This window comes from Buteo buteo, chromosome 10 (genome assembly GCF_964188355.1).
Source record: "Buteo buteo chromosome 10, bButBut1.hap1.1, whole genome shotgun sequence".
Taxonomy (NCBI): domain Eukaryota; kingdom Metazoa; phylum Chordata; class Aves; order Accipitriformes; family Accipitridae; genus Buteo; species Buteo buteo.
Window position 1 is genome coordinate 8,248,873 of NC_134180.1, and position 56,855 is coordinate 8,305,727.

General features: G+C 43.0%; 1 protein-coding gene and 1 long non-coding RNA gene across 2 annotated transcripts; both read right to left on the minus strand.

The window, feature by feature from the left end:
- Nucleotides 1–14,923: 14,923 nt before the first annotated feature.
- On the minus strand, nucleotides 14,924–18,236 carry LOC142035865 (uncharacterized). The gene is made up of 3 exons (XR_012651974.1): nucleotides 18,108–18,236; nucleotides 17,176–17,306; nucleotides 14,924–15,030 (listed from the first exon to the last, which is right to left on the minus strand). It is a non-coding gene; the product is annotated as an uncharacterized LOC142035865 (long non-coding RNA).
- A 4,789-nt stretch (nucleotides 18,237–23,025) lies between these two features.
- On the minus strand, nucleotides 23,026–41,922 carry NTMT2 (N-terminal Xaa-Pro-Lys N-methyltransferase 2). Its single transcript, XM_075038468.1, has 4 exons — nucleotides 41,703–41,922; nucleotides 34,187–34,362; nucleotides 28,384–28,633; nucleotides 23,026–25,741 (listed from the first exon to the last, which is right to left on the minus strand). The coding sequence occupies exons 1-4, from the start codon at nucleotides 41,854–41,856 to the stop codon at nucleotides 25,467–25,469; spliced, it is 855 nt and encodes a 284-aa protein (XP_074894569.1). The 5' UTR covers nucleotides 41,857–41,922; the 3' UTR covers nucleotides 23,026–25,466.
- Nucleotides 41,923–56,855: the final 14,933 nt, after the last annotated feature.

Genomic DNA, 56,855 nt, shown 5'->3' on the forward strand with positions numbered 1-56,855 from the left:
TCCTCTTTCACTGACCTGAGTCAATCACAGACTCTGGGGTTACTTTGTGCGTACCAGCTCCATATCCTTGAACTGCCCTTCAACTTTGTGCCTGTGGAGGCCATGAGGATGAGGAGGCGTGATTGACTTGTAATGCTTTCTCCTAGCTTAAAGAGGTCAAAGCAATCTCTTCTGCGCCTAACCCACAATGCGAACATGCTCTCAGAGTTCACTTTTAATCAACCTCACTGATTTACTTGAAATATTGATCAAATCATAACTGCTTCCTTTCCAACCATCTGATGGACAGTCCAGCCAGCCCATGAGTTTGGGGAGGATTCCAGCTTTCAAACCAAGGAGCAATCACAGATTTGCAGTGATTATCGGAGCTCGAGGCTTTCGTTTTATGTGTCATTCCCAGATGTTTCCAGCCCCTCACACCGCTGTAGAACAAGTCAATGGTGTGGATTCAACGCTGATAATGGAAACAAGGTCGCAGGATGTGAAAAGACATCTACCTGCTTTAATTCAACAGTCTTTAGAAGTTCTCCACATGTTCCAAACCAGAACAGCCTGCAAGGTTTGTGAAATCAGGGTGCACCCACAGTACAGAAATAATTTAAACGTAATAAAATGTAAACCTTTGATTGAGGAATGAGCCTGAGCACATATTTAACTGTCATCACAAAGAAGATGGCTTTCCTCATTAGGGGCCCAGATGAACTGTTACAGTAAGTCCAAGACCTGTTAGAGGAGAAGGGCTGGAATCTGCTCTTCCCTCCTAAGCCTCCAGGAACAACCCTGAACTTTTGGTGAGGGAGGTTTGTTTCAGAATACAAACCTGAACCTGACTCTGAAGTTGGCCACTCGACCCCTCTTCCACGCAGCAGACCTAGCCCAGCTGAAGGCCTCCACAGCCTTTTGCTACACAGGAGGTTCAAAACCCAGATCTGAAGTTTGCAGCCTGGGATCATCTCTGACTTTCCTAACTTCAGAACCGCAATTCCATTTGCTTTACGTCACTTGCCTGTTTGCTTTGGGGGAAGAAAAAAATATGAAAAAACTCCCCAACCAGTAACAATCCAAAAGACAGCAACGCTGTCCCAGCAACATTCCTCCTCGCAGAGCAAGGAAGAAGACAATTAAGCCCAGCAGTACCCACATCCTAAGCCCTTTGGGCCTCACAGCATTTTCTCCCTCTTTCCTCTGTCTTTGTTTTGGGGGTTTTATTTCCAATTTTATCACTTTGGCTCGTGCTGCCTGAGAGGCAGGGGACCTCGGTGGTGTCCTTCAAGTGTTTACTCAAGATTGGAGCACACCCAAGAGGTGGTTTTCAAGGCCCCTGCAAGCCTCTGAAACCCCACACTGTGTGCGTGTTTTGCAGAGGGGGATGGCTGCAGCTGGCTCTGCAGAATTTGCCCTTGGGGACAGGTTTGCCTGCCAGTGACGGAGAGGTGCTGGGAGTAAAGCACGTCATCTTCATCCTCCTCCTTTGTCGGTCCCACTCTGGTATTTGGCTGTGGAGAAGTCGTCGTGTTGCAAGCTAGGCTCTGCCCCTATTCTGGATGATCTCCAGGCTCCCAGCAGCGCACAGGAACAGTGCTCCTTAGGTTTCCGGAGCTTACAGCACTGTCTCCTTTGGGAGCCCTCCCGGCACATCCTGAACCCAGGAGCTCTGATACCACCCCATGGAAACCAGACCTCCAGGCCTCTGTGTCTTGCTCACACTACTAATCAAAGCACACATATCCCCACCCCTGCAGCCTTGTAGAAACTCTAAGTTAGGGATCATCTCTACAGTGACACGTGACAGTCAAAGCCCATGACATGGAGGCTTTGCAAAATTTTTTTGCACTGTTACTTTTTATGGTAGGTTGCATAAAACTTAAATTATAGGTAGATCCAAACAAAGAAATACAGCGTTCACCGCATCCCCATCCTCCTTGCCATCAACATTCTTGCACAACCTTTTGAACTTGGGTCAAGGCCTGTGGACTATCCAGAGTCATCCTCCTGTGCAGCACTTCTCCACACCAGGGAATCTATCCTGCAAGCAGCTTCATCCTGCTTTGCTCCATTTTTAACTTTGGTGGTTCTTCACTCAATGCCTTCTTGTTTCCTTCCTAAAGACTTCTCCTCTGTTTCTCTTCATTGCCGCCTGCCTTCCTCTTCTTTCTGGTCCTCCATCTCATGAGATTTTTCCATGATTTTGAATTCCTTTGCTCTTCCAGAGTGGGTAAAAACATTCTGTATTGGTGATGAGGTAATATTTTGAAAATAAACTTCTCATAGTCAAACTATATTGATAGATATATGAGCACACATGTTCCACTTTTGACACTGATTTTCTGAAACATTCAAAAACTATAACCAAATACACTTCATTTTGGAAAATACGGAATTTCAGAACACTCAAAAACTATGGAAACAGAACTTTCTCACATTATAAGAACGTTTCATTTTGGGAAAGACTGGGTTTTCTTTGCTTTTCTCCAGAAAAAATACTCAAAACAGGTACTTTTTAATATTTGCACAAAAAATAACATGTCTTGTTTAAAAATCTTCTAATGAAAAATGTCCAGTAGGTCCCCAAACTGGGTTCATTCCATGGTCACAATCCCTATTGATGGTGGTGAGGTTAGTTACGCTTGGTAAGAGATACAATGAAGAACTAACAAACATCCTTGCTGTTCTGCGCTTGTCCCAGCTTTCCTCTGCTGCAGGCACCCCCCTGTGCTCTGATCTCTTGGTAGGAGGGAACGCGGTATTTGTTATTGGTTTCGCACCGACCATGGAGCCTCATTTGTTACGCAGCCTCCCAGGACAATCCCGGGTTCTTATGTGCAAATGAAATATGGCTCCGTTGGTGCACGCTGACGGGCCCTCTCCATGGGCAGCTTTCAAGGAAACACACCCGTGGCATTCTGGCACCATTCTGAGCCCATTACCTCTGCTCCTGCTGCTTCTGCTTCCTCTGGCATTTTCAATGTTACTGTGGAATGAGGAGCAAGCCCCAGAAGAGGCACATACCTAGAAACACGGCACTTGTCCCACTGCTGCTAATAAATACTGACACTTGGTTTTCCACACCTCCACATAGGTGAATTAAGCTTTCTTTGTTGTGCAGAAGAGCTCAAGCCCAACCATCAGAGTGAACAGAAACTGAATTCTGGTGATGTTTGGGTCTGAGGCTGGAACTGCACCTTTGATACCGCAGCTTAAACCCGTCTGCACAAACTTCTTGGCTCTCTTCCCACTGCTGTTTTTTATGCTGCCAAACCTCAGTATTGAATCAGGAGGCAGGCACGAAAAGGAAAAGAAGAAAGAAAAAGAGAGAAAAGAACAAGAAATGTGACACGTTTTTACTGGCTTTCTAGGTTTTGTTAGGCTTTCAAGTGCAGTTCTCTCATTGTGCTAGAAATTTTTCTGTAATCAGAAGGGTTAGGAATATAATCTTGAAAAGTAGAAAACCTGAGAGGTTTGAATAATCACACACTACCAATGACTAGTGCCTCATGAATAGCCCCAAACCTGATAATGCACCTCTAGCTAGCAACATCAGGATCTGTAACATTTCCCCATCACATCAGTGAAAAATGTTTCCCATTTGCAGAGCAAACTTGCATCCCTGAGGTAAGAAGCGCATCATAACACAGGGGTTGTGGAACATTTGTCAGCAACCTCTCTTTTAAATAGAAATCAGCATGTTGCAGCAAAGGCCACAACCATCGTGCTGAAAAACACAGTGATTAATGACACTAATATGTAATAATTAAAAAATACTCATTGAAGTGGATTGTAGCTATTCTTGACTTGGGTAAGGTATTGCCCAGTTGGATCGAAATCCCTGGGATGTTCTTTAGGGATGCAGCAAGGTACAGGGGGGTCCTGGCCTTTGAACGAGGCTCTATGGCTCTGTTTTAACAACAAAACATCGCAGAAGTAATCACATCTCAGCAAGAGCTCCAGTCTTCTGGACAGAAATGCTAAAAATCCTGAGCACCGATGGTCAAATTTCCACAGTCACCTTGCATCAGCCTGACTCTGCTCCCACTGCAAAATCAGTGGTGGCAGGAAGAACAGCCTGTGCTCCTGAAAATCCGCTCTCTCAGGTTTATTTCAGACTGCTATAAAATGCTTCTTCAACTTTTACATCAGCCTAAATGTCCATTTGTCAGAAATAGCTTTGTTCTCCATTCAAACTTTGCTTCTCAGCCATCAGAGACACAGAGGCAAAGTGGCCTTTGGTCATCCCAGCCAAGAATTAGGCTCAGAGCAGATCCCTTAGTCCACCACAAGGTCCAAGCAATGTCAGCTAACGCACCATGCTTGAGTTTCTGATCTCACTTGCTGGTGCCAATCATTGGGAATCCACTGGTTTCCTTGGGGCCAGGATTTCACACATTGTATTTAAGCTACCACTGAGTTCAGAGGCCATTCCTCTCAATGTCGGGACTAAGGCCCTCCTAAAGAAGCTATGAATGGCGGCTAAGGAAACTCAGAAATCTCAGCCTTTGCAAAACTAGCAGAGGAATTTTCCCTTAGTAACAAACCCCTTAGCATCTTTTGTTTTGGAAAGTATGAAAATGTTTCCATATAAATTTTTTCCAAAATGCAGCCCTCAGGATTCCCATATTGCCCTGATGCTGAAAAATCCCTCTGCTTGCCCCAGAAAAAAATTTTAAAAAAAGGACGGCCCATGGAGTATCTGAAAGATGGCAGCATCCTCAAGCATCCCTAGCCCTGGGGTAGAAAGCTAAGCCTTGTTATCCCTGTTTTGATCCCAGGTTCCCAGGGCTTCCTGCCAGGTTGTTGGGGATCTGGCATCTCTGGGGGGGGTTGTCTGGATTCTGGGGCAACACTCCAGGTGTCTGTGGGCTTCCCATCCCACAGCAGGACTGAATACAGCACAGGGGCCCCAAACCCTGGAAAACAACACAGCCGGCTGGCAGGAGAGCAGGCTGCGCTCCCGCAGACTCGTGGCTGGGGCTGGGCTCACCAAAACAGAACCACTCTCAAGAAGGATTTCAGCAATGACGAAGGATGATTTCCTGACAACGAGCAAAGCCTTCCATTAGAAATGTCCCAGACAGTCCCAACCTGGAGGCAGCCTGGTGCTCTGGCAAGGTGGAAAAGTCCTTTGTGCAGCCCAGCAGCTACACCATGAAAGCACAAGGCTCAGGAGCCTGCCCCAGGGCTGCCGCTGGGCAGACTGGAACCCTTTCCAACCAGCTTGCTGCCTACCAAAGCCCTGGGGTTAGCTATAGAGTTATTCTGGCTCCCTCCATACCTCTCTGCAGAGATGCTCCCTCCTAGGAAATGAGTCACACCTTACAGAGAGGCTGAGAAACCCTCTGGAGGTGCCTGTCTGAGTGTTGACTCAGAAGGAAGGAGATTGCATGTGTCTGCCAACGCTAAATTATCTTAACCAGGGGCTGTGTCGGGCCAGCGGGCTCACGCTGTGCCGACCTCAGGCGAGCATAGGGTGCCCAGCCCATCCAGCCCACAGTGTAACAGCTTTTTCCCCCCTCCAGCTTTTTCACACCTCCCTGTTTGCCTGCACCTCAGCATGTGCTTGCACGTAAACAGCACGGATGGCGGGTGGGTCCCCTGATTACGAACAGGGCCAGACTCCCAGTTTGAGCTCATCATAGATGGCCTCCACGCTCTCCTAACAACAAGGAGAGCATGTGAGCAGCGGCCACCATATAGGGACGGGAGTTTGTTTCACAAAACCCATAGCTATCCAGTAACAAAAAATGACAAGCCAGGAACGCCTCCAGGCATCTCGGGTGGGTTTTTAATGCAACATTTGGGCAGAATCTTTGTTCCAGGTTTTGCTTTGAGTTGATTTCTTAAGCATATACACATCCAAGCCTGGGCCTCCAGCCCCCCAGCTTGTGCAAGAGCTTTTTTGTATGTGAAGTCCTAATAATGTCCATGTCGCAGAGCTCTTCTGCACCTACGGTGGGCTCTGCACAATGCCTGGCAGAAAGAAATGGTATAAAATCTGTTGATAGATCATCTGTGAAAGGCCTGAACTCCAGCCAAGACAGATAAAAATAAAAGAAATTAAAATAGTTGTGTGTGTGTGTGTGTTTTATGAAGGGAACATTTATATTTTTAAACTAGGAGTAATTGTATTCTGTATCTGAAATGGCATCTGAAAGTGATTTAGTGGAACAATGTGGTTTCTGATTGGTGCTTGAACTAGTTCCAGAACATTTTTTATAATAAGCATCATAAAGATCCCAATTATCTGATCCTTTTTCCTAACATGGTCAGAGAGGATGTTTCCAAAGAAACGGCTTTTGGGTTGGTTTTTTTTTTCCTATGTGGCACTGGTCCTGCAAACATTTACATACACACTTAATCTTGTGAGTAGCCCCAGAGAAGTGAATCAAGGCAACCCTCAGCAGCAAAGCTAATCAGAGAGTAAACTACTGATGTTCAGATTTGCTAATCAGGGCAATCCATAGACTTTCGGGGAAAGGTCTGCTTGTTATTCCGAGAGCTGTTCAGGATGCATTTACGATTCAATAAAGGAGGCCCCAGCATTACCAAAATAATTACTTACTCAAACAAGCCTGTAAAACTCAAGGACTGCCCCAAATAAAAGGAGGCTTCCCCCCCTCCAGTTTAATAACGTAAATCTAGTGAAATGCATCTTGCTGCCATAAAATCAGTTCTACATGCCTTAGAAACCATTGATTTACTAAGTGGGCAGGGAGGTCAGATCCTGCTAGGGACTTGGAGGGCTGAACATATGGAGAGAAGTTTTAAATCTGAAAGTTTTGTCCACTCACAGAAATGCAAAGCAGTTCATATCTTACCCTGTAACTTCACTCTCCAAAATAAGACACAGAAAAGCAACAGGCAATGCTACAGATTAAAATGGAGCCATTTTGATGATCACTCAGTAAAGGGGGATAAGTAATGAACCTAACACCCACTGTCCCAGGGGGGATTGTTCCTGCCTGCAAAACTGGCTTTACATTAGCAGCATCCCCCTTGCGCTGGGACCCTGCAGGAGGGCTGGCTGTCACATCCTGGGCATTGCCTTTCCCAAGCAGCCCTCACCAGGCTGCAGGCGCAACTCCAGCACCGCACAGCACACCAGACCTCCTGCCATGAGCACTGCCAAGGCAAAGCCGGGCATGGATCAGGACGGCAGCAGTTATGTAAGGCAGCAGGCTGGTAGGAACAGCAACGGGCCCTGCTACAGGACAGATGATTTCTTCCTGACAGAGACAAGAGTCTCTGCCTTCTTAGAAACATCTCTTCCACTTTTCACCCCACAAAAAAACCCCTTCTTTCCTGAACTAACTGGCTTTGGCTAGGTGCTTCCTGCCACACACCACAAGAGGGGAGCCACAGGTCACCCTGGACACCAGGTGTCTGTTCTCCTTTCAAGCATCACCTCAATTTCCCTCTGTTTTCAGCAACATGGGGTTTGATGTGCTGCAGAGGGCAGTTGGTTGCCACCCCAATACCCACACATGATAATTAAGAACCTGCAGAAGTTCTTGTGTTAAAAAGGGCTGTGTGTGACATCACCCTCAGGGTCCTCTTCCTTCACCTTGTTCTTGTCTGGAAGAAGGAAACTCTCCTCTATATAGCAAAGAAGAAATATCCAAGAAGAGAGCAAGGGAAACTGCCAGGCAGTTGTCCTCGTTCAGACTAGCTATAGTTATTGGAAGGTGTGAGGGATTAAGCAGCCATGCTTAGCCTCACGCAGCAGGGCAGCCAGAGCTCCAGCAGTGGGTTTGCATTTGTAGTCAAGAGGAATAGGAAAACAGCTTTAAAAAATGCCAGCTGACTGCTTACGGGTATGAGCTGATAGAGACCATAAACCATTCCTCGCAACACAGTTCCACACTCTCTGCAAACTCACACTGAAGCCTAGTATGGTTTTGCAGTGCTTCATCCCTATCCTGCACCCACCTCACCTATAAAGTGTTGTCAGACCAATCCTGGAAGGTGCTCAACCCATGTAGCCCCCAGCACTATGCAAGGGTAATTAGCTTGAGTGTTTGGGTGGACCAGGAAGTGTCACCTAACCGCAGCAGCCACCTCGCTATCAGGCTGCCCCTGGTCGCTTGGATCATGTTCTGATGATGTGTGAACGCAGAGGTGGCCAAAAATAAATAATAGAAGACGCCTTACTCCCCTGAGCACTGAGGCTCTCATGCCAAGAAATATTCTCGCTTCTTGCTGCCTCTTTTTGTGGTGGTTTTTCTGAGACTGAAAACGCTCCTCCACTGCAGAAGATGCAAAAAAATTCCTGCTGACCTCAGCATTGAGTTTCATCTTTTTGAAGCTTTGTTGCGCCTCTAAGATAATTTATGAGGTGTCAGGATTTTCCGACCACAAATGTCTTGGACGAAAACCATTTTTACACTACAGATGCCATGAAAGAGAAGCAATTTCAGTCTGTTTTTGCTACAGCACTGTCTGTGTCCACAATGAAGCACGGGTTCAGAGCTCCTGCAGATTATTTGTGTAAGAGTTGTCCGGGCCAGCGCTCCACTGAGACTCAGGCTGGGTCTGATTCCCCACCTTTGCCTCATTGCCCTGATCTTCTCTGTTGGGAGGGGAACTCCCATTTCCTGGTGCTGTGCCATGAAAACACAAGCTTGCCAAGTTATTCTCTGTATGTGTGTATGTGCGCGTATGTGTCGAACAAGCCAGAAGTACCAGAAGTAAAAAGATCCATTAACAAACCACATTTTGCAACATCCACAAGGATCCCCAGATTTCTTGTCTGTGGATTTCTCTTCCCTGTGCTTTAGATTTTCGAGGGGAAAAAGGAAACCAACAAAAACTCCCAAGAACCCAGCTTAGCCGCCTCTAATCCAGTATGCACCTCAGACTCCATGAAAGTGTTCTTGGGACGACAGCAGTATTTCCCTTGGCTGGGATGCCCAGCCTCCTGGCTCCTCTGGAGCTGCAGAGCTGTAGACATTCCGCTGAGTAGTTTGCAACCCTGCCTGCCAGGAAAACCCAATGTCTCCATGGAGAAATCTCAGCGGAGGAGTTTGATACTCAATCAGGGATGGAAAAGAAGGGAGTTTATGCCTCCCTGAGACCAATCCCTTCCCTAAAAAAAATTTAAAAGCAAGAGGAAAAAAAAGAAAAGGGATCAGATTCTTACAGACATGGGCCCAGGCATGCCAGTAGTATTGGTGTAACACGTATTGCTTTGTGTCAGGATGGGCCCAAGTCACGGAGGCTCAGGCCAAATGTCTGTTTAGGTCAGTGGGAGTCTATCGACTTTGGATCAGGCCTAATGTTTGGATCTGGAGCTGAACTTCCAAAAGTCTAGTCGCGCTTGCATCTTCTGGTGAGAGGGGCTTGGTTTGGCCTGGCTTTGAGATAGGAACCAGCTGCAGATGTAGGCCTCCAAACATGTTGTAGGAAAGAGGTTATAAAAGAGCCTCTTCTTGCTCAACGCATTTATTCCCCATGGGCCAGATTCTGACATCTTCATTAACACTGAGCAGAACCTTGCTCCAAGAGCAGTTACATTGATTTGAATGGGGCTATTCAAGGAGTCAGCAAGTACCTAATGTCAGCAAGGGTAGCACCATCTAAGGGTCACATCTGTTTGCTTCATTGACATAAATGACTTTTTTCTCCTTCCTGCTATTAGCACACACTGCTACAGAAAAGCACATTGGGTTCCCTTCTTCCTGGCACCTCTTCAGCCAAATTCTGGTTGCAGATTCCTTCTTACTGGTAATGTGGTAAGAAGCAAAAAGTGCAGGAGCTCAGCTTCTAGCTCTAACAGTTAGAAAAATCCTCCTGTGATAAAAGGAAGCTGTGATGAGAAGGTCAGAGTTCCTTCCTGAGTATTTCTCCAATCACCTTTTGTCTGCTTTCCTTCCCAGACTTAAAAATAGTGCCTGCATGTGAAGGCAGAAAAAGGATGCTACTGCCTACCTACACGTTTTTGTAGCCATCCTTTCCTAGAGGTCATTCTCCTGAGAGCCACAGTCATACTTAGTCACTTTAAATACTAAGTCTGCTGGTTTGGATCACTTTGACAGAACCAGGTGAGGCACCACTCATGTGATTGCTGATAGAGGCAACTAGCTTTCTAGCATAGTGCCTGTGATGGGCAGGATGTATCAGCCTCATGAATTGCCTGTCTTGCTACCCTGAGTTCTGAGAGATCTCTGAAAACTAGCTTTAAACTGGGCACTTAGACTATTAGACAGCTGAATGAATCCCAGATTTAGACACCTAGGTGTACCTGATTCGCGACATGGAAGTTGTGCTCCTAACTCACATTCACGCTTTTGAAAACTTCACTCACACACCCAACACCTGCACCTTCCAGGACAGTGACCAGCTCTTGGCCCTACCTGTTTCAGAGATGAATAATTGCAGAAGAGCAAAGCAAAGCAAAATCCATCCCCTCTGGATTCTCACGCCATTTTCTCTATAACCACATCAGGTCACCTCCCAGGCATGTAACTAAGGTTTGACACAGGTAGATTTTCTTTTCCTTCTCCTTTCTCCAGGGAGGTAAGGGTATTTGCACTGTGATGTTAATATGAATCATCATAACTATTTGCATTACACTTCCTAAGAAACAAGGCTGCTTAAACAGAGTGGCTGTGTCTGTAAGGACAGGCCAGCCAGTGTTAGAGTCTCTTTCCAGTTATGAAGAATGCTAAATGTGCAGCTCCCACAAGCTAGCATTTGCAAAATAAATGCACGTGATTTTGCTAATGTCAACAGTGATTTGGTACCTGATAATTGTGTGCAGTGCTGCAGCGAGCCCAAGCAATCCATGTTCTCCTTACTGAAAAGGAGGGAAAAAGTCTCCACACTTAAAATAGTTGGCTTTCCTCACCACTTCCAGCAGTTAGCATGATTTTTTAACTTGTTTTGTATAAAACTTCTTTCCTGCCATTTTTTCTTGGACTTATTCTAGACAGGTACCCAAAAGTCTGCTGCTTTCCCAGCAGGCACTTCAGGATTTTATGTGGGCAGCAAATTCCCCATTTCCCTGGACTCCCTCAGAAAACTAACTTGACAGTGTAACAAGAGTAAGTGAAGACTGTTGTTTGTCAAGAAAGACCTTCTGGGAGAGGTTAAGAAGAGGATAACCTCTGCTCTTTTACGTTCTACTCTGAATGGACAGATGAGCAGAAAACAGTTGCCAGTCCATAGAAGTACAAGGTCTGAAAGGGAACAGCTGAGTTCTGGAAAACTGTTGGCAGCAAAACCGGGATTATTAGTCATTTATAGGTTGGGAGGGAACATAGTGGCAGGACGCGGAAGTTGGTGAAATAGTTTGTTTGCATACATTTCACATGCAGGAATGATTTTTATATGAACAGAATATCCTCAGGAGATGGTTCCTGCTTAAGACTTGAGACCTGTCCCCACTTTAGAGGATGTGGAGGAATGGGATTCTGGTGTTAAGTCCTGGCCTGATGCTCCCAGAGTCCAAAGGCTTTGCAAACACAAGTTCCAAGTGAGCTGGAGACTAATATATGTAAACACAGGGAGTACTGAAGCACTTTTTGGAGGCGGAGAGCAGGTTAAGCTATTTTGTAAGATACAGCTAACGAAAGACCATTGTTGCCCTGAGGAGAAAGGAAGGGAATTGTATTATTTAAGTATTACAAATGCAGCCACAAAGGCATAAACAAAGCAACTTGCACAAAACCAGACAAAGGAGGTTGCCGCAAAGTCAGCAGTTTCAACTCAGGTTTCCTGTGTCCCAAACTAGCACTTTAATCATCTTCCTTCTCTGTGAGAGAGAAACGAGTATCAGAGAACGGAGTGAGTCTCCACATTTTTCTAGCCCAAGACCGAACTGTGTCCATTGTTGGGACTAGCCCCCTAGGAGGAATTATTTCTATTCAATTTGTGTGTGTCACAGCCAGATAATGTACTGGGTGGTATTTCCCTCTCTTCCCCCAATCTTTCTCTTTTATGACCACATGACTTCACCCCCTCGTGTGAGTGACAGTACCCATTAGACTAGACTCTGATGCAAAACAGCTGTGTGGAGAGAAGGGGAGGAAGGGAGTGGGGAACAGCAATTTAGAAAACAATTAAGAACATCAATTCCAATTCATTTGCTTGGCCAGGATAAGTAATTTCTAAGAGGTAACTTGATCTGTAGTGGACCGAGATTAAAGGCGAACTCCATTATCTCTAGTTTACAGTCTGGAGGAATTTGTTTTAACTGGTTACCAAGGAGGCTGCATGAAAAAAAAGAAAAAAGAAAAAAAAGAACCTTTGCCTAAAAACATCTAAAAATCCTCATGATTTCTTCTTTTAAAGGGCACGCATAGATTTATTAACTCTCTGAGAGTATGGTTGCATTGCGTTGCAGGAGGAACAGTTCAGCTTTTGAAAACAGAATCCCTGTCTGCAAGAGCTTAGAGATGCATTTTATCAAAACAAATTATGCCAGTTTTAAACTGCTGTTAAGATTTTGGTGTAAAGATAGATTAGAAACATGAGACATGGGTTTCAGAAGCAGATTCAGCATTCCACAGAGGAAACAGCAGGGTCTGGAGGAGAACACAGTCAGCTGAGCACCAGGCAGCCCCAAGTTTTCTCCTTCTGGCTTTGATGCTTTGACACTGCCGCACTCTCTGGCTGTGAAAGGCGATTCCCTGCACTGCTTTACCACTGCTGTGAGCAAAATGGTGGTAAAGTTCTTGGATACCTCTCAGAGGTGCTGTGAGACTCCACGAGTAAATATCCCAATGTCCCTTTGAGTAGCAAGGGGTTGGAACCCAGCAGACACCAAGTTTTCTCCTGTATTCATGCTAGCATGTGGGAAGACACCAAAAAGCGAGTATGTGAGTGGAAGAGCCACTGATTCTGTAGCATGGAAACCCCACATCCTAGGGCTCTCCCCTTCCACCTTTCTCAGCTCTCAGCGCTTTACCACAACGCTGTGTCTCAGTCTTTGCCCCAACTCCTGTGGGCCTTGATCCCTCATCCTTGTTTTGCAAAATACAGTGCTGTCAAGAAGCCAAGATGCCCTGCAACTCCAGATCATCAAATTGCTTCTCAGACCATTGCAGTTATCACTTGGAAAGCCCTGGTACTTGTCCTGGGCATTTCTCCCAGGAACCCAGAAATAGCAGCCATTGTGCTTACAGGAACATAGAGGCCACACGTGTCTCTGGATCTGTGAGGAGCTCAAGGGTGGGGTAAAAGCAGACATGGAAAAAACCATCCGTGAGCTGGCTCGAAGTTCAGAGTTGGCCTTGGATCTGCATTTCCCTGGTTGGACCCAGACTTCTACCTCTCCTGTGCAACTTTGTTTGTCTTAGGGACAAACCGCATCTCTGCCATCATGAAACGGCCAGCCTGTGCTTTATACAGCTGCATCCCTGTTAGCTAGCTAAGACTCTGGGGTGATGTAATCACCTCAGTGGAAACAGGAGCTGAAGAATGTGATGTGATGAATTTTCCCGGACCACCAAATAAATTAAAAAGTAGGCTCCCAGCCCAGAAAAGTTACCCTCCCAAATAAACATGTCCCAGCCTCCATTCCTCACACACACTTACCTTCTTCCACACCAGGAAGCTGAGCTCCTCACAGACTCCATTACAGACCCAGAATGAACAGGTTCTTCCAGCCAGGCGGCATCTCCCATACAGTAATTGCTTTGGTATGGGCATCTGAGAACAAGACAGAACTGTATACACTAGAAATATTCTCTTTGCATAAACTTCTCAGTAGACTTACTTTTGTCTTGTTGCCAGGAAATGTATTTGGGGCCTCTTGCTAACTTCACATTTCTTTGATTAGAGGGACATGGACAGTTTGTTCCGATAGTTAACAGGGAAAACGGTGATGAGAGGAACTGAGAAACTGGGAAGCCCCCTCTAAGCACATCAGCTCTGCAACAGCACATGAGAACACCCTACTCCACCATTCTCCTTGTGACAGCCACACTTCCAAGGGCTGGAAAGGAATGGGTGGGAACCCATCTTGCAAACGTGCTTCTCCAGAACAGGGAATGTCATGGCAGATAACCTTACAACCTGAGATCATTTAAGCAACACAATGCAGTGAACTCCAGGGTGAAAGAGGGGCCATTCCACAACCAACAGCAACAAGTGATTGGGGGAATCAGCAAACAGTCAAAACTGGTTTGTTGGGTGGGGCAGGAATTTAAGTCAGTCAAGCAAGAATATAGTCAGCCAAATTGGAGTGCAGCCAGGAAACGTGAGTTAACACCTTTTCTCTGCCAAAGAACACCACTAAGTCTGTAGTGACAGTGAATGGCCAGGGCCTTGGCCTCACAATCTGCTCAGAAACCTGCAAGGTGGGACATGCCCATTCTGTGCCCAGTTCAGGTCATGATTACTTTGTGGCATGAGACAAAGCTCTTAGCTTCTCTTGGCCCCAACTCGTCTGTGTGCACAGCTCCTTGGGTTAGTACTCGCTTCCCTCCTGAAGCACGGTACTAATTTGTTAAATGCCTGGTTCTCTTAAGAGGCAAGGTGATTCAGATAGTTCAAAGTACTTTATTTTTTGTCCTGGAGAAACCAGCCTCCTTCAGAGTCTCACTCATTAAGACAGCAGCCGTTGTAATCCAAACTCCTTTGATGGAAAGGGTAAGTGGGGAGATTGCCAAAGGGAGGATTAGCTGATGGATGTCTTGAGCTGCAGGGGTGTCTCATATGGATTTGTGCAGGATTTTCACCTCAGCCGTCCTGGCTGGAACTCCCGTCCTACTGTACCAAGACACTCTCCTTGCAGGCCCTGCTCTGCCTCTAGCAGCAGTGAGGCCCTGGCTGAGGGCTGGTTGCTAGCTGTCATTTCATTCTCAGCTCCCTTGTGAAGGAAAGGTATGCAGCATGCCAAAGAAAACCTGGCCCCAGCTTGCGAAAAACTTACCTGTTGTAGTCATAGGGAAGTGGCATCTTTGTCCAGAGACAGGATTGATTCAGGTGGGATTCCCAACGTGGCTACTCAGTGATATGATGCTCCGGGCCATTGTTTTCCCTTCTACAGTAGGGATTACCATATGCTCCTCTCTGCACTGCACCCTTGGAGACCTATGAATGAAAATGCCATAAGCTGCTTTGTGTTTTTAGGCCTAACCTTAAGTAAAGACATTTAGAAGGCACAGTTCCAACACATATTCCTAGACTATGTGATCGGCAGCAAGTTTCTCACTACTCCCCAGTCAAAAGAAGTAACACAGTCCCTGGTTTTCTCCTGTCTATGACTCTGCCTCCTTACTTGTCACCTTGGTCTTGATCTTTGATTTCTGCCACTGTGTTTCTATGGATACATCAAGCTATTTGTGTGCACTCATTGTTATGGGACAGAAAGGAAGGACAATCTGCAAAGGCAGGTTAGACCCACTTCTCCATTCCCTAGTTATGTGAGAGTTTTCATTTGAAAGAACAACTTTCTAATGTTCACAGTGCAGTTAAGCCTTAAAGGGTGTTAACTACAAACAAAGGTTATTATTTCCTAAAATGTCATTAGTGGAAAGCCATTATTGTGGTTTAACCCCAGATAGCAACTAAGCACCACACAGCTGCTCACTCACTTCCCCCCACCACCCAGTGGGATGGGGGAGAAAATCAGGAAAAGAAGTAAAACTCGTGGGTTGAGATAAGAACGGTTTAAGAGAACAGAAAAGAAGAAACTAATAATGATAATGATAACACTAATAAAATGACAACAGTAATAATAAAAGGATCGGAATATACAGATGATGCACAGTGCAATTGCTCACCACCCCGCTGATCAATGCCCAGTTAGTCCCCGAGAGGCGATCCCCCCACTTCCACTCCCCCCAGTTTATATACTAGATATGATGTCACACGGTATGGAATACCCTGTTGGCCACTTTGGGTCAGCTGCCCTGGCTGTGTCCCCTCCCAACTTCTTGTGCCCCTCCAGCCTTCTTGCTGGCTGGGCATCAGAAGCTGAAAAATCCTTGACTTTAGACTAAACATTACTTAGCAACAACTGAAAACATTCTTCTCATACCTAGCTCAAAAACATAGCACTATACCAGCTACTAGGAAGACAATTAACTCTATCCCAGCTGAAACCAGGACAGCCATTCTCACAATGGTTTGAGGATGAAAATACTCCAGCCTGTCAAGTCTCCTGCTTTCTATGTCAAACATCCCTCTCCTTTCCTGCCACCAACTTTGCAACTCACACATGCCCAGCATGAGGCCACAGCTTCTTTCTGGCTCCTGATCCCAGGTGCTAGATGCTGCTCTGTCCACTCCTGTCTGACAAGCAGGGCACAAAGCCAGAGGGGAGCGAGGCACTCTGTGCCGCTCTCTGTGTGCTGCCAGTGCCATAGCACTTCTTTATCACACAGGATTACAAATCCATCCATGGGTGCGTGTCCACTCTTCTGTCACAGGACCCAGTAGAGCAGAGTGTAGGACTACTTGTAATGTTATTGTTAAGAGGTTCCCTTGTGTTTTTAGCAGAAATTTGAGTTGCTTGTTTTCCAGCAGAGTATCAGTTACAAAACCAACACTGAGCAGAAAGGCTTTTTTGAGAGTGCAGGCTCTGTTTACCATGTTAATTTCAGGGAAAGTTATTTGGGAGGATGGAGGAAGTAGTTAAATCCTTGTTTACCGTGCTGGAAACCCAAATCCCCTCAGTTTATACAAATAAGACAGAAAATGGCTCAGTCGTATGAGCACATGGCTGTGACTAAGGAGAGCTGGGTTTGTTCCCTGCTCTAATGCATCGGACCCTTTTCCCTCAAGGTTTCCCTCAGGGTGAGATTCAACTCATTTAACTTTAGGTATATGGTCCCAGCTTAAGACCAAATCACTGATCGGCAGAGAGAGACAGGATATTCCTAATGTCCGATTTGTCCAATGGCATCAGATGGACTGAAAAGTCTTGCAGAGTTACTGGCCTTGCTTCCCCGATTATCAGGCAGTTGTAATAATCGGTTGGACTAAACAGCTGAAGTAAGATGAGATGAACATACTCTGTTTTCTGGGGTTCCCATACATGCAATGAAGCTAACTAGTCCTTCCCCACCTGACAGTGGGGTGGAAAGGATCAGTGTACTAATTATTACAACATGCTCTGATGCTGAGATGCTGGAGGCCATAAAAGCCTAACTGTAAATAGATCTGTCTACCTGAGAAGGCAGTGACAGAGACTAGTCCACTAGTTCCTAAATCCTTTCTGTTTGGTACGTGTACCTGTCCTGGCTGTTGCATGGCTGGTTTGGATCACTGAAATGATGTGCTCAGCTGTCTTTTATGAGGTGGTATTTCTCTCCTTGCTGTAGAGTATGCAGTCTGTTGGGGGAGACAGGACAAAGCTGCCTATGCTGAAAGAGCCCAGAAAAAGAGAGAATTAATTACTGATCTCAGCTACGTTAGAGCAAAGGCAGGGTTTGCTCTGCCCACTGAAATCAGAATTACTGCATGCTGCAAACTGAAGGTGCTATCAGCCATCAGCTTGGGGATTTACAAGACTGAGGAGAACAGAACAACAGGGACCAAATCCTACCTGAGCAGTGAAATGACTTAGTGTAGGGTGAGAAAGTACTCGCTTGCTCAGGGTCCCTCTGCCTTGGCATCTAGACAGCTAGGGATGATACCATAGCCTAATCATAGGCAGGGAGCAAGTCAGATAGCAAAATGGCTCTACAGACACTATCCAAACAGAAGCCTCTTCAATGGCCTATGTTTTGCCTTTGCTAAGTGGTCAGGGCTGCCTCTCTCACCAAATCAAGGCAACCCAAATATGGTTCCTTTGGGAACTTTAATGTTTTACTGAATCACTTAGTTTCTCTTGATGACTGCTGCTTCAGAGTCTCAGTTGCTGGATCCCAGTGGGGATTTTGTTGATGGGGGTTTATTGACTTCTTGTTACCTTGAAGTTACGGCAGTGGCAGGAGTCACAGGTAACTCCTGGAGTCTGTTTATTTTATGGGTTGGATTTTTAAGAGTTTGCCAATGGTACCCTCATTTTAGGAGAAGGCACTTGTTTATTTAGCAATGCAGTCATGTACTGATCCATAAGTAAAACTAGTGTGTTATTTAATAAGACCCAACAGAGGGTCAACCCTGGCTTATTGGTAAACTGATCAATCCAGAGTGCAAAAAGCACCCCTCAGGAAACTCACCATGTCTATCTGGGGGAGGTACAAGCCAAATATCAGTGTAATTTTGTACTCCACCGAGTTTTCAGGACTATCCATGCCCATACCTTCTGAAAGGAAAATGCTAAAAGGTCCAAGATGGACTAATTTCCGACAACCTTCACTTTGGTCCTCAGTAGAGGCTTTCAGAGTTGTAAGATTTTTACAGCTATGGCTGCAGATCCAAGTTCCGCATCTGTGGGAGAAAGAACAGACTTGAATGCACTGAAGACTGGTCTCACAGCAGGGTCCATGAATTCCCATACACTCAAGCTGGAATTCATCTCACCTCACTTAAACACTTAAGAATGACTTGTCTGAACCTAAGACAGTCCTGTAGGGTCCTTCTGCAGCTGAGTATATGAGATAACCATTGCAGGAGGGAAGAAGCTTTCTGGGAGGAGCTGATCTCTCCCCAGTGATGATCATGGGAAGTCTTGACAAGCACCTTAACCTCAGAGAAGTGTCTCTTAGATGTCAAAATTAGGTGAGAAGCATCTCACCCCTGGTGTGCTCTCTGATTACGTGCAGCCATAGAGAAGGGAGCTGCAAGGTCATTAGGTAATCTTAGCTGATCCTGTGTAGCACATTACAAAATCTTCACATGACTGAGAGGCTTAAGATACAAGCAACATTAATTCAAAGAGGTTAGGGCAGATCTGAGTGGGTTTTACAAGCGAGACATGCCAGATGTCACCCAAGGGATCCTGCCATGGAGTCCTGGGATGGAGCCAGGTTGAGCAGATGACACATCCAATGCTGATCCAGCAACAGTTGCATTGGCAAATGGTGCTGGACCATTTCTTTGTGTGGCTGGGGATCTAGATTACATAGCAGCCCCTGCTCCGCTGCAGCAGATGCCTTGTGAAAAGCTGGCAAGCCACACATATTCCAAGGACCACAGGTCACCTTGGCCAATACAAACTGCATATATTCCACATGTATGCATATACGTCTGTAGAACTGTTAACCGTGTGTGTACACACAGAGAGAAATCTTCCAAACAAAGATTTTGAAGCTAGATCTGTGATTTTTTACTTTCTGGAGTTGATGATGCTGTATGTTTGTTATTCTGCTATTGGAGGAATGTAGGAGGATTTGCACACTGGAGTATTGCCCCAGCAGCAGTGGCAGCTGGAATTGAAGCTGCTCCCAGCAGTGTCAGGCTGCATGTGCACAAAGAAGGCTGCTCAGAAAGTGTTGCATACCACTTTGTAGAGGCTCGGCAGCACTTGTGGCATGTGTGCCACTTTTTGGGAATCTCTGCTACAGATCTGGAAGAGACAGTCTCTGAATCAGGATTTTACATTCACAGGGCATTGTCAAAGGTTAGGGAGAGGGGAACAATTAGGCATAATGTACCAACAAATCAGTTCAAGTCACTGTAAAGTGGCACAGTTGAATGGAGCTTTCAGGACTTTGCTATTGCTTGGATCTTTAATACATGTATCTAGAATGGTATGAATGCATGGTCTGGCCATGATTGTCTTCTGCATGGGCCAGTTCTTCTCCACTGGCTGCAAAGAGAGCCTAGACAATTATCTTAGACGAGACACCTATATTTAGGTGTCTCAAATCAAGTGAGATTATTTGTACCTAAGATGCCTACATCTCCTGAGGGGTTTTCAAAGACATGCTGATGCCAAACTTTGAATTGGCCAAATGCTTTAGAAATCCCTCTAGGTGCCTACCTCTGCTGACAGGCACTTAAATGCTTTCAAATCTCATCTCCTAGATAATTCTGAAAATGCAGTCTTTTGTGAAGCTGAGGTTCCTACAAGCCAAATCTTCAGAGACTTACAGGCATCTTCAAATGCCTTGAAAAACCTTACTCTCAGGAGCCTGAAAATACCACAACAGGTTGAAATGCCTGTAAAATCAACGTTTTTGGAAGAGATACAGGGAAGAGAGACTTTCCACCAATTTTCTGTCTTTATTTTTGCTGCAGGCATACACCAGGTTGTTCTTCCAATGCTTTGAAAGGAACAGAAGCTGTTTATGTTCATGAGCACAAAGTTCAGCCTGAGCCCTCTCTTTGCAGGACATATCATAGGTTGGCCTAATAAGCAGGCTAACCACAACCATGCTGTTTCAATCTGCTCCAAGCACAACCAGAGTAAGTTTATGTCTGTCTGCAAAACACTCTAGTTCCTGTAGTGGCCTGATTTGTGGAGGTGTTAATCACTCGCAGCTACCACTTAGGTAAAAGCTGTAATGTGGCCCAGATCACCCTTCCGTGCCTCAGTTTCCTCATCCCGAACACAATGGTAACACATGCTTCAAGGCCTAGGGATGTATAGTGACACACAAACATTGTTATTTATGGTGATGAGAAGAACGTGAGCTTTGTTTGGTACAAAGGTCTGGGAGTGCTTACTTGACATCAATTGAAAGAGACAGGTATTAACCTGTATGTTTGAAATACAGTGTGTTGTTATTGCTCTTAGATAAACAGAATTACCTCCTCTTAAAATCAAAGGTAATCTGTTTTACTTCAGTGAGATGTGGTGATGACCACAGAGAACAAATCATTTTTGGCAAGTGGAGGAGGGATTTTCTTGGCAAGTTGGAAGAAGCATCAAAGAAAGAGAAGAGGGATGGGATGCAACACAACTGGTTTTAATCACACATAACAGTCAAGTTCCTCTGGACAGGCCTACTGTCTGATATGCCATTGTAAACGCTCTGGGGAGCCTGGATTAAGAGAATGGAAAAAACAAGTGAATGGCATAAGGTACTGAGGGCACTCAGTGGAATAACTGGCAAAGCTTTTGTCAGTTAGCATTATGCAGTGATGTATCGCTCCCATTAATGTAGTGTCTCAGTACCATGACTTTGATTTTTAATCGGTGTTTGCTTATCCAAGTCCATGCCTTTTTCTGGTTTTGACAGTCACAGCTCCTCAGATCATACTGCACTTCTGTTTGACATTAACAATGAAGATGCTGAATTGGTTATAACAAGGATGCATTTTCATTCCCACTGTACAACCACCAGGGAGAGGGGAGACTCTCTTATTTCAAGCCAGTTCAGCTCTGAGGTGGTCTGAATTGCTCTGGAGGTGCCAGTTTCTTCTTGCCTGTCAAAGAGCCTAAGGTGGCTGCTACCTAGACCAGGCACACTGCAAGCTGCCTGAATGGATGGGATACGTCTGGAGAAAAAGAGCTTGGGCAAATACTTCTTGACAGGACTGTTCCTCTTGAAATGACTGTTTCCTCTGGAAATTGCTGATTTGGTTCACTAAATTTGGGGGCAGGGAACGTACTGATTTTATTAGCGTATTCTGTAGGAAACTAATGTTTCACTTTGACTATTACAATACTATAAAATGTATTATACTATCATCTCACATATCAGTTTAGACTAGATTATATAAACATCCAAACAAGAAAGCCAAACTAAAAATAATTGATATGATCACTTCAGTATTTTCTGAAACAAAATATTTTAGAACATCTATTCAGTGATATGTTTCAAAATGATGGCTGTCTCTTCCAATTAGGAATGAAAGGACATTTGTAATGTCTGAGTTGCCTTCAGAACGCGAACAGCTTGAGCTTTGATGGTTGCTGGAGCTGCACAGTTGGGATCACTGTTCAGACTGCTGTAATAATTGCTTCCTTACATTTTGTTTGGGTTGCAGTAGCATTTGGGGGCTATGGTCAGGGCTTGAGGATCTCTTTTGCAAGGAACCTCACATTCATATAGTAAAGATAATACTTGGCCTTCAGTCACACAGAACAGAAGCACTGGACATGATATTGGGAAACCAAGCATTGCCAAGAGCTTTGGTGGTGACATGGCAGAAGTGGGCTCTACTGCACTTCTGCTAAGCATTTACTTGAGTAGTGGTTGCCTGGGGGAAACATCTGATTGAAAGACTAATTGGGTATTTCACTAATTATCTGTCAGTGGTGAATGAGGGCTTCAGCTTGAAGGATCCTGAATGTTCTGTGAACCTTGCCTCAACTAGGGTCTTGATCTTGGATTAAATTTCTGGTAATGCTGAGATCAGGAACCAGTCTTAAATGAGCACCAAACAAATGGGATTCAAACTCCCACTGCAATCTGATGAGCTAAAGACTTCTTTAAATACATGGTTTAAATAACCTGATAGTTGAGGCAGAGCAACTGAGTTGATTATCCAGTCTTTGAACACCAAAAAGCAACTGATACAGAGATGATTTCTAAGCAAGATCTTCTGTTTGAAATTTATGATTCATTATTATTATTATTTACTATGGTAAAGTCCAGAGAGCCCTGAACTTTAAAGCCAAGAATGGCCCTTACCCAAATTCATGAACATTTAAGGGTGGCCTACACTGGTTGACTGGGAGTTCTTGAATTAAAATATACTTTGGAAAAGGAGGAAGCCAAAATATTATTCAGTCTGCAGCAATCTCATGCATTTAAGCCCCTGGAGGGCTTGTGTTTCTTTACTCTTGGGGTTCATTATGTCACCAGAAAAGCTTTAATATTTTACTGTGGAAGCAACACAGCCATGAAACGTTAATTTCCAGGAATGTGGGAAACATGAAGTATGGGGTTTTCTACTAAATTAAGATTTTACTTGTCTCTGTTCTCACATAGTTAAGGGAACCAATTTTCATTATATGTTTATGTATAGGTACTCTGGAAATTCAAATAGGAAAGATGTACAAAATACAGGAAGAACATTTTTACCTTGAAAAATGTATTTCACTGATAACAGTACCAGTCATTTATATTCTACCTTTCATCCTAAACCACTTTACATTCTATATCCATCTTGGAACCACGTCTCTCATTACTGAACAGCACCCACTCTGGTGTGTAAGTGAACAGCTGATATATTCTGCCCTGTGAGATGTGGCAGCTGTTTAGATTTCTACGAAATTGTTTATTTGCATAAAGTTGTTTACTTCCCTATTTCCACAATGCCGTTCTCTCACCATTGTAGAGACCAACACCATTCAGATATGCCTGGCACAGACACGATTGTATTAGGATCTCCAGCAGTCCCCAAGTATTCTGCACTATGGCAGATGTCTCTGACTGGAAGAAAAAATGATGAAGGACAAATTAATTTGTAATCCATGTAAAGGTCTTTTAAATATTCTCCTGTTATTCCTAACCAGTGTTACTAACTATAGGACTGATGCCTCTTTCCTGTAAAACAAATGACTGGGTTTCCTTCAGATATCTACACATTCTCATATGCACACAAAGACCACAGCAAGTTTTAGCAGCCTCGGCAGAATGAAAGCATTGTAGTGGCTTAAAGGGAATTTGAAGCGCTTAGTTCTGGGGACAATTCCAGAATGTAAGTGATCACCTAGCGTTTTTAACAATGTTATATACTAAATTTACATTCATTACCAGTTTATTAGAATGGAAGAATTAGCCAAAACATTCCAGAAGCATCTGTGTCATGGGAACCATAGGTTTCTAAGCTATATGAAATGCCAGAATATTCACCAAATCACCAGGGTTGTTTTCCTTAATGCTACAATTAGTGATGGCACATTTAGAGAACAACTACTGGATAAGATCTGATGGCAGGAAGCCCTCTACCATAAACTGGAAATTCTCAACATATGCAACCGTATTGCTAGAGAAGATGAGTTGTGCAATTAAAACCAAAACTGGAGATTTGTTATCAAAGGATGGCAAAGTATACTAAAATCCAGCTGAGACATTCCCTGATCTCGTTATCTTCAGGCTTCTATGCGAGTTAATCTAACACAGATGACAATATTTGACACAGACAATTGTGCCTACAGTCATGTGGAGGATGTTTTATAGAACCCCTTTCTATCAGAACATGGAGGTTTGTCATAATGCAACTCTTTAAAAAGTTTGCTAAATTTTGCCAGAATTGCATTTCAGGGGAATAAAACATGATAAAAATTCTGACAGAGTCAGAACAGTCCATTCTAACGTCATCATTAATTTCTAAAATTTTGAATAAGCCATATTGAATTTGCTTTTTACTGCATTTAATAATATTTTAAGTGCAAATTATTTTAAAAGTCCAAAGCAAAAGAAACATTTGATTTTGTCTGAATGAAAAATTTTAATCAACTTGGAAAAGTCTGTGGTTGGGTGGTTTTCCTTCCTAAAGAATTTCAATATTCTCCCTTCTTGTCCTCATTCAGAATGAAGCAGAATTTCAAATTCTGAATTTTTTTGCAAAATGAACTTCTGTCCTCCCACAGTACTTTCTGCACCTATATGAAGAGGACAAGAAGCTTAATTTGTAATTTCTGTGAGCCTTAAGGAGATGGTATGTGTGTTAGTATTTTCAAATCCAGGCTTATACAGCTGCTGTTTGAATATAAATCATAGATGCTTTTGGGTTACACTAACACCCTCTGCAGTTTAGTACAGTTGTTAATTAATACAATACTGTATTAGTTCTTCTTACAGTCTTACTATTAACACCCCATGAAATCCCATTAGCTCTGCATATGGTGCCAGACTCGTTCTGAATGTGGGAAAGAAAGAAATTTACAGTGGTATGAATAATAAAGAGAAGCTTTCAAGTGGTTTCCACTGTGAACATTTTGAAAAAATATTTTCCAGAACGTAATTTGTGGGGCAATCTTTTCACAAAATTTCAATGCAAACATGCATGTATTTATCATTTAAGTTTTCCTCTGGAGTGCAAAAACCTTTACACACCACTATTGTTCTATGGTAGAAACATCAGGAAGATAAAATAGTTCCCAAAAATGGAAAATTAACCAGGTTGTCTTATTGTCCAAACTGACAGAAATGGAAACAAACAAACAAACAAACAAAAAAACCCTGCATAGCTGATGCCAACAAATGGATAAAATTTTCCTTACATTTTTTGCTTAAATATTTTAAAGTACAGATAGTGATGACAGTCAAAATTTGGGTTAGATTTTCCAGAAGTTACTTAAATTTCCTGCTTTGGTGATCCTACAGATCCTTCTTAAATTCCAAGAAGATTTAAGTGCTATGGCAAAACCCAGGGTGATTTGTTAATACCTCATACAGAACACTCCAAAATGAATTAGACACTACAGAAACTTCAGAACCGATTATTTTCTATTATTTGAGTTTTGTCCAGTATTAACTCCTTAATCAAAGAGAGATCTGACAAGGAGCTGTTAGAAAGGCTTTTAAAAATGGACAGAATGATGAAGCAGGCAGGATTTAGAAGCAGACTATTCCCTGAAGCTGGCTCAATTGTAATTCTCTCCTGATCCTTTAGGAGTTGCTGCCCTAGAGTTATAGTAGTAGCACTGCATGGTTAGGAGGATTCTAGTAGATGCTTTTCTCCTTCCCAGTCCTGTGGTTCATCCATAGTCCAGTCTCTGCAGTCTCACTATGCAATCAGGAATGGCCAGGGCCTTTCTGCATGGCCAACATCCAGACAGGGACACACTGCTCAGGGAATCCCTCCTGCCTCTCCTCTCGTAGGATGGTGAGTCCACTCATTTCAATGAGGCTGTGGAGAATGTTCAGGTCTCGGATCACACTACTATCCAGACAATCCAGGATACAGCCCTCCCTGGCTACATTGTCCTTGAGAATGATAACACCATTATCCTTCAGGCCATTCTGGCACCGGATGAGAAACTCCAGGAGATCTTTATCTGTCAGATATCCTACAGATGAAAAGATGGAAAATAGACCACTATTAACCATTCAAACAGACTCCCCCATACACATCAGAATGGTGCCTTGATCTGAGTCTCCATTCCCTATTTATTGCAGAAGTTCTAGTCCTACCAGATTTAATTATGAAATCTTGAGCAAATCAACAAGATCAACAATTACAAACTCAAATCAATATTTAGGATCCATATTAGCAGTAGCAACAGATGTGGACAGAAGTCAATGGGAATACTGGAGAAAATACTGGGTGCTGAAGGGTTCTTTAATCTGGTGGTTAAAGTCATAATAAGAATCAGTGGCAGGAAGCTGGAGCCAAACGAATTCATACTGGAAATAAGTGACAACTGTTTAACAGTGTAAGTAATTACCCATTTGAAACTACCAACAGAAGTAGTGTTTACCACCTCTTGAAGTTCTCAAATCAAGTGTGGTTGAATTTCTCAAGATACGTTTTAATTGAACACAAACTACTGGCTCAGTACAAGGGTAAAGGAATGAATATAACAGCTTGTGACATACAGCAGGTCAAACTAGATAATCTAACAGTCCCTTCTGTCTTTTACTGCTACAAATCTCTGTAACTTTGTGTAACATTATGTATCCATCAAAGGAGTTCTGGATCAAAGATCCAGTGAGGAATGCAAGACCTTCCACACTGCTAAATAAACTCTTTATATTACCCCATACTGTTGTGATTTCTGCATATACCATATACATTTAAAAATAGTACTTTTTTCAACTTGTTACTGAGATTGTGTTATTTATCCTTCCTTCTCAAATATCAATACTTCTGTTATGTTGAGATCAGTAGTGCAGGGCTCAGAGAAGAGCAAAATGAGAACTCTCACAAGTGAAACATCTAAAATGAATTAACAAGGACAGGTGGTCAGAAACTGAAAGACTTGAAAAAAATAATCATTTGTGTTTTCTAGTAAAAATATTTAGTTTTCTTGATGGAAGATTTAAACTTTTATAAATGGAAGTTGTCATTTCAAAACCACATTTTGACATAGCATGTCAGGTTTCTTTAACCACCCCCCCAAAAAAAAGAAAAAGAAAAAAACCCCAAAGCCTAAAGCTGAATAACTTTCAAGTTGAAGGAAAATGGTAATTTCTATATGAAATGTAAACTTGCACTTTTATTTTTTCATAAAATAATAGCCTGGGCTCATATACTTAAGCATACATAAGACAAATCAAGATTGCATTGGCAAGACTCATTGAAGCTTCTGAAAACCTAATTTGGAACTTAATGTTCTCGTACATTAGCTTTTAGCCTACTTTCCTAAGAAAATAAGATCTTCGTGGTGTTGCCCTCTACCAGACAGTCCTACCCTCACTCCACCAAAAAGCGCTGAGCTTGTTGGTGTATTTCAGCCAAATTCAAGATTGGGATAGAAGTTTGATTAATACTTAAGATCACTACATAATTCATTGAAACTGATGGAGGAAGGAGATTCTGTGTCTGTGCTAAAGAGAAGGCATATGCTCCCTTCATTAGCAGCCACATAGCTGATCAGCACAGCCTCAGACAAGTCTTAGTTCATTCAGTTTCATGTTGACTCAGATTTGCTCAAAAGATGAGGCAGGAGTTACATTTACTTCAATGACTGGTTATTCAAGAAAAGCAAAAATACAAAGGAAAATGATACTGTTCTGAAGCAATTTGCCTGTAGAGCTATAAAGACCTGTTCTAAGAAGCTCAAGTTTCATTACTTTTTAAGACTATGTGTAGAGGACAAGTAAGTACTCCTGAATAAAACCATCTTCTGTGCTAATCTCTCTACCTTTATCTTTCTTTTTGCCTAGCAAGAAACTATCTCCAGCGTTTTGGAGAGAAGGAATTGTTCAGGCCTCCTCTTGTGCTTTAGAATAATGACTTCTGCCAGCTGAAACTGCACCATGGACACTTAGGTTCACAGACTAGGAGAAAACCTTCTTTCTGGAAGGACAGTTAGGCACTGCAGCAGGTTTTCTAGAAAACACTAAGTACCTTTTTTTTTTTGTGACAAACATAGCCCACATTATCTGACTGCCAGTTTGCGGCTCTTAATGCTGCAGGGCATTCACTGGGGTGGCTGCAGGAGAAGAAGCAGATATTTCTTACATGAGAGGGTACGGTAGGACATAGCTAAGTGAACCTGTTTGATAAGCATCACTGCATGTATAAAATACGATCTGGTTTATAGGTATTGGTGATTTCGCTATGGTTTTTTTTCAGATTGTTTCCTGAAATACCCCCAAATCTGGATAATCATCAGATTCAGAAATCCCTGCCCACAGATGAAGCCAACCCCGTGTATCTGTCTGCAGCACTGGCAGCTAAGAAGGAGGGTTCCTGCTCAAGAAAACCCATATATAAGGCCTTCTCCTCAGCTGCACCTTAGTATGCAAGCTACTCTCCAAGAACATGTACCTTCCTCCAGTACGTGACCTGAAAAAAACCAACTTGATTTGTACCCACTGTGCATGTGGCTGGGGAGAACTCTCAGAAGTCTTTTGTGAGATTTTAGGAAGCAGTCCCAAAGATTTGAGAACATCCTTTTACAGCTGCACCATTCTTTTAACAAACTTTATCACAGGCTGTATAGTTCTGTGAGATGCTGGGCTGGATGAATCATGCTGAACTAACCTGAAACCCACTGAATCCAGATGACATCATATCTTTGTTGGGCTGGAGTGAATTCCTGGAGGCTTTTGCAATAATACATCTCTACTCTGTCCTCCTTGCCCTGCAGGTAGTTTGGAACCTCAGCCAGGAAATTTTCCATCATATCCACCAGTTCCACGCTCTTGAAAACTGGTAACAGGACATGCTTGCTGATACGACCTATCCCAGAGCCGCAGTCCAGGGCGCGGTTGGTGCCAGCTTTCCCCACCCCCTGTGGGATACAAGAAGATAATTTGAAATGTGAAAAATAGCACCTGAAAGATCATAGCAACTGTGTTACCCGCTATGGCCTTTAGTCCACCAAGCCTAGTGGCTTTAGTCTCATCTCCTTATTTGTACAGGGCTTTTGCAAGATTGATAAGAACCTGGGTACCTCTGTGTGAGCCAACCTGGGCTGCTATGTTCCCAGGCTGCTGTTGATGGGACTTCCTCAATGCAGCCCTGCATTTATTGCTGTACAGTAAGTTTTTGCTTGGTATAAGAAGAGACATAATCTTTCACAAGCTCCTAGCTTTCTCAGAAGATCCGCTGGTCTTTGTAAAGTCCTTGCCACTTCATCTGTCAAATATTCATACCTCACAACCAACTACATGGCTAGATAAGCCTCATTCTAAGCCTTGTAAAGGCCTCACAAAAAAGTAAGCATATACCAAATACTGCATGCAAGAAGGAACTTCTGCATCACAGAACTCCCAAAGTGCTCATGGACATCTCTGCAGATACACAGCATCCTTGGGATAAAAGTGTGGTTTTCAAAACAAGCTGTGTTTGAATGTAGCTTTTGGATTTGTAGGTAACTTATGCCAACTCAAAAAGTTTGGACTGGAGCATATACAGAATTTCTTTTTTAGGCATAGAGACAAGAAAGATGATTGAGTAGATTTTGCTTAACTGTTCTTTTTTTCTTCATAAATATCATTCTGGACAGAGACATGAAAAAATGTGGCACAAAGGCTATGTCTATGAGAAAATAATGAGTCACTGTTAAAGGAGCTTTATAATGAAAGCTGTATTTCACCCCTAAAGCTTCCATTCTAGCTATAAAAAGGCTCTAAAGGGCCTGTTGCTGTTCTGTAAAAAAGAAATTGTACGTCTGTACATGCACTGAGTGTGGGATTGGAGCTCCCCTGGCCAAAGTTATCTGTTAAAGAAATATATTAAAAGCAAATGTAAACACCTTTTCCCTGTCCTCTGGAACTGAGTGTTGAAGTGAAAGCTATGGGCCAAAGTCCCTGCCGCAGCTTCACTGCTCTTAAAAGAAATAAGGCCAGGAAGAGTCTTGCTCTTCCTGCTTATTGGGAGACACCCTCTGTAATGACCAAGCATAAATCACATAAGTCACTGCTTTTTTGGCCTTGCTTCAGTGGGTAATTCAGTAGATTATTAAGGTCAAAGGACAGTACCGTCACTGACATGACTATGAATAGCCCAGCTGAGCATCTGGTTACATAGAGTAACTGTAGAAAGAGCACAAGGACCTCAAAGGCTCTCACCAGTTTCCAGTGCTGCTGGTCCCAATTTGTATACCTAGGAAGATTAATCTCCCGATGCGTGCAAGAGTCCACAAGCCTTCAACCCTATTGGACTCTGGAGACTACCTGTTTGTAGTTAGCCAGAAAATGTGAGCCATTCTTCATTCACAGGCTGCACGTAGGACCATGTGGCTTTTACTGAGGACCAGGCTAAGCTGTAACAAGGAGCTCATGAAAGGAGAAGGAACTGTGTCTTGGATCTTTATAAGGTGGATTTCCATATTGTTTGCTGGCAGATACATACAGGTCTACATTACTGGGATTAAGTAAAAATCTTTGAGAAAGCTGGTGAGAAAACCAGGATGATTTACCAAAACAACCAACAGAATTTGACAAAAAGCCATATAACTTCTTTGACATTTGTGTTACAGAGAACCTACAGTCACAGTACCTCACTCGAAACAGGGAATTCATCTCCCATGATGTGTCATGGGAAGGACCTCTGATGACACATCTCCATTTGCCATTGAGAAGAAGGAAAGGGAACAATCATGGGAGATGAAGCTTGATCTCACACTTCGCTGAAAGGGAGCAAGAGCATCAGGCAGTCAGTTGAGAAGCCCTGTGAAGCACCACAGCTCCATTTGTAATGAAAATGTTGACATAATTCCATGTTCAGTTAATATATTTTCAGTTTGGAAGTGCTCAGAGCTTTGACAGGGTATTAACATTTTCTTTGGAAGGCAATCATTTTCCCAAAAGCCTAATTGAGTTGAAAATCAGACTCCTTATTTAAAAAAATAGTATAAGTGAAAATTTTAAGCCAGAACACGCTTCAAAATTTAAGACTGACTGCTCCTCCGATTACCTGCTTCCCATTACTCAGAATCATTATCATTTAGGACACATACCCACTCAAAAATTCTTCTGTAAAGCTAAATAGGGCACTCACAAATTTCCTTAGGGATAAAAGAGCTGTAGAATATGTTCCTGATGCTACTTCAGGTCTTGGAAGGGCAGGGAGGCAGTGTAGATATGTAGGATAAAAAAACCCCAGAGTTCAGAAATAGATAAAAATCACACTGGTTTTCTTTCTAAATCAAAAAAAAAAAAAAATCAGGTTTTCAACAACATCTCTTCCATCCCCTTGATCAAACAGGAGAAAAATCACTTTCAAGAAGCTTTTGATTCAGCAAGTAACCAATCACACAGGTGAACTGAGGGCAAGAAAGGGAGAAAGGGTTTAGGGGAGAAAGGGTTTAGGGCAGTAAGGGAGCTGTAAAGTTAATATAATCTCCATCTGTATTATTTCACACACCTATAGCTCACAACTATTCCTGAATGAATGGTTTCTTTGTTTTCTTTATTTCCTTTTTTTACATATTACCTCTGGATTAGGCACTTGAAAACACAGTGTCTATGTGGACATCAAGGCTTTAACTGGCATTAATACATTGCCGTAAATATGCAGTGATATAGTTCTGCTGATAACCCTTCAAGTATGACTGTACCTAAGACAGCCTATAGCTTGTCTGTACAGCACTGTTGGCTCAAGTAATGTTGCTCTTGGTTTGAGTTCTGCCCACACACACATAAAACCTCTTAACTTGAGCACAGTGGCACTTTTAGCTCAGTTTGACTCACCTGGGAAGGAGACAGGCTAAAATATAAGTGAAGTCCTTAGTCCTTTCTGTAATTCCTTCCATGTGCCCAGGCAACATAAATTCTCCAACGGTAAAGAAATCTGTAGCTCAGTTTACAGTGGTGCTAAGAATTGTGCTAAGAAATGCCATACATGAAGGTATGCAACATCAGTCATGTAAGGGAAATGTCACTGTGTGGCATTTCCACACCAGCCAAACTAACTCAAGAGGGGTAATTTGAGTGGAACTGGGCAACCGTTGTTTAAGGAGCACTATTTTTGCCAGAAAATAAAGTTTTGGAAGAATAAAACTCTCTGTGAAATTGATATTTCAAATCTAGAGAATAGTTATAGCCAAAAAACATGGGAAAGAATGTTGAAAATGTCAAGATACTTCTTCTTCACAACTTTCAAGGAAGAAAAACCCCAACTTGTCAACTTTTCATTTCTAAACAGCATTTTTCATTTTGGAACTGACTTGAACTCTTGAAAACAAAGAGAAAATTTTTTCAGAGGATAAAACAATTAAAAAAAATTAAGTGAAATATGTTCAGTTGATCTGAAACTAATTTTCCTATTTTCTGATTTTGTTAAACTTCTCTTTAAAAAAGAAAGTATAGTTTATATTAGGGTGGAGCAAATTGCTTTTTTCTATATCTTCATCACCTTATTAGAAAAATAAAATATTCAGAGCCATAAACTTGGGAAGACATAACTCAAATTAGTCTTACGGTAAAGTCACTACCACAGAAAGCCAGTAAATATCTGTATCTGGTTGAGTAGGATTCAAATTGCAGCAGTAAGAAAGGAAAATAAACCATAAGTAACATAACCAATTGAATGTATCCCAAGAGAGGACAGGCTTTAACAAACTAAATCAGAATTAGCAAAATGTGCAGAATCCTTTCTGTTCCTTTTTTTTTTCTTGTTTGATCTTGGCCATTCAGAGTATCCTTTCTATCCCTGGCTAATAATAGGAATTGGAACTCTGCTCTGGAGTATTTTGTATCTGTCATCACACCTGATGCATTGGGTATGATTTCTCTTTGGCATGTGAAACTCTGCTACAGACTGTAGTTCTTTCCTTTTCGGGTCTTGGAGATGAGAAAGCATAACAGTGTGATATAAACCTGCCGCTCAGGAAACTGAATCTCTACGATGTCTAGGAAGTGTGAAATCTTTCCCTGGGTACACGCTTATGCACCACTTGAATTCCACGAATGTCCTTAAAATAAGACTTAATTAAAATTTAAGGAATGTTCCTGGAGCTGGCTCTAGGCTTATAAGTTGCATTTAATTTTTTCTGAAAATGCCATTTTACCATCAGGTTCAGCTGCCTTGCTGAACTTCCTTTGTGTTTTCTTACTTTGTGTTTGTAGAAAGCCTGATATAGTGAGGCTTTGAAATGTTGTGAAGCCTTTTTGCATTAGCATTAATACAAATGACTGTTAATAAAAAAATGTAGCTGTTCACTTCTATTTCGCTGGCTCACTGCCCCAAAAGCCTCTATTAGGTACAGCAAACTTTGCCATCACTTGTCCTTCACTGCTCTACAGGATTTCTATGTGTTGTTAAGCCACACTCATTTTCCCTCCCAAACCATTTAAATTGTGCCCTTTTTTATACACAACATCTAATTAACTTATTGAACTTTTTTCCACAGTAGATCATTAAGACTAAAAAAAGGTCATCTGGCTATCCCAAATTTGTACATTTGAGCAGAAAATGAGAGATCTATGGTAGCATTATATAGAACTAGTCATTTTGTAACCAGGAGAACTTAAGAAATTTGTTTTCCTGTAGTTTTGTGGATTCTTTAGCATCTAATACTGTTGTTGTGCTAATTTAGTGGGCTTTTCCACTGGGATGAGGGAAGGGCAGTCAGAAACCCATCAGTCCACACTTTTAAAGATTTGCAGATTCCCAAAGACACATTTAGGCATCAACAAGATTTTCGGAAACCTAAGTGCCAAAGTGATATTGCTTTGTAGGTGCTTTTAAAATCCTACTTGGCATCTCTTTGCATCTCAGGTCAAAGCAGACCTTTGAAGATGTTTACAGACCTTTAGCAATCTGCCTGCAAAGGTCCCCAATGACACTGGAATGTTCAAGAAAAAAATATTTTTCCTAATGGGTAGCTTATTCTATATACTCGTAATGTTTGGGGAGGAGGGAGGGGAAGGGCTGCGTTTCATTGCAGCATTCTCAGAAATATCTATAAATAGGCAAAACAGAAACTTGGCATTTAGTCCCAGCTGCTTTCCCAAATGGACTCCAGGAATTTGCGCAGACAAATCTCCCACTAAAGCCAGCAAGGATTTTATCATGAAAGGTCCCAGTCCTGCACTGAGAATTAACCTCCCCCAAACACAGCTATAAGAACTCCTTGCACAATCCTCTTTGCAGCTTTGGAGCATAAGAAAAGGATGCGAACCAGGTAAATACTGACATAAGGCCAGGCAAAATGTGTACTCATGATGATGCATGACCTGGCAGAATACATTACTAGACCCAATGACAGTTATGACCTGTGACTGCATATCAAATATGACATATGGTGCCATTTAAAATACATGTGACTGGGCACAGTGTGTGTCATTTATGACACATCACCACTGTTTCTTGCAGAAGATGGGATTAAATGACTCACCCCAACAAACCTCCTGAGAAACTCCCTGGAGGATTCAATGTCTGTATTGGAGAGCTCAATGTAGTCTCCCATCATGCCCTCTTCTGTGGCTGGCACCTCCCGGTAGAAGTGTTTGGCCCTGGCGTAGAACTGCATCTCCCCATTGATAACTTGACTTGTCAAAGCGTAAAGTTTCACTGCAAGCAGATAAATCACTATTTTATTGTTAATGACATATTTCTGGTTTAGTTTATTGCTCTGAAGGCAGGATGGTGAAGATCTATAAACTGAAGTTGAGCCTTCAAATCACCAAACCTCTGTTTCTAAAGTAAAGGTAGAAGGAAGGTGTTGGATTTAATCCTGCAAGACTTTGAAGGGATACAGACCCCCCTGGGCAAATTCAGTGCCTCCCCAGCTCAGACATTGTTTTTGTCATCACATTTTGTTTTCATGTCAGTGAAAAATCATTTCAAGTTTGAAGTGAACATGCATGCCAAAGAGAGCAAGGGGGTTGATTTGCTTCCAGAAAAACTGTGGGCAGCATTTATTGCTATGCAGGGTCATCAATTCTGCTATCACAAACCTAACTGTTCTGCAGATTTCCACATATGCTTTCTAGCCATTGACAGTTGCACAGAGAGTGCACCAAGAAGAGAGTGGATAAATGAGGCACTTGCTCTGGTTTATCTTTAGTGATGCTGTACAATCTGCAAGTAAGCTGAACCAAAGAGCAGATGGTAGTCTCAGGCCTAAATGAGTATACAGGGGGGAAGACAATTTAGAAGAGACAGTCTGAAATTTTCATCTGTCACAGATCAAGGAGCGAGATAATCAGTGGGTGATATACTGGAAAGTTCCTGTGTGCTGGAGGCTTGGATGTTTCTTTTAATTGCTTGGCTATTTTGCTGGTAATATACAGCAATCCTAAGTTTGAAGCTGTTTTAATAAAACCTGTGAGATTTGCTGGGTGAAGGGCTATTTTCCCCTATTCTTTAAAAAACTGAGGTCTATCCTCCGCATCCTGAGTTCTTCTATACTCGATGTGCACCAGCATATCAAAAGCAGTTATGTTTTGAAGCCCAGAAGTTTGGATTGAGGCAGGCCATAAACAGTTTGCTTGGAATCCAGCACCTCTGACTGTCTCATGTGTGCATACAAGTGTCCAGGGATTTTCCTGTGTGTATGACAGACCTTCCAACAAAAACACAACTACAAGCCTGTCTGTGAAAGCTAAGCAGTAAGGAGGGATGAAGTCACACTGGGAACAAGTCTTTGCGAGCACCACCTTGCAGTGTAAGACCAGCTCTGCTGCAGATTCCCAGCATGCTCCAGGAACTGGAAATGATCCAGCAGCAAACACCTTTTGGGTTAATAACAACAGAAGGGGAGAGCTCCCTGCCAGCTGCCTACACAGAAGGACCAGGGAGCAATGCTTTGTCAGTGCATCTTTAAACTTCCATGGGAGCACTGCCGGTCGCTGCTGGGAAGGGTCTGAACAGGCCAGGCCTTGCTTACACCGGCTGGGGAACAGGAATTATGCTCTCCATGCAGAGGATGAGAGCTAGGCCAGAGGCCCTGAATATAAGCCTGGAATGTATTTATTGAGGGCAAGCAAGCTCAGCAGGGAATGATAAGTGTGTGCCTGCCCATCCTCAGCAGGAGAATGACATTTTGGAGGCAAATGAGGGGGGGACAAAGGAAGTAGGATGGGGAATAATTACCACCAAGGACCACTCCGAACAGAATAGTGCTATTGGGTTACACATAAGCAGCATGCCCGGCATATCCTTCATCCAACAAAAGCAGCATTACCAGCCCCTCTTGTCATCACCTGCTTAAGTCAACTGCCGAACGGATACTATTAAAGCTTTAATCCATTACACATTTATGTTATGCCTGAGAAATTTATACCACAAGAAGCACTGAGCCCAGCAAGGGTCAAACCTGGGAGTTTTACACACTCCACTGATTATATTCACATACTCAGAAGAAACCATTTAGCTGAAGAAATTAATACAAAGGGGGCAGCAGCCAATCCCCAGCACAACTTGGCCAGGGTGGCTTCCAGAGCCTGGGAAAAGGACTCCATCGGTGGCTGTGATTCTTCCAGTAAATGACCTCCATCTTCCCCCAGGGAGTGGCACCATCTTGTTTTCTCTGTGTCTCTTTTTTTCTCCATTTCATATGCCAGCCTGCCTGGTGAACAGAACTGAATCCCTGCATGTCAGCTTTGCAAGATCTTCCATATAAGAGTCCAGTGATGATTTCTAGAGCTTGTTTAATGGACCTAACAAGGACCAGTGATTTATCCCATTTTGCTAGATTGAAGTGAAAGGCATTTACGGGCTGTCTGCACACTAGGACAGAGTGTTGCAGGCAGCTGGCAGCATGAACAACAAATATTCAGAGTCCTTCTACTCGAAACATAAGCTTGACCCAAGGCAACACATGGGGACGATATGCTGTTCAGGATATCAGATCTGTATTGTGCGCGCTCAGATTTCTCATTCAGAAGCAGTATCAGGCTTGCAGAATGCCTGCAGGACTTGCATGCATACACCAGCTGACTGTGGCTCCTCCCGGCCCAGCTGGGGCCCCAGAGCCCTGCCTTACATGCTGGCATCTGAAACCAGCTCTGGGCTTTGCATCCATAGGGTCTTCTCTATGCACTGAAGTTTGCAAAGATCTTTTTATGCGAGTCTCCCACTTGAGGGCATGCAAGGATACAGGCTAACTTAAAGGGTGGCACTGTACCCAAAGTCTTCTCCTGCAGACCCACAGTCTCACTCATGCAGTGCTAGATCACGGTAGGGATGATTTCCACCTCTTGCTCCCTCAGTGTTACTCCTCCTTCTCATGAATTTGCAACACTGCCAACTCTCCCAATGCGCAACCCAATTTTCCAGACACAGCCAATCAGCCTCACCTCTGATCTGCCTCACAGCTGTGCCTGGCATGCAGGCTCCAGCAGCAGGACCAGAGGGAGAAGGAGGTTTGCCAGGTTGCAGGAATCCACCCTGAAAGAGAAGTGCAAGGAGGCACACACGTCCTTGGTGGCAGTTAGTGTTGCAGCTCTGCTCCAGCACACCTCCCCCTCATCACAGGACCTGTCTAGCCAGAGGCATCTCCCTTTCCATGACCCATATGGGACTATCTTGTGCATCAGGAAATGAAATACTTGTGAGGTCTGTTATGGATACACAGCCTGATTTCAATGAACTTTGTAAAGTAGGGCATAGGCAGGATAGGATGATGGAGACTGCAAGTCTCTCAGATATTGGGAGGGGGGCAGCTGTCTTTCACAGACAAGGTTTTCAGTGTTAAGGCAGGTAAATTGTAAGGTTTAAGGTTAGAAATGTGTTTCTAGTAAAGTAAGAAGAAGCTTTTTTCATGGCACACTTGGTCTCTCAGCTGAATCTGCTGGCAAGTCCCCCAAGTGGAGATGGTTAAGACAAACCCACTGCAAAAGCAGGCTGAGAACTAAACTGGCTCCCTAAAGGTCACTCCAGTCATGAGACGTTAATTTTCAGTCGCTGCAAACACAGTCTGGATGCAGAGTGGTGATCTACAGCTGAATGCCAAGTCCCAGACTAAACAGAGAGTATCTACCTAACCCCTTTTGCCCTGCAAAGTCCAGAACATTACCTCTAGTATTATCTTATGGATCAGTTCAAAATTTTGTTTCCCAATGTATCCGATCTAAACCTCCAGAGAAATGGACCACTTAAGACGTAAGACCAGGTGCAATCCCAACCTGCAGTAGACTGTCATACAGTTCTTGGTTGCAGAGTTTACTCAGCTAAATTTCCCTGGCAGAAGTAAATGTTGCAAGTAATTTTTTTGAAGTTTTTATTTGTGAACCTTGTTTTGTGGCTCCAACTGCTTTCTGCAAGATATTGAACTAATTCCAGTTTGGCTGAGTATTCCCTTTTAAATGTAACATCTGCTTTGTGCATCAGTTGAAATATACTTATCTGGGTGCAGGGTAGAATTCACCTCTCTACTGTGGTCCAAGAACCATTTAAAATCTGTTTTATAGAGGATGAACATCAGCCCACCCCCAAAGCAGATTTTACTTACAGGCACGTGCCTCACACACGGGAATATTTGTCTCTATGGGCCTATCATCTAAGTTTTCCACTGCAGATCTCACCCCACTGGCGCTGAGTCCCACAGCCCATGTAAACACATGCATAATTTCCAGCATCTGAGTAGCTCCATTAAAGTCCACTCGGCTTAAGGGCATTCACACACATTTAAGTACATTGTTGGATGAGGGCCTAAAGTTACTCATGTCTCTTATTTATAAATGTTACCCTGGTCTGTAAAAGTGACATGTTTCTCTTAACAGGCTGTGATACCAGATATGCTCAGCTCATAAGTAAACATGCCTAAAAGTGCTCCACCACCGAACCTAGCAATGGAGTTGGGGGAGCATGGAGTTAGCATAGCTTGAAGAAAGCTTTCTAACTTGCTGACCCTGGGAAGCACTGCAAGTTTCAATGTGAGGCTTGATTTCAGTGTTATTATTCATGTTCAGAGTTAAGCACACGCTTAACTACCCTGCTAGGTCACAGTCTTAGTGTTGCTTTAGTCGTTTAATACTGTTTACATAAAGATATCTGGATCTGGTCTCGAAGCTTGAAGTTCATTTCTGCTCAGTTCCACTCTGAACTGAACTGGAAAATGTCATTCTGCAGACATGTTCAGACCCGCCACATTCTGTCCTCTCCATCACAGAGAGCACTGGATCACAGGATAATCCAGGTTGGAAGGGACCTAAGGAGGTCCCTAGTCCAAACTTCTGCTCAAAGCAGGGACAGACATGAGGTCAGATGAGGTTCATCAGGACTTTATTCAGCTAGGTTTTGAAAGCCCCCAGTGATGGGAGAATTGTATGACCTCCCTTGGCAACTTGTTCCAATGCCTGACTGTCCTCATGGGGAAAGTTTTTCTGTACAGCCAGTCTGAACTTTGTTTCCATTTATGGCCACTGTCTCTTGTCCTCCTGCCTCACACCAGTGTGCAGAGCTCAGCTTAATCTTCTTCATGATGTTCTTGTAGGTACTGGCAGGCTGATATTTGGTCTCCCTGAAGCTGTCTCCTCTGGCTGAACATGCCCCATTCCCTTTGTCTCTCTTCACAGGGCATGTCAAGACTCCACATGTATTGTCTAATGACTGATGCATAGAAGGGGATAATGACTTCCCTCGATCAACTAGCTATGCTTTTGTTAATACATTCCAGGATACTGTTGGCCGCCTTTGCTTCCAGGACACACTGCTTGGTCATATTCAGTTGCTGTCTACCAAAACCCTACCAAGCAGGGCTGCTCCCTGGTCAGCCACTGCCCAGGCCATGTTGTCGTTGCCAAAGGTTCTTCCTTTCCAGGTACAGGACTTGGCATTTGCCTTTGAATTTCAGTGAATTTGAATTTCACTAGGTTCCCACGGCCTCCTTCCTCCAGCCAATAGCTGCCTCTGGATGGCAGTCCTGACCTAGAACTTGCGGACAAGTCCTGCCAGTTGGCTGCAATCTGCAAACGTGATGACCAAGCAGTCCTTCACCTCCTCCAGGTTATTGATAAAGACATTGAACAGGACAGGTCCCAGGACAGACCCTTGTGCTACTCCACTGACCTCGAGATTTGACCACGACTTTCTGAGCCCAGTCACCCAACCACTTTTTACCCATCTGATTTCCACCCATCCTAGCATGCTGTGAAGTTTCTTGGATGTGTATTCACAGTGCACGAGCTACCCCACGGTACCTGTCCTTACACATACTTTTACTTCATGACAATAACCATGGAGTAACAGACATACTGCATGTTCACATGAAGGCTGGACTCACAGTACTTTTTCCATGGAGTCAGACTAATTTGCATAGGCTGGCAATAAGCTTGTAAGCTCTTTAGTGAAGTTTTAATGATACAGGTCATGAAAAGCCTGGCAGTGGGGATCTTTAGTCTGACAGGAATATTTTACAAAGCTTGTTGGCTGGGAATGGAAATTCAGATAAAACTCAGACAAGAAATAAAATATAGTTTTACAAGAGTAAAGCAATTAGGCCTCGAAACAGCTTAATGATGGACTGATGGATTCTCAGTCATTTGCAGCCCTTAAACCAAGGTGTTTTCGTCTTCATAAACATATACTGTGACCCAGTCATAAGTTACAAGTACAATGCAGGAACTTTTACATTAAATTCTAAGCTAGATGTTCATAATGGTACCTTCTACCCTTAAAATGATCTATTAGTACTTACACTAGCAGTTAACACTGTAGGAAATCCTGCTCAGTTTCTCATATGTTGTGTTTATTTTCAAAACAAATGAAAGAATAACATTTTCATATACTTCTTGAGATTCCATTGACCTATAATTGACTTTCCTTCCTTTCCATCTTTCCTTCCTTTCCATCATTCACAGCTATCCACCACTAGGGATAGGAGTATTTATCTCCCATGTTTCATTTTAAATAGCTGCAGATATTGCTGCATTTGAAAAGCCACATCAAAATACTAAGATAACAGAGAATTGCTTTCTCTCTTTACAGGACTCATGAATTCTACCAACTTGAGCAGAGTTCTTACTCGGGTCTGTATAGTTTCACACAATCAGGTAAGATAATCCACTTGCCTAAATGGATCATTCAATCAGGAAGGAGCCCTCAAGAATTCATTGTGAAGGGTAGTTTAACAGATTGCACAGACACATCCTTTCCATCTTAAATTCCTACAGTTCTAACGTCGAGTGGCGGCTGAATAATTCTGCTTAAGAAGTGACATGCTAATGTAATACAGAGTCAAGTCAAATCTAGTTTTTAGCTATATTGTCCTGGGGAAATTTTGTTTCTTATTCAGGGTCAAATTTTCATAAGATATGAACATTCATTTTCTGCATCTAAAAGAAATGTCGTGGCATCCTGTACCAGAGGCTTTCACTGAAATTTCGCTATAAACAAACATTTTGGAAGCATTTTCCTCCCAGATAATAAACAGTAGGTTAGACAGCCTGCTGCAGAGATCAGGATTACAAAGATTCTTGAAAAAAATTTTAAAAATCATTACCTTTCAAGCACTTGTCCAAAACAATACAAACGACAAGGCTTAGGACGCAGTGAATGAAAACGAAACAGGTAGCAGGCAACAGAAAGTAAGGCCTGTCAGCTCTGCTAGTTTTGCGTTTGTCCTTCCAAGTTCCAAAGAGGTCAATCCATGCTTTACTTGAATGGTGACAAAAAAAGGAATCATCAGCCAGAAACCAAACTTTCTTTCAGTCTTGTGGTCTTTCCCTTGCCCCCCTCTAACAATCTGTGGAGCATTTAGATAAAACAACGGGGTACTGAATTAGAGGGAGCTGAGAGAGAGAGTACCGAATGGTTTAGCTAGCACTGTAGTCTCTCTAGCCAGGCTTCTCAAAACTACTACTTGTTGTCATTAATATGTCTGCACTCTACCATCTAACATGATGTATCTTTCTGGACCATGGTCACACACACACACACACAGACGCTCCTGCCCACCAGCTACTCACCCAGGGGGAGCTTTTCCAGCAGATAAAGGTAACTCTGAAAGAAGTCGTTTTGGATCGCCTTATGCAAGATGAAGGACATACTGTGCCGACAAAGTTCTTCGTCTGTCTTGTGCCAGCGCGACTTAAAGGCCAAATGTGCTGCTTTATGTGCCATGATGAAGAGGTTCTTTGCAAGGGTGGACAGCTGCTGTGGCTTGTGCTCTCTGGAGGACCTGTCCTTCTGAAGAGGCAGAGGCAGCGTCATTTAAATTGTGGCAATGTGCTGTCATTCTATATCAGGGTGTGTGTCCAGAGCAGTGCAGGGGGCGGAGGCGGGTGAGAGGGGAGTGAGAAATGCTGGCTCTTGGCACTGGCTCAGAGTAATCTCTGGAGTGTTGCCCTCTGAAACGAGCAGGTGCTGGAAAGGGATAAAAAACTCAACCAGGAAATTGCTTAGCCAGGGTAAAAGTATATCTACTCCAAAAAAGAGTGGCTTTAATTCAATTACACTTTTCCTAATCTATTCAGCCTTCACTTCAAAGGAACTCAGATATTATCCAGGATCTCCCAGCTCCCTCTTTTATATTTCACAGAGTGATTTTGTTTCTCTGCCTCTCCCTTGCTATTTGTTTTTCAGTCCAGGGCACCCAAGAGCAAGGCCAGAAGACAGAACATGGACATGCCTCTACACAAACTGTGTGTCCTAATAAACTGTGATTATAGCAAGCAAAGAGAAAGCATCAGATTCAACTTTCTCACTGTGTATGGCAGGCCAAGCCAATCTCTAGGCACTACAGTCTGACCTGGTTCATTTAATCTGTTTAAATGGTACAGACTATCTCATCAGCAGAAGCTAGCTGGAAGAAATTGCTGTCTGGGAACACAGGAATGGTAAAGCCAGGGAACGGTAAGAGCTTTTTGCTTTCGCTAACAAAATGCACAGAAGAACAAAAGGAGGTAAACTGCCCATTAACAAACTTGGACAAATATATTGGCTGGAAAAGAGAAGGAGGTTCAGGCCACTACAGTGGGCAAAATTCTAGAAGAGGGGGAGTAGGGTGAGAAGCTGAAGTGCTTCTGGGATGGTGAATGCTAAGCTGCTGAAGGGGGCTGTACATTGTAAGTATGTCCCATCCCAGAGGAGGATAAGGCCCTCAAGGGACAAGGAAAGACAGGTACTGCTTCAAAACCTTATTTGCCCCTTGGTAGTTCAGGCACTTGGTGTGGTACAGCTTCAAGCCTCCCGAGTTGCAAAGGTACCCAGCAAGGGGATGGGGGCTTTGTACTGACTGCACTGACCTCCACACATTGTGCCCATGAGGGTTTCTGCTTTTCAAGCTGTTTATTCCAGCTGTCTGCAGTGTAAGCATGCTCTAAGGCAGCAACACATGATCAGAAAGTTGGATGTTTCTAATACGAAAGGGCTGCTGTATGTCCTGAGCAGTACTGCAACTCCCAACAAATATCTATCAAGCTTCTGAGAGCACAACAAAGACGACCTAGGCTCCACCAAGGAAAATCGCTAGTAATTTGGCTACAGATGATGCTAAGCAGCTTTTAGCAATGCATCAATTAAAACATATTTTCCAACATAATTCGCTTCCTTGGAGCAGTCAATCTCTGTATCTCTGCTTTCATATTACTTATTAAAAGTATTTAGGGGCAAAACCATCCCTGGGTATTACTGCCTTTCTTGTTTCCCCAACTACCATCCTGTACTAATTCTCACCTAACTCCACTGGCACACTGCTCCCCAAGCTGTTCCAGCCTACATGATCATGCAAACACATTGGTGAACAGATCAGTGAATAGATCTTATTCAGAAAAATATACTTATTTTTATTTCCAGTGGGATCAGTTCCCCAATCCAGCCCACTGCTGACACAGAGGAATTTGTCATGTGCTACAATATGGAGCTGGAACAGCCACCTGAGATGGTGGCGTTGAGGAGGTAGCCATACAGCCACAATACACAGTGGCCTTACCAATAACGCAGACCTCCTCCCTCTGTCCTGTCAGCAAGGTGTGCTGGAGGGGGTTCCATGACAGCCGAAGGTAATCTAAGTACTGGAAGATATGTTTCTATGCTCCCACCCCTCCCTGCTCATGCATTCCTGTTGTTGGAATCTCTGCTGAGCCGTTTCAGCTTGCTACATCAGCTGGCTTTTTCTGCCTGGTCAGCACCATGAACCAGCTCAGTGCAGAGCTTACAATTGCCAGAGAAGTGCAAGAAGGGAGACAGAAACGTGCAGCTGAAGATGGGGTGGGGAGAGTGGGGTCATGGCAGTGGTTAGATCAGTTGTAGTGCCACTGCACTGAAGTCTGAGCCCTTCCTTGAACAGAGGGCGATGTTCTTCACACAGCCTTAGAAATTTCAGCCAACCCTTGAAATAGCTCAGCCTCAAATTTCTTCCTGGTTGTGTATCTATCAGAGAAACACCAGGCTCTCTCCAACTAATTTTGAAATATCTGAGCCCAGACACAATCCTGGGGTATGTCTTAGTTTTCTCACAATCTGGCCCTTTCTCTTTGCTTATCTATTTTCAACCACCTGCCAGTTAGCGCGCCAGGAGCAGATGTGTCAAGACAGCATGTTAATGCTTTGGAAAGGTGTTGCACAAGCTCACTTTGTCACCGACAAAAGGCACCCCTAGGAACTCAGAGCCCACCTGTTCCGCATTTGACACCATGTTTCACATTTGTCATGGCTGTAGTTTTGGCAATGCCCATTGTGTGGCAAAGTGACCCCGCTGCTTAGAGATAGCAGCAACTTCAAGCATGAAACCTAAGCTCTGACGTGCCCTAGTGGAGTTAAATGCTGGGACAGCACTGTGGAGGGTGCTGGGACCGCAGCCCCAGGGGTCCCCATGGCTTTGACACTCGTGAGGTCCCCAGGGGCCTGGGCTTTTACAATTGCTAAAAGGACATGACTTGCAAAGGCAGAAAAGGGCAGTGTTTCTCCCGCCTTCTATGCACAAGTGGGGCTTAACTCTCTCTTTGGAGCAGCACATTCGGGTTCCCTGGTGCCTACAAAGTGTCCCAGCGACTGTTAACTCCAGTGAAGCTCTCTCAATTTACATCCTCTGAGAATGTGGCCAATTACAACAGTGAATACATACACATGGGAAACAGGGCATATTTCACAGTCACTCCCTATCATTTTAATGCCCTGCTAGTCATCTTATAACATACTCCTAGCCCACCTTCCTTAGGAAAAAAGGTATGTGCAATCATGTTGTGTATGTCTCTGTCTATGACTTTTATTACCCCATCACCAAACAACATTTAAACCTATCTATCTCAAACAAATCCAAGAACTACGTCAAAGCTTGCATCAAAACAGTAGATGAGGTAGAGAGGTTTCATCCTGGTGTCACTCAGCAAAGTGAGTTTTGCTCTTCTGAGATACCATAAAACCCATAAGGAGGGACGGGCATGGGTACATCTGCACCTCTCTTTCCAACCTACCATTCTCAACCATCCAACACAAATGTGTCAGAAACAAGAGTTCACAGGATTAGTTTTTCATGCTGAATGTTGGTTATAACTCTTTTTGATAAATTAGTGGTGGGTTTGACTCAGAGTAGTCCCACCTCATACAAAAAGAGTGAAGATCTACAGAAGGCTGCATAAACACTACTTCTATTTATTCTATTTGCATGTGATCAAGACTAAGTCCCTGTTCCAAACAGCTCTATAATCTAAGAGTTACCGTGAACACACACTCAGTCCTCAGATACTAGTGCAGCTAAGTAGGTGAATCACAACAGCATCAAGCCTTTGAAAGCACTTGCAAAGCACTTCCTATTGCAGTCAAACGTTAGGCAGAAATATAGATTTGTGCCCAGAAGTCCCTGAAAAAGGCCACAGAAATAGCACTTTTTTTCAAAAAGTGGATGTTGTATTCTCTGCCTGTTTGTCAACAGCAGCATCTTAATGGCTTCTGGTAAGAACAACTCACAACTGCTTCACGCTGTCTCCTAACCTCATATTCTGAACAGGAGTAGTATTGGTCTACCCAGAAGCTGCAAACAATTCAACCACTATTATATACCCCACCATCTCCATTAACAAGAAGTGTGAGGCTTGAGTATGGACACAATAGCACCCACACTACTTGTAGGATCACTGCTGAAAAGTGAGTAAACCCACTTCTCAACTTTAGTTTCCTTTCCCGAATGGCCATTTGGCTCTTTCTGAAGTTGAAGCCCGCTAGCCAGCTTTTTTTGTTGGTAGTAGGGACACTGGAGAATCTGGACCTCTGAATACACTGAAGCCCTACACTAAAATAACAGCAGACACAGCCACAATGCATGACAGTCATTGCCTCAAACAGCTTCTGGTCTAAAATAAGAATGTGTTTGTATTTATGTGGGTAAACAAATAGTTCCTCCATGTGTTGTCTTCTTCCTCCCCATGACATCAGGCAGTTCTAGGACATCAGGTTTATCACAGATTAAAATGAAGGATCAGCTAGAGTGGCTTCTTGTTAAAATACCTGCAGCTGATCTCTGCCTGAGAGTAGCAGGTTTAAAATAAGGTATCAGATGGCTTATGATGAGTCACTCTAAGATCCAAGGCAGATCTGTTTGTTGGAGCATCAGGGTATTTAAAGAGAAGTTGGACTTACTTTTATATTAGTAGGTAACTACCTGTTTCTGCAGATCTGAGCTGTACATGCTATTTCTGAAACACATCAGCTGAACAGAAGAGAAAAACATGTGCACTGGCTCCACATATCATACAGGTCACAAAGGGTCAATTTTGCCTTTAAATTACTGTGTTCTGCTTACAAAACACCTGGCATGCAATCTGATTTCCACACAGACAAGCCATCAGGATTGCTGCAAGATGTCTCTTTATCTTAAAAGGCCTCTATATTAATTCTTCTCCCTCACGCTCATGCCTGGCATATGCTGTCAGGAATAGATGTGTTTAAAGCAAGTGATTTTTGTTTTATCTTTGACAACAAGTTTTTAAAAGTTCCTGAAAACCACAGGATCATGTTGATAGAAGAGGCACAGGCAGAGAGCACACGCGCCGTTACGAGGGCAGTGGAGAACAGCTGCAGGTTGGATGCCAGGTGGTAACCTTTACAACTGACTTTGCTGCAGCTAGAAAAGCAACTGACTGTATTATTCTGACTGCAGCTTCAGTGGCTTATTCAGAGCAACTGTGTACACCAGTGTCTGGGTGTCAGTCTGTGAAACAGTAATATGACAATGGATGCACTAATAGTCTGAATTGAAGTCCAGAACTCTTAGCCACAATCCTCACGCACCTAAACTCCACTCATGGGTCCAGCTGGACTCAGCAGTCTTCAGAAGTATCACTGTGAAAATAATTTGGTTTTGAGTTGAGTAAGGAATTGAGAAAAAATAGTGTTTTGGGTTGACAAGAAACTGAAATATTTCTCTTTTCTCACCCCCAAAAAAATTTCTGTGTCAGGCCAAACAAAATGTTTTGTTTTGTTTGCAGGGCTATTTCCCTTCTTCCACTTCTTTATTTGTAATTAAATTTAGGTAAATTTGGTTTCAGCATATCATTTACAAGTGCGAACAACAATAACGTTGCTGTCACCAGTAGACTAGCTGGTCTTGCAAAATCACTCTGTGGCAAAAGGACCCAAGGAAATGCAGAGCAAAACAGGTCCTTGGGCAAAGACCCAACCTTGGCATAGGACTTCTGATCTCTCATGAGAAACCCTTGCTTTGAACCACATTTCTAAAGCAGAGTTCACTGCCTGTAGGTCAGGATGACTCATGTCCTTCAGGGCATATCCTGCACAATTCCCGTGTGCTTTCATGGGTGCAGTCACAGCAGCAATCTGTTATCATTTATACAATTGGAATTTAGCAATCTGGAATTCCATCTAAAGCAACAAAACACAGCATGTGAGCCCTATGGGTAAATACATTATAATTCATGTAAATGAAATTGGCCAGAGCTTTATCCCTATGGAGGGAATACACAGTTCTTTCCCTCTAATCCTTCTAGCTCTGGAGCCAACACTAAATTACATTTTTAAGGGAGTGAGTGAAGCCACTCTTAGGTAGGAGTGGGAGCCTGTCTCATCATGTCTCAAGCACTTCGACAGTCACAGCGGGACCCTGATTTGGAGATCCATAAACAGTATGCTAACGTAAATAGCGATATTTGGGGAGGACTCCTGCATGCTTTGGCTATGAGGATTTTACTTGGTTCTGGTTAGGGACTCTCAGTAGTGCCGGGGCTGAAAGGAAGGAAGGGCAGGGCTCCTGATGAAACTGCAGCAGGGGCTGTTCTGTTGTTCTTGATAAGAAGCATGACAGCTGTGCCCACAACATCTGGTTTTCATTGAACCCTAGTGAGAGTTCCTTGCTGAGTCTCTTCCACCCCATATGTGGTGGTTTAATTGATGGAGCCCGAGAAGGTTTTAGGTCCAGAGTGGAATGCCGCCTTTCACTGTGATATGTGACTCCAGATACAGTAAGGGCTGGGCTGCTTAGAGTTGTATTTTAAAAGCATTTCTTCTCAATATTGAATTTTGCATATATTGCCCTCTGTTGGCTCAAGCGCATGATAAAGCTCCTTTTCTAGGTGAAAGCTAACAAAAATCTCCTTCTGGCTGAGTGGCAGGGTTTGTGGGTTTTGGAAAATGCAGGATCAAGTTAGCTGTAGCGTTGTGCATGCATGTGTTCATAGTTCATATTCCCCCATAGCTCCACGTTTACGAATGCAGGCACAGCTCTTTAACCAAGGAGGAAGGGGGTCTGGAGACTGGCTGTCTCAGCCATTGAGAGTTTTAAGGAGTGACCGGAGGGGATAGTGGTTTGGTGAGCCAGGAAAAAGAGGATGTTGCACACTCAGGAAACAGCACAAAAAGCAATACAGAAAAGCCTGTGGGAGAACTGGGCAAGTGGGAGATAAGTTAGTCTTAATGTCTTTCAGCTCTGGCACGCAGCTGCCAGAAATGCTTTCGTAAAAAGTCTCTCAAGGCTTTATTTTCAATTCCATCAAAGCTCCTTCTGCACACAACACTGCCAGAAAACCATGCCTTTTCACGTCCTCTCAGCTGCACCCTTCCTACCTAAGGCATGTGACAGACCTGTCTGCTCAGACCAAAAAGCATCCTGCCCAGTTATCTTGTCTCTGACAGCAAACAGCAGCAATGCCTAGGGAAGCAGTCTAAACCCAATAGCTAGGAAATGTGCTTTGGCTGGTTCTTAGCACTTACATGCTGCTCCTGCAGAGAATCAGATCAGGTATTATCCTGAACTCTTAGAAGGCCCAGGCAGAAAGGCCCCCATCCTGGGCATACCAGGGCACACACTAGTGATGTGACATGAGAGTGGTGATGCCAGGAGGGGACAGCCTTTCTCTGGAGGGCAAACATGATGACAAAACCCAGAAACTCCAACCTGAGGAAGTAGAGTGTGCAATGGATAACAACAGATCTGTAGAAAGAAGTGATGTAGGCAGACCACGGGTTAGAGAGATCATTTAACCTTCTGCAATATGCCTCTCTCATTAAAGAGGCTGAGATGTAAAGATCCAGGCTTTCAGATCTGGAGCTCTTTGGACCCCTCCCTGCTGTTGGCTAGGATGGCAAACACCAGACTGGCACTTCCCTGATCCGGTACAGCAGCACATTTCGTAGCAGTGGTCGAGAACATCCTTTTTGTTAGGGCAGTTAAAACTAGACTGGAAAATGTGGTGTTCTGTAAGCCATAGAGCAACAGGACATTTGGTTTCTTTTAGATTTGTGTCTCACTACTTGTACCTCAAATAAGCCCCATACCTCCTCTCACTTGCCATCTATCGTGAAAGATCCACCATGGACAAGAAACTGCCTGTGCTGCAGCCAGTCTGGAGCTGCTCCAGGACAGCTTGGCCAGCCTATTCATCTGTGCTGTCTGTCTGGCTAGTGTGCACAGTGACTGACCCTTCCTTTGCTGCTGCCAAAGAGCTGAACTCTGCTTAACTCTCCCTCAGCGCAGCCCCTATCATGGGTCTCTCTCATCTACCTGGCAGCCAGAGCACACAAACCTCTAGAAATTTAATTAACTTTCAAACTCTATGCACATCTTTCAATGGTGACTGCACTTGGCCAACATGTCATGAAGTTATTAGAGGGAGGAAGAAGAGACCTGATGAATGCATGGATAGGCAAGGCAAGATAAAACTAATTTCCTGCATAAGCCAAAGGAAAACAAGCTGAAAGGAAAAAAGAAAAGTTGACTGTAGGAAACAAATCTGACAAGTGACCTAGGAAGACCTCTTCCACCTTTAGCTCCTGAGAAGGAACGGTCTGGCAGAAGCCAGGGGTGTGTGTACACCAGGGAAATTAGAGGGGGTCAGGAGCTGTAAGCAGCATTTTCAGTGGATCAGTAAAAGTATCATGAGTATACTACCCCCTGCATTTCAATTACAGTGTTATCTGTGACATTGCTGGCTTGGATAGCCTTCATCCTTAACTGAGTTGTGTGGAGTTTCACAATACCAGGAACTATGCAGTTAAATCCTGTGCATGCCTTGGAACATTAAACTCAGTTTCTGGAAAACTAAGTGGTAAGTATCAAGGGGCAAGAAAATTAGATTAAGCCCAACTCCTGGACAGCATAAACACAGGAACATGGATTGCAGAGACTATAAACACACCTATTCTTGTGAAATACTGCTCTTACACAGAGGAGTGGCTCAGAATTTGCAAAAACCACCTTTATTCAGAACTGAAGTAGAAACCTAAATGATAAGGACTATAAACTACTTGCTTTGCATCAACACTTTCTATCTGGGCTCTCAGACTAGAACCATTCAAAAGCCAGATGTATGTGTGTTGTCCTTTGGAACCAAAAAATAATCAAGACATGAGAAGTTTGAGATGGTTAAATGTTTCCTCCAGAGGTTGGGGATTAGAAGTCTGGGCAAGTAGCAGAGGAGGAAAAAAAAAAGAGTAAAATAAAAGAAGAAACTCTTAAAGTGACCTGACAAGGGAAACTTAAATCTTATTTTTAAGGGGTTAGGTTGTACTAAAGCTTGAAAAATTAAATCCACAGCTGTCTCCAGAGGACTATATCTCACTAAGAAAGCTTCAAGTAAGTTTATCATGTATCCAACACCTAGACATTGGACCTCAGGGACCACTAGGATAATATTTCCTCTGGATTAGCAAGAAAGCTAGCAAGTGACATTTGTATGAGACTAACTTAAGTTTAAGGAGTTTTCTTATTATAAAATGATAAATGAAGAATGAGCATACTGGGAAGGAAAGTTCTTACAGTTTGTAAATCTAACACATCCCCACTATTTCTTTAAAAATGCACTGTTATCTCCTAAATTAGTTTTATTTGGTGACATTGGTAATTTGATGTTTTTACGTCTATCATCCTCCCAGTGAGGATCAACGTGTTCTTTATGAGCAATATTTTTAATCTCATAATCCCCTTTATGAGGAATGCTTTTAATTTCAGGGACCATGAGCACTGGCATCGAGACAATATAATATATATGAAAAAAATTCAAGAACAAAACTATAGGAAACACAGGATGGATCTGGCACAATTACAGTGCTTTACTTTTTCTGGGATTCTTCACTACTAGCCAATAAAGCCCAGGATATGTTGGAATGCTACTAATTAACTCACCTTGCTGTGCCTTGCCATGACAACTGATATGCCCCTGGGTTTCAGGGAAATCTTATGAATCATATGAGATGCAATAGTTAGCTGGAGCTGGGTGAACTAAGGACAACTTTAATATGTTAACTTTGAAATCTGAAATCCAACAGTGAATTGAGTTTTGTACAGAAGGCACAAAATAAAATTCACACCTACACAAACACCAATGTTGGAGTTTTGTGGGATGAACCACTTTTTATTTATGTATTATGCACCTTCTGTGTCTGTCTAAAATACACTGGTGTAAAGAACAGACCACAGGTCCCCACAGCAAAATGCCTACAGTCACTGGATGGGCTACAGTAATCTAGCATCATGGTTGTCTACCCACAAAGCACATCAGTGACAACTGTGTTTTCCAGTTCTATGAGAAATCCTGAGTTACACACCTCTGTGCTACTTTGTGCCCATACAGATGCATATGTAGGAGGTGTAATGAAGAAAAGGCATACATAGCAAAATTAAATGGGGAAAGTGAAATGAGGGGAATTACCTAAACAGCTTACAGATGGTAACTAAATTAGTTGAAAGCTGAAGGATTGTTTTTTCAACACACAGCTCAACAGCATTGTAAAACTTCCATTATTGTAACCCAGAAGCTCAAGAGAAATAGTAATTACCAGAGCTGAACTCCTGGGCTCTCGTATTTTCTTACCCATTGGCTGGCCAGACCAGCTCCTGATCCTTCCTTCCCTCAGTGCTTTCCAGGCTGCTGGAAAGTCCAGCTGGGAGGATGAAGAAATATTCTTCATCCCATGTTCCCTTCCACCTCTCAGGTCTCCTGTTGCCCCCCATACACCTTGTTTTGAACACCATCACCTTCCTTTTCTGACACAGACCCTTCCAGCCACCCCATAGACTCTCCTGCTGTTCCTTCACTATGTTTCACAACCAGCAATCACTCTGGCTGTTTCTGTGCTGAGTTGGCTAGGACAGCACCTGGAATGCACACTGCTGCAGAGCTCAGGCTGCCTGCAAGTCACATCCACTCGTCAGAGACATTTTGGAAAGCTCCTCAGGGAAAGAGATCTTGCCTGATGTCATTCCACCCAGAACTGATGGCCTAGGTGGAGCATGAGGTGGGGTCTAGGCAGCAAGCAGGTGTAGCCTTAAGGCTCTCCTAACTGTGAGGGAAAGGCAGCCACAGCCCCCATGATGAACCTTCACTCTCTGCATCCTGCCTGTCATCTGCTCCCAGCTGACTGTCACATAAGTTACATTTTTTTCTTACAACTGTCTCTGTTGTATACATTCTTCCAGTTTCCACCCCAGCCATGTTGCCACAGATAGTTCTGGGAAGACCAAGTAGGGTGAAGGGGCAAGTGCACTAAATCAAACAGAAGTACAGCACCTGCTTGGGTTCCTGATGAGCCTAAAACTGACTCAACATCACCCCTATCCAGTGGACTACTTCCTCTATTATTATCAACCACAATGTAAATAAAACAAATTAGCAGAAGAACAGAACCTGTGAAAGAATCTACCGCATGCTCATCACCCATTCTCATTCTTAGATTTAAAACCAGGAGGGACTTCCATGACCATCTAGTTGGCCCTTCAGTATAATACATACTGAAGACCCCCATCCACTGATCCCTGCATCAAGACCAGCCTTATCACTACCAAGAGGAAGGACTACTTCGTCACCATAAACAATATGAAGTCATCCTTCTTACCTATTCAGCGCTGGAAAGACTTCAGCTGAAGCACTGTACCCAGGTTTGGGCATGGGTCTTCAAGAAAAACATGGGCTGACTGAGTAGCTTCGATACAAAAAAAGAATGTTTTTTTTGCAATAACAGCAATTCAGTCCTGGAACAGATTTCCCAGGAAGACTATAATGCACATCACTGAAGATTGTACTAGTGATAGGAATAATATGGGTACAAATTACTTGGCTTGTGGCAGGGGGATAGACTGAAAGAGGTTGCTTCAGCACAATTTGCTGTGAACCTATGAGTCTCTGTAAACTGGAGCATTTGTTTCACAAAGGCATCTACTCCTGACATAAAGACTGGTAATAATGGGGAATCATCAGTCATAAATCCTAAGGTAAGTTATTCCACTGGTTAAGTGTTATCCCACTAAAATTTTATGCTTGATTTTAGGTCTGAATTCATCTAGCTTAAATGCCTCTCCTTGTGCTTCTACTCTGCTATGCTTCTCATGTGCTTTGGTTAAAACTAAGTGGAAACAAATACTGCTGTCTGCAAAACAAGCAGGACTTGCCCTGATACGAAGAACAAGGCTAGAGTTGCCCAGTGTAGTTCAAAAACTTAATGAAAAAGACTTTGGCTGTAAGGTGTTGTGCAAAATCTTCACTTTTTCTAAGGAAATAGCTATTGTGTCTTGAATCTGTTTGAAATGAGTAACTTGCTTTAAGTCAAATGCCACCTGAGCAACACCACTTCAGCCAAGGTACTCATTCCTTACTCTCCCTCTGATTTTTTTGACAAAAACTGACAAAAATAGCAACTAATTTTGAGCAAAGTAGAAAGAATTTGATGATCACATGCAGAATCCTTTTCTTTTGGAGGGGAGGGATGAGGAAGAGGGGGAATTCCTGATTTATGATCAAATATAGACTTGTTCAAGTGTAAAGGAGACCCCTTCTTGAAAATACTTAAGCTGGCGCTTAACTTTATTACTGTGGCAAAATTAAGCATGTGCTTGAGTGGTTGCAGAGTCAGAACCATAAAATGTCATAGCCTTTATAGCTATGAGTCTGCTTTCTGCCTGCTGCATCTAATAAACATTAAGAGGTGAAATTCTGTCCCCATCGGGGTCAATGGTAAAACCCTCACTGAGTTCAGCAGAACGAGGATTTTGCACAAGAAATCTCCATCACTGTCACTGGGGCCCACAAGGTGATATTGGCAGAGAGAGGCCATCTGCTCACTCTTGTATGAAGACTTTTATATTTAATCTTTCTATGTTTTCCTTAGTCCAATTAAAATTAACCCAAACTGAAAGCACATCATGGGCTCTTTGGATAGGGATACTGCATTTCAGGTCGTTTGTCAGAAAATAAGCAGAAGTGAAATACACACATTCTAGTGCACCATGCATACTGAACATACACACAGAGAACATACTGATGTGTAGATGTGGCACTTAGGGTCATGGTTTAGTGGTGGACTTAGCAGTGTTATGTTTACAGTTGGACTCGATGATCTTAAAGGTCTTTTCCAACCTAAATGATTCTGTAATTCTATGAAAATATACAACATGCTGTTCTGTGTTCCTCACAGCAAAGTTCCCTCTTAAAGGGTTGATCGCTTAAGGAAAAAAAAAAGGTAATATACCACCATTATGGTACATTTTATGTTTTCCAACACTTCTTAGATCAGCCTTACTTAGAACATGAGTAAACTGCTATTTTTTCCATAAGCAGCAACCCTCAAGTCTCAAGTCAGGCACTGAAAGTCTACATAGATGGTTGCTTTGCCACATCACCAGCTGCAGCTGAGCTTGGGTACTGTATTCCCGCCTTGCAGGCTTGCACAAGTCTGCAGACACAGAGTTTACAACACTCCAGCTGTTGAGGAGCACTGAGGCACAAGATGGCAGAGGTCAGTTTACCACCAGCTGGATATACTCACTCAGCCAAGTGAACAAGCATACACAGCCATCAAACGAGATCACTTTCATGGAAGTAAGCAATTCTGATTTGAATAAGCCAAGGGAGAAAACAGTATACCCTTTGCTCTATAATATCTAGTTAAAAGAAAGCTCTGTTTCTCTATAAAGAGGTCTGCTTCTTTTCACATCTTTAAATTTTTCTTTCTACATCTGAAACAATGAAAACCTACAGCTAATTTTCTTCATTGGTTTAAATGAGCCACAAATTGATGCATTTACTTAGGTCACTGTTGAATTAGATATACTATGAAATACAAATCAAGCTCTCCATAGAGACTCCTGTTTTCATTTTGTGAAGTCTCGTGTTCAAGGATAACAAGAGCACCCAGTATTTACCAGTACGATCATGTGTCATACTGAAAACACCCTTCTCTTGTGCAGATGTCCCTGTCACTGCTGATCAAAAAGGCATTCAAGAATCACCTTGATCTGTGTCCCAACATTAATTTCATCCAGAAGAGTTAAGCCAGACCTTCCCTTTGCATATCAGATTTTGCTTTGCCTCATCTCACTTCTTCCTTCCAATATAAACTTTTAAGCCCAGGGTTTATTACCTCCATAGTTCAATCACTTACTATGTGACAGCACATCAGAACAACATCATCTCCGTCCCCCACTGAGCAGCATAGTCTGATCACTTAAAATGTTTCTCTGAAAGTCATCCTTTCAGATTGCTGTACTTCATTATAGCTAATAAAAGGCCTTAAGGAGTTTTATACATAGTTCATTTTTACAAGGTCTAGGAAAATATCCTGTATTCACTATTTTTCCCTTGAAATCCACCCACATTCTTTCTATGTGAGAGCAAGATGCAATCTTGGATAGACAGGTTACAAATCTCAGGGTTGCTTTGGTTTCTTAATTCCGCAAGACAGAAATTAATCTATTACATTTTAACAATTCCATTTGCTATAGAAAAGTAATGTTGTTTTTTTTGTTTTAATTTTTTTTCACAATGATATAAAAAAATCTTTGTAGGATTCAGCAAAACTTTGAAAAAATCAGGCCCCAAGGCATTTTCAACATGCAGTCTCATGATTATATACCAAAGGCCCAAATAAAGCTCATTGAAGACAACAGAAACATCTTCTTTGCCTTCAAAATCAGGCTTAGCATCAGTACTTTTCAGTCATAATGAATTTGTTTTATACTAAGAGAACAAATAGGAAGAAATAAAACTAAGTTACCATGAGACAGTATGGTGGGTGTTGCTCTGATGTCACAGACTGTATTCTGTCTATCCGGTTAGGAACATCTGGCCACATCTTAAGAAAAAAAAAAGAAAAATAATCTCAATTTTTTGCATAAAAGTGTGCTTCCTCAATGACATTAAAAAGGGTTTTCACTTTTTTAATGCAAAGAACAAAAATGTTAATTTCTTCATCTACACTTAGTCCACAAAAAATAATGTCTTCCATTTCTTGTACACTTATTCTACCATATATTCAACTTGAGAACACTCCAGTTCTGTCTTTCTTGTTCTGTTTACCCACCTGCTTCACTCCTCTCTCATCTAACTTCTCTTCCTGCAACTTCCTCCACCTTTCTTTTCCTATTTTGCTTTTCTCTGCAACTCCCATGCTCTTTTCCACTCTTCTTTATATTCCCTCACTAAAAAAAAAATCTTCTTCTGACTCTAGAACAGTATGTCTTAGAACTGCTTGAAGAAAAAAAACCAAAACCCCAAACCACCCAAACAAAACATAAAAGGAGAAACCCAGAAATACTGCACATTCCAGCTTCTCTTTGCAACTCAGTCACCCTTTTGCCACAAATAGCACTCCGCCTTTCTCCTTGTGTATGCTTCTAATATGCAGGTGAGGGGAAACTCCAGGGTCCTGTGGTAATGCCATAAACCTCATCACAATGTAAC

Coding starts and splice junctions, on each gene's coding strand:
- NTMT2 (XM_075038468.1), bottom strand. CDS start 41,856: ATGGCACATAAAGCAGCACATTTGGCCTTTAAGTCGCGCTGGCACAAG. Junction 34,363..41,702: donor GCTGGAAAAGCTCCCCCTGG/GTGAGTAGCTGG, acceptor ATCTGCTTGCAG/TGAAACTTTACGCTTTGACA. Junction 28,634..34,186: donor TTCTCAGGAGGTTTGTTGGG/GTGAGTCATTTA, acceptor TGTATCCCACAG/GGGGTGGGGAAAGCTGGCAC.